The sequence below is a fragment of the Bubalus bubalis genome, chromosome X (assembly GCF_019923935.1).
Source record: "Bubalus bubalis isolate 160015118507 breed Murrah chromosome X, NDDB_SH_1, whole genome shotgun sequence".
Lineage (NCBI taxonomy): Eukaryota > Metazoa > Chordata > Mammalia > Artiodactyla > Bovidae > Bubalus > Bubalus bubalis.
Window position 1 is genome coordinate 87,088,117 of NC_059181.1, and position 72,089 is coordinate 87,160,205.

Here is a 72,089-nt window from a genome sequence, read left to right on the forward strand (position 1 = left end):
AGAGGTCCCCAGACTCCTGCAGCCTCCTAGGAGTCCCCAGCCCCCTCACCCAGGGAGGCAGAAGCTTGACTCTTGGAAGCCACAGCACCAAAAGCATCACTAGCTGGTGTTTATGGGGGCACTTGCTGGCTTTCGGCAGCTAGCCCAGCCAGTCTGCAGGGCACCTCAGATCTGGAAGATGCTAAGAGCCGAGAACCTGGGGCACTTACCCCCCTACTCTGGCCGGCCTCCTCTCTCTGGTGGTCACATCAGCTCACGCTTCTCAGCCAATTGTGGTAGTGGGTGTTGGTGGGAGAGAGGGGAGGATCTCGAAAAACACAGCAAGGAGTGTTTCTCTCCTGCTTGGATCATATCCCCTCCCTTCTCAGAATCCTGCATTGGCTCCCAACTACCTCTCACATGCATTTAAACCTTCTCTCTGTGGGCCTCCAAGTCCTCCATAATTACATCCCACCTTCCCACATCCCCATTCCCACACACGCGTCATGCATAACTCAGGGCCAGACAGACAGTCGACGCCATCCACAACAGCTCCAGCCTGGGTCCTGCCACAGGTGCCCAAAGCCCCACCAACAGAGCCACTCCTCCGCCTCCTTTGCAAATGCAAATGTTAACTGAATGGGAAAGGCAATACACCGCCATCAGCTATTAACACCTAGGCCAGACCAGGATTCTGTCATTAGATTTGACTGAGCTGGGAGCTAAGCCCCATCTAAGCATCTAAGGGAGTGGGGGAGGGGACCCAGAGGCGCCGAGCAGCCGACCGGAGGGGTGCAGGGAAGGGGTTCTGACGTCGAAGCATCTCAGTCACGATTTTACCAAAGGCTACAGTCTGACTTGGCGTCTCCACTTAAACCAGTCAAAACCACTAGTTCTCCCCCACAACACACACAGCAAATTGCTTCCCCTCCACACATATCATACATCATGTCTTATTTCACCTCAAGGGTACCCTCACACCAAGCTGCCAAGATTGAATTGCTTCTCTCACATGAAAAAATAAAATAAAATAAGCTACGAAACTGGATAGAAGCTAGCATGTCTGCCTGGGCATGGCCAAGTCTTGTTGAGGTTTCCCAGGGGAGAGCCGAGAGTCTTTGGCTCAGAGGAAATAGCAAAGGCTTCCTGGGAAGCCTCTCTCAGCTCCCAGGAAACTGGGTTCCCCAGTTTCTCCTGCAGTGAGCTTGACAGGCCCGGAAAGGGAGGGAGGGGCAAGGTCCCCCCAGCTGATGGCCCTGGTGGCTGAATCGCCACAACAGCCGGGGGCCCTCAAGGCCAAAGTGTGTGCTTTTTACCCCAAGACTTCCAGGGGAGAAAACTCACTTGGGGCTTCTTTCTGCGTCAGCATAGAGTCCCCCACCCTCCACGCCAAGAAGGGCGCCCCCAAGGCAGCCTTGCTCTTAGAGCAGTTTGTGATACAGGGCAGAGTCCAGGGACTGCCCCGCCCTCCGCAAGACCTGCAGGAGGTAGAGACCACCCGGTGGACTCTAGGGCTCTGCAGCTGGACTAAGATGCAGAGGGGAGAGGACAGGTCTGGCAGAATCGGGGGTATACTGTAATCAAGGGCTCTTTGGTGGCAAATGGTGGGCATACTAGCTGCTTCTAACGGGATGGTGTCAAGCATTTTTGCCCCTGCAGTGGTTTCAGTGTGTGTGTGTGTGTGTGTGTGCGTGTGCGTGAGAGAGGGTGTGTGTGTGTGCAAGAGAGGCCCACGAGCTTGGGTATGAATGGGCACGACTACAAGAGTTGGGAACGTTTTTTGGCCAGAATGGAGTTCTTAAGGGCCCTGGTGGAGGGGTCCACAGCAGCACCTTGGGATGGGGCGGTTGTGTGTGTCTTGAGGGGCAGGTACTGCATCTGCAGTGATGTGCACTTGTCATGTAGTTTCTCTGAGACAACACACTCATTCACAGACATACTCTCCAAGCTCCAAAACACCCAGCTGGGGAGTCGAGTGTGTGTGTGTGTGTGTCTGTGTGTGTGGGTGTACATGTGTTAGCAGTGCTGGGGAGGGGGTGCATGTAGGGGTCTGTGTTTGGGTGACTGCTTTATTAGCATCCTGCTGGGAGGGGGCAACTGTAGCTGTGTGTATGTGTGTGTGTGTTTCCTCTTTGGCTGGGGGTGACTCTGTAAGCTGAGCGCCGGGTATACGGTGAGGCTGTGTGTGCGTCCGTGTCCTCGTGTGAACATGGCCCCGGGAACCACGCACATGCTTCAGACAGCTGTTTCTGGCAGCCCCGAGGCTTGGGCTTCTCGGGGTACCCCGGCTAAGTGGCCACCTCCCAGCAGCCAGGCCCCGTGTCTTGCCGGCTCTCCCAACTGTGCCCACGGCCCCGGCGCGCACACAAAGGCTCCATAATGAACGCGCTGAGCTCCCCTGAGCTCGGCTCCTGAATCCGCACCCTCGGCGGCCAAGGCGAGCCCGCCAAGCCGGCGACTCACCGGGGCAGCGGGCACACTACCGGCTGCTCCCCCCGGCCATAGACCGCCCAAACTCCGGGCGGCCCGACGCTGGGCGCCCCCCGCCCCGGTTCCCGGCTCCCGGGGGCGCCAAAGCGCCCGGCATCCCCGAGCCGGCCCCGGGGCGGCACGCTCCCGCCGCGACTCACCCCCAGCCGGGCTGAGACTGCGGGCGCGCCCCCCTGGAAGCAGCGCGCTTCTTACCTTCCTCCTCCGCCTCCTCTTCCTCCTCCTGCTCTTCCGCGGCGCGGCGGCGGTAGCGGCGGCGACGGCGGCGGGACTAGGGCGCCCGTGTTCCCGAGCCCGGCACGGGCGTGGGGCTCAGTGGCGCCGGGCGGTGGGGCGGGTGAAGGTTGGCGGGGCGGCAGCAGCTGGCCCGGGACGCGGGGAGCTGGCGCGCAGGCGGCGGGCTGCGGGCAGGCTGGCAGCGGCGCGCGCGGGCTCCTCGGGCGGGCTCCATGGCTGCGCCGCGGGCGGCACCATCGCCGTGGCTCGCTCGTCTCGCTCGCTCCGGGAGTGCGGCAGGCGGCGGCGAGGTGACGGATGGCGGCGAGGCGGCCGGACGGCCGAGAGGGGAGGGAAGAGGGGGCGGGGGAGGGGAGGGGAGGGGGAGGAAAGAGGGGAGTAGGGAACGAGGGGCCTCTCCAGCGCCTCCCGACCCTCGAGTGCTGGCGTCGGTTTCCCCGAATGGGAACGCGGCTTAAAGGCACAGCTGCCGGCTCGGGTCACAACTAAAAATAAGCACAACATTGACAATTGGGGAAAGAATCTCGCAAGATACAACCCCACCAACCCAGCTCCCCAGCCCGGCGCTGCCTCACTTCTTGAACCTGACCGTTCCGGCTGGGCTCTACCGGGGAAACTGCTGGCGGCTAAGAAGACAAGCCCATTTCCAAAGTGAACCCGGGGAAAGTGGGGGAAATGGGGGCGGGGAAATGAACTGCGGAGAAGGGACCACGGGGCCGCTTGCCTCGGGACTTCATTCCCTGGCCCCTGACCTTGCCTCCAGCACCCCCTCGCCCCTGGGGTTTACTCGCCTTCTGCTGGGGTTGCCCGCCCTGCAGCCCCCCTTCCGGTTACCACCGCCGGCGTCCACACGCACCTTGAGTTTCGGCTCCGGCTCCAGCTCGCAGCGCCTCTCCCCAGCACTGGAGTGCGAGCTGTTTCGAGCCCAGGCCCAGCCTGGAGAGCCCACCACAGGAAGGGCGCGATCCGCCGGCTGGCAGAGGTCCACTTTGAGCATGCAGTCGGTTTGGTGAGAAGAGAAGGAGGTTAAGGTGTGTGTGCGTGTTTGTGTTCACCAGCAGATGGAGGGAGGGTCCTGCACAACACAGACACACACACACACACACACACACACCCTAAAGGAGAGTAGCCAGGCACACAGCACAGTGCCTGATGAATGATCTCAGGACATTTTTAAGAGACACGCTGTGAATACTAAACATGTAGCAACTGAGATTCAAGAGAGGCTCTTGGGGGACTTCCCTGGTGGCCCAGTGGTTAAGACTCTGCTTCCACTGCAGGGGACACGGGTTAGATCCCTGGTTGGGGGGAAACTAAGATCCCACATGCCCCGTGGCGCGCCAAAAAGAAACACAACAAAAAGAAAGGCTCTTGGTCTCCCTGGTGGCTCCAGACCCCTTTGGAAGAGTTTTGGCGATCTAGAAGAAAGGCAGATCTCCTCCCTTAAAAGGTGGCCTTAGTGGGGATCCAGAGGGCCTGGGAAACTGGTCAGTGGGTCTGGAAGGGCAAAGTTGAGTCCAGGGAAAAGAAAAACAGGAGGAAAGGGTGGAACAGAAAAGCCTCTGGTGATTCGGAATGCCTGCTAATTTTTCCCATGTCAGAGGCCCCTCCCAGACACAGCTAACATTGGCATATTTGAGCCTCAGCAGTTCTAGGGTGAAAAGTGAGCCCATCTCAATTTCCTCTGTGTGCTTGGATTCTGGAAGGGAGGCTGTTGGGAAAAGGGGACCCATTCCAGTTGGAATCTTTTCCCCACCCCCAGTTCTATGTAAGCATTTGGGTGAAGCCTCAGAAGATACTGGAGGGTCATCATGGGGCAAGAGGATGGTCGTGTGAGCTATGTGGACTTTCCACAATACAGAGAAAAGCTCCGGGTGCAGGGCTCTGTGTCTGTTCGCACCTGGGATCATCAGTGGAGTAGCTGACTAGCAGATCTGGCCATCCATCCACTGAGCACACTTTTTGCTTCCTTCCTGGCACTTCCTACTGTGAAAGAAAAGAAAGGATGGAAATTCCCTGCATCTGGATGGGGGTAGCCTAGGCTGGGGAAAACAAGCCGGTGGAATTATTAAATATGGATGGTAAGCAAAAGTAAAGACATAGAGGGAGTGAAACACATGGCCTTCCCGGGCAAATGCACAGGCAGACCCCCAGGCAGGAAGATGCTGTGGGGAGCACAACATACACACGGGCACACACACAGATCACACGTGGGGCCACAGACACGCTGGAAGGAAAAAGAAGTCTAGTCTAGCCAGGGGAGTGACTCAGACTTGATTTCTAATCCTTCCAAAAGGGAGAGGTGAAGAGAAGAGGGGAAGAGCTGGCCTCCTGTCTCCAGGGACTGGAGAGGAGGCCTAGGAACCAGCTGTCCAGTATGAATAATGCTATTTGCAGTCAGACAGTCTCTGGCTGGTTTCCTTGGGGGTGGTGTCTCAGGGGTGTGCGCATCCCCTCCAGAGTTCCCTGATCCTTACCCAGTTCTTTCCTTATTAATTTTAATATTAATAACACATGCCAACAAGTTGGGGCTTCCCCGGTGACACTAGTGGTAAAGAATCTGCCTGCCAATGCAGGAGACATAAGAGACTCAGGTTCGATCCCTGGGCCAGGAAGATCCCCTGGAGGAGAGCATGGCAACTCACTCCAGTATTCTTGCCTGGGAAACCCCATGGAAAGAGGAGCCTGGTGGGCTATAGTCCATGGGGTCTCAAAGAATTAGACATCACTGAAGAGACTTAGCATGCACGCATGCTAACAAGTTGGTTTGTACCAGTTCTTACAATAAAACTCAATGGGTTAATAACGAAAACAAATGCGTTTTGTGACTCTGATTAGCCATCTTCTGCTGCTTGCTGGGCTCACTGGGAGCAGATGCCAGGCTCCAGTCAATCTGCTGTGTGGTAAACACAAGTAAATAAGGGGTATTGAAGGGGAGAGAGTGTTGGGAGGGACTGTAACACTGGACACATGCATGTGTGAGGGCTCCTGGGTGAGCAGTGAGGCATGGTCCAGTCTAGAATAGTAATTAAGGAGACTTCCCTGCTGGTCCCATGGTTAAGACTCTCAACAGCCAATGCAGGGGGCGTGGGTTCGATCATCGGGGAACTAAGATCCCACATGCCGTGTGGTGCGGCCAAAATCTTAACAAACAAAACAAAAAGAATAGTGATTAAATACACAGCTTTTGGAATCTGCTTTTTATTAGAGGTGTGACCTTAGGTAGGTCACTTAACCTCTCTAAGCCTTAGCTGCAAGATGGAGATGCTGGCAGAACCTACCTCACAGGGTTATTGGAGTTATTTAAATAAGATAATGGAAGTAAAGATCATAGTACATGGTAGCTGTCATTCTTTCTCCAGAGGAATCTGCCTCCTAGTCGGCTACTAAAAGCCTCCCCAGTTTGTTCTCACTCTGCTTTTTTCCAGTCTGAAGTGATGTATTGTGTCTTACTCTTGGCCAAAATGAGTTCTCAGCCAGTGTGCACATTGACAGATTTCATTTTGGAAAGGAAAACTCCCTCTCCTACCCTCCATACCCCTCCAAGAATCACATAGTAGGATTTGTTTTTGTTGTTTAACAAACTGTGTGTACCCCCTTTGCTCACCAGGGAGGAGGGAGAGCCAGAGGCAGGGTAGAGAAGGTTCCTCAACCTTCTTAACGTGGCACCCAAATGCAGCAAAATAAACACTTGCATGTCAAATTGGGACCCTCAATCCAGTCACACTGAAATTTGGTGAGGAAGATCCCCTTGGGATGAACTTTTAGTCTCTTCAAATCTCATGACAACTGGATGACAAATGATGATCTTCCATCCAAAAGTTTATTTCCTATTGAAATCAATACATTGAGAGAAAGCTAATAAGTGGCACTATTTTGCTCCCTGGCACACTGAGAGTGGATGGAGGCAGCCCAGCCTCACTGGTACCTTAGACTGTAATCAACACTTAACGATCAAGTGACCCAACTCACCTTTAACTGAAAATCCAGGAATAAATGGACAGAAACTCTCTCGGCCTTCAGTAATAATGGTAATACTGACCACCATTCATCCACCCATCACTCACTGCGAGCTGGGCACTCTGGTAATGCTCCTAGGAAAAGGCAGACGGTTCTTCATCCCAGGGGATACAATTAGTTCCACTTCCCTGGTAGGACCTCCAGCCAGCCCTGAGAGCATTACATGCATTAACTCATTTCATGATCATCACAACCCTTTTACTTAGGGAGCATGATCATCCTTATTTTACGGAGGAGGAAGTAGCCAAGACTCACATAGCAATAAGTAATGGAACCTTAATTTCAACCACAGAATGACAATGAATAGTGATAATAATGACACTTGCCAACTTTTATTGAGCACTTATTATGGACCAGGCCCCATGCTAGCATTTTGTGTGCATTTGCAGATGTAATCCTCACAATAAACCTGAGAAAGTAGGTAGTATGATTGTGACTACTTTAAAGGGAAATGAAGGCTCAGAGAGGTTCAATAATCTCCACAAAGTCACACAGCTGCTACGGCCTAATCCAAGACTTGAACCCATGCCAATTTGACTGCAACGGTGATAATGTCTCCAACTGGGGTTGTACAGTGGAGACAGCCTTTTCCAGAGACAAACTCAGCTCCCTACCTCTGCTGGGACAACCCAGTCATCCACTAGCATCCAGGAAAAGATGAATAACTGAAGAGCAGAATATCGCCAATGGCCAATGGCAAGAGCAGGAAGTGCATCTGCCTAAGGCAGCAAGGGGGCCCAGCCCCTGGGAAACTAGGCAGGTGCAGGAGTGGTCGAAGGAGGGATGGCGTAATTAGAAAGATCAAGGAGAAAACCCACTTTGTAATATTTCAGCCCTTTGTCTCCCTCGTGCCTATCGGCAAGACGCCCACAGATCCTAAAGCATCTGGGGCCAAACTCCCAAGTTCCCGGGATCCAGGGGGAAACTAGGAGCTACCAGAAAAGCAGAAGGCCAGAAAGATAGATGCAGAAGGAAAAGTCCATTTCAAAGGGTTTGTCACTATGGAGGATAGAAAGCAGGACTTTTTATTTTTAAAAATATTTATTTATTTGGCTTCACCAGGTCTTAGTTGTGGCACTCAGGATCTTTGATCTTCCTAGTGGCCTGTGATATCTTTAGCTGCGGCATGTGAATTCTTAGATACCTGACCAGGGATCGAACACCGACCTCTTGCATTGGGAGTAGAGTCTTAGCCACTGGGCCACCAGGGAAGTCTACTAAGAGGGCTTTTTTTTTCTATTTGATTGGAGGATAATAGCTTTACAATATTGTGTTGGCTTCTGCCATACATCAACATGAGCTAAGAGGGTTTTTTATCTGTTTTTGTTGTTGTTGTTCGATTTTTGTTTGTTTGTTTTGGGCTGCATCTCATGCCTTCCCTGGTGGTTTCAGACAGTAAAGAATCTGCCTGCAATGCAGAAGACCAGGGTTTGATCCCTGAGTCGGAAAGATCCCCTGGAGAAGGAAATGGCAACCCACTCCAGTATTCTTGCCTGTGAAATTCCATGGACAGAGGAGCCTGGTGGGCTACAGTGCATGGGGTCACAAAGGTCAGATAAGATTTAGCAACTAAACAACAACAACAACAACAACCAGTATTCTTCCCTGGGAAATCTTATGGACAGAGGAGACTGGCGGACTACAGTCCATAGGGTCACAAAGAGTTGGACATGACTGAGCAACTAACACACTCACTTCCATGCCCTCAGTAGTAAAAGCGTGAGTCCTAACTGCTGGTTGTTGTTGTTATGTAGTCACTGGATCGTGTCTGACTCTTTTGTGACCCCATGGACTGTAGCCTGCCAGGCTCCTCTGTCCATGGGATTTTCCAGGCAAGGATACTGGAGTGGGTTGCCATGCCCTTCTCCAGGAGATCTTCCCAATCCAGGAATTGAACCCATGTCTCCTGCTTGACAGGTGGATTCCTTATTACCAAGCCACCTGGGAAGCCCCCTAACTGCTGGGCCACCAGGAAATTCCCTAAGAGGGTTTTTAGTGGCCCTTCGTGTGCTAGTTGAACTTACCCACCCAGTGTGGGCTGGGAGATATTAAGGGACCAACTCCCAGGCTAATGAGCTGCAAACTGCCCATTAGTCCTTTCCCAAGCCTTGCTGGCTGGTACCCTCTCCCCTCTAACGCAGCTGCCCAGCAGGCCCTGCCACCTGCTCATTCTGCAGGTCCCAGCTATCTCCCAGCTTCCCAGGCTCCATTCGTATCCCTTTCCCACACAACTTGCTAGGGAAGCAGGGAAGCACCCAGTCACAGCAGGGGAACCCCCAGGGTCAGAACTAGGGTTCTTCCTACAGTGATGCCCTGTGACCGAAATGGGGTCTTGGCTCTTCTCTGAGGCTTGAAGTCAGAGAGACACTATTTATATTCATGAAGCCCAGGCCTCTTTGGCGTTGCTGGCTCCTTAGCCATCCCTGCTTTTGCTCATCTCACTTACCCAATGAAGATTGGTTTAACAAGATTTCCTTTCAGTATGCCACCTCCCCAACTCCTCCCCTCAGTAAGCCCCTTTCTTTCTGGATCCTCTGTGCCCTTCCCTAGATAGTCCCTCAGGCTCTGGGTGTTTCCCACATGCAATCTCTGCCCTCCATCAAAATGTCTCCATCCTAGTCGTAGACAGTCCGATAAACCAATCTATATTAGGTAAACACAGACTGTAATTGGCAGTGCTTCTCAACCTTTACAGACACACACACACACACACACACGAGTGGAATCCCTAAGAACAGAATAAATGAGGATCCGAAGGTAAAGTCCAAAATGGCCCCAAGTGTTGTATTTCTTCTTCAAAGTCTTACCTTTTATTTCAGAAATGTGAATTTTCAGATTCTACCCCCATAGCACACTGGTGTTTGACTTACCATGTCAGTATTGCATAACTCCAATATCCTGGCATGCCCTGAAGCTCCATAAAGGTGCACTGTGTTAATCCTGTGGCTCTGTGTATCCCACAAGAGCTACAGAGACCCCTATTCGAGAAGCTCTGAGTGAACGCATCATCCCAGAACCTGCTTGCTTCTGACCCATTATCTCTATCGAAGACTGTGGTGAACAGAAAAGACTGACTAAAACGGTTTGGAGTGTTGGGGTGAAGTGAAGTCTAGGGGGAGCCTGTCTTCTCGTGAAGCTCAATTTCTCCTGCAGAACCAGCCACACCCCTAGAGAGCAGTGGCAGCCTCCCACCTGGTGTGACCCAAGCCTCCCCTTCCTCACACCCCCCAGTTGCATGTGCCAGAAATTCTCCTTTGGGTTAAGGCCCAGTCTCCAGAAGGTCCTGGTAAATTGCACATGTTATCTACAATGGACAGCGCATTAAGTCATTAGTGCCTATTAATGCACACACCTGAATAAATCTGTCAGATTGCCTGTCACCTCTTGGAGGGCAGAGCTGGAAGGGGAATGAGACAATGACCAGGGACCTTTTATTGGTGTGCCATGGGGTAGGGGGGCTTTTCCCCAGCTGTGGGCCTCAACCCCATTGCAGTGAAAAGGCTGGTTCCTGGGCCAGTCAGGACCCCCCAGACTCTGTATTTAACAAGTGCCCTGGGACAGACCTGAAGCCAAGCACAGCCAAAGCAGGGTGAGAAAGAATTTTTCTCCAGGGGAGTTGGGAGTCAGGGTCTAACGAGAGGCCACTGAGGGCGAGGAGTAAGAAAATCTCGCCACCAGCACCCTGTCATTGCCCTGGCCCTACTCTGGAGCTTCCTCCCCTCCCCCACCCCCATCTTTCTTTCTCTCTCCTTTAGAGCTTCTGCACTACTGGCCCTCCTTGTCCACCTCCCTCCTGCACAGGGAGCCCTGTGGAGAGAGGACCAGTGGCTCAGGAAGGCCTCAGAGTAGGAACTGAATTGACAGACTCTGGGGAATCATCCATTGCTTCCTTGTGTGCCTTCCTTCTCTCCCTCCTGCTGGCATCTTAGGCATGTTTGCCCTCCTGGAGTTAGGAAGCAAAACACCAATTTAAATTGATGCTGACGGAGCCTGTCAGATGCCAAGTGCTTGCTGCTGCTGCTGCCGTCAGTATAGCTCTTCCCCGCAAGGGAGTCCAGGCGTGTGCTTGGGACACTGCTGCCAGGACACGCCCTCCCAGCCCTTACTCCATCTCTGCGGCTTGGGGTGGGAGTGGGGTGAAAGTTGGAAAGGAGAAACTGGATGGATGACAGGACATGTTCCCAGGCTAGTGAGCAGAGGCCTGGGTGCTTCTGAACTGATAGGCTCTCCATCCTGGCTGGGCCACAGTGTGGTCAGGGATACTTGACTTAACTTCTCTGTGCCTATGGTTCCCCTGGAAAAAACCCAAAGGAGGATCGAACATATGTCCACTGCTTTTCATGGGGCCGCAGACTTACAGAAGGATGCATCTGTAGCTTTTTGGAAGGAAAACATCACCCAGAGATAAATGTCTCTTGAAAGACTTTAGGGAAGAAAGGGTGTTTAAATCTACCTCCCCTGAAAGCCCTGGGGGTCCGCACTAATCTGATAAATGAATTCTTGTTAATGTGATGCATGCATATGTGCTAAATCACTTCAGTCATGTCCAACTCTTTGCAACCTTATGGACTGTAGCCTGCCAGGCTCCTCTGTTCATGGAATTCTCCAGGTAAGAATACTAGAGTGGGTTGCCATGCCCCCCTCCAAGGGATCTTCCCCACCCAGGGATGGAACCTCCCGGTTTCTTATGTCTCCTGCATTGGCAGGCAGATTCTTTATCACTAGCACAACCTGGGAAAGTGGAAGTGAAAGTTGCTCAGTTGTGTCTGACTCTGCGATCCCATGGACTATATAGTCCATGGAATTCTCCAGGCCAGAATACTGGAGTGGGTAGCCTTTCCCGTCTCCAGGGGATCTTCCCAACCCAGGGATCAAACACAGGTCTTCTGCATTACAGGTGGATTCTTTACCAGCTGAGCCACAAGGGAAGCCCAAGAATACTGGAGTGGGTAGCCTATCCTTTCTCCAGCAGATCTTCCCAACCCAGGAATCCTACTGGGGTCTCTTGCATTGCAGGTGGATTCTTTACCAACTGAGCTATCAGAGAAGCCCCTGGGAAGCCCCTGTTAATGTGCTACTGCATGCTAGTGGGACTTCCCTGGTAGCTCAGATGGTAAACAATCTGCCTGCAATGCAGGAGACCCGGGTTTGATCCCTGGGTCAGGAAGATCCCCTGGAGAAGGGAATGGCAACCCACTCCAGTATTGCTAGTGGGCCAATGAGTTCCCCTCCCAACAGTTTGCCTTCTTCTTTTTTTGTGTGTTTTTTATTTCTTTTTTTTTTTTGGCCACATGATGCTGCAGTGTGGGAACTTAGTTCCATGACCAGGGATGGAAACTGTGCCCCCTGCAGTGAAAGGTCCTAACCATTGGACCCCTAGGGAATTCCCAACAGTTTGCATTCTTGTCAAGAGCTAAACTATCCATGTCCTTCTCCAAACGTGTGATTAATAGTGGGAATGCTTGCCATGGAGGCAGGTGGCTGAGGACTTTGAGGGTATGGAGCCCTTTCCTGGTTTGCCTTCAGACAATCCTTGTCTGCATGTGTGCTAAGTCGCTTCAGTCATGTCTGACTCTGCGACCCTATGGACTGTAGCCCACCAGGCTCCTCTGTCCATGGGCTTCTCCATGCAAGAATACTGGAATGGGTTGCCATGCCTTCCTCCAGGGGATCCTCCTGACCCAGGGATCAAACCTGCATCTCTTACATCTCCTGCATTGGCAGGCAGGCTCTTTACCACTAGCACCATAGTTGGCTTTTATTTGATTTTCACAATAACCCTGTGAGGCATGTAAGGCTGCTATAATCCCCATTTACAGATGAGGAAATTGAGGCTCAGATTGGCTAACTGTCCAGGACCACACCGGCAGGAAGCAATTGTTTCCTGCTGACACCATCCCCACCTCTTTTCCATGCTGACTCCACCAGAGCAAAGCACAGGGGTCAGGAACACCAGGCCTGGAGGGTTCAGCTGGCTTCTCCCATTCTCTTTTTCTGTCACTAAATGTCTCTCTTCCTCACCTCTGTCTTTTTTGGACCTTGTTTCCTGTTCCTTTGGCTGCCATTCACCAGATAGGAAAGGAAAAAAAAAATTAGTTTTGCAAGGAAAAGCCAGCGTTAGTTTGTGTGTCTCAGTGGGCTAAAGCAATAACCCCCAGCAAGGCCTGACTAGAACATTCTCACTGCTGGACTGTCAATAACTTGCTGTTTGACCTGGAGTCAATTGATTAACTTTTCTGTCGCGAGATCTCATTTTTTCAACCTGCAGAAGCCTCTCCTGGCTTCTGGTGGGGTGGGCCTGGGGAAAGGAGGGGGAGAGGAGAGCGGTTGGAGATGAGGATGCCTAATGAATAACAGGGCGAAAAGCACTTTGCCATCATCCCTAAGTGATGCATCGATACTGAATGGCATTCTCTGCCTCAAAAGTCATGGCTCTGAAATGAGAGGCATTTGTTAAGGCACTGCAGGCAGTTCCCTGGTAATCCAAGAGGCCTCCTATTTAAGGAAAAAGTCTAATTATAGCTTCTTTTCTTTATCTCCTCCTCTTGTTCATTAAGACCAAAGGACATTTGCTCGTGAAATCAGATCTTGGTTTCAGAAGATTTCATCTGCTCCCACAAATTGAATTTCCCACCTGGAGTCAAATTCTCTATTTATAACAGAGATATCATCTGCCCAGAAATCTGTCCTTGGTCCTGGCCTAAGCTTGCCAAGTTGTGCTTGGAATGGTAACCAGTTCCGTGGGCTTCGTGGGTCTGAGAGAACGGAGGCCGTGGTCTCAGGGTGTGGAGGCCACACTGCATCTGTTGGAGATATGCTTGAGCTCTAGCTGTTTTGTCAGGTGAAGCCTGGCCCCTCTCTGCACTAGAGCATATTTTCAGTGGCTGGAGCTCAGGAGGTTTCTTAAGGGGTGTAGTCTTAGGCTTGGTCTCCCTGTCTCCACCTCTGATCCACCATGATCTCTAGAGTCATCATGGTAAAGCATGGCTGGTGTCAAGACACCCCCCTGCTCAGCGGCCTGTAGCATAGAATCCAAACTCTTCTGCTAACGCCCATCTCAGGGTAGTCCACCCCAACAGCTGCCTGCTCCACCAGGCAAGGCTCCTTACTCTTCCTTGCTTCTACCCTGCCTCCTGCATTTTGATCTTGCATTTTCTACAACCTCTGTTTCTCTCCCTCTTTTCTGCCTGGCCACATCGTGTCCCTCCCCTAGGCTCCAGCCCCATCACTTTCAGAGGTCCCATCCTCCTTTGAGTGCTGAGTACTGAGACCTTCTCCCTGTACCATTTGGCACATATCAGAGTGAGTGCCTTGTTGCAGCCCTTGTATTTTGGGCTTGGACTGCAATTTGTCCTTTTGTGGTCATAGACTGGTCTCCCTACCTTTGTGGGTGAAGGCCAAGCCTTGAGCTCCTTCTGATCTCCCAGAGTGCCTGGCCTGATGCTGGGTTCCGGCTACCTGCAGCTTTGCAGTCCCAGTGACTGCCTAGTTTTCAGCCTTCAGGGCCTCCCCCTCCGCTTTTCTTGCCCTTCACTGGAAGCTTCTCATACCATTCAGTAGCTTCTTCCTTTTATAAATTATTTTGATGGCTCTTCCTTGGATCTTCTTCAGTTTCTCTGAAATTAATCAATCCAGAGGCAGCCAAGAAAAAAACTGGGAAGTCGGGGAAGTTTGTCTTTCATACAACACTCTCTCTGCTGGTGGCTCAGCGTCTGCAGATGAGCCAAATAACCATTGTTTTCACTTTCTGTTTCCTGAGATTAAACTTTACTTTTAAAGAAGCATGTAAATACATTTTTTTTTATGATTAAAAACAATTGTGATTGCCTAGCAGGACGCTCTGAGTTCCTGAACTCTGAGTAGCTGGAAGCTGGGACAAAGTGGTTGCTCTAAGAAAGTGAGAAATGAACTGTTGTTCAGTTGCTCAGCCGTGTCTGACTCCTTGTGATCCCATGGACTGCAGCATGCCAGGCTTCCCTGTCCTTCACTGTCTCCCAGAGTTTGCTCAAACTCATGTCCATTGAGTCGGTGATGCCATCCAGCCATCTCATCCTCTGTTGTCCCTTTCTCCTCCTGCCTTCAATCTTTCCCAGCATCAGGATCTTTTCTAATGAGGCAGCTCTTCGCATCAGATAGCCAAAGCTATGGAGCTTCATCTTCAGCATCAGTCTTTCCAATGAATATTCAGGATTGATTTCCTTTAGGATTGATGGGTTTGAATTCCTTGCTGTTCGAGGGAATGCACTGCCCCATCCCTCCTCTCCCCTTTTCCTCCCTTCTCCTTTCATCCATTCAAATATACCGAGGTCCACCTCAGTACCAAAATCCATGTGAGGTGACTAAAGGCTTTAGACCTAGAATCTCACTGCACCCTATTTAGCATTTTCTTTGGAAGAGGAAGTTTCAGAGTCAGTCTCAGGTTACAAGAGAGAATTCAGTCATAACTGACCAGAAGGAGGTAGGACAAGGCAGTCTAGGGGGGTGATTTATGGAAGGTAAGGAAATTGGCACCAAACTCAGCAGCTTGGGTCTCCTCCCTGCCTTCCTGGGAACATGGCTTCCAGACCATGACACCTGATTAGACTCCGCTGGACACTGCTTCACAGTAAGCTGTAAACAACTACCACTGTGCCTTTCTCAACACATAAAGACTCTCCAGGGGACAAACATACTCTGTGAATCATTTTTATGTGAACACCCAGAGTCCAGTTTGGTTTCACTCTGGGGTCCCCTGATTCAGGACTTATTACTTCAATCTATTCATGGTCACTCTCCAGCTCTCAGCAAAGCCTGTTCTTTTTCTAGGAGCCTCTTCTACCTGTGGTCCCTGCTGAGCCTTCCTTGAGTAATCAGTAGGTCTCCTTCACCTTCCAGGTCACACAGAGACTTACACTGCTTTCTTTTTGTCTTCCTTGAATTGTCATTTCCTTAGCTCCCACCACAAATAGTGACACCTGTTTTTCATCTGCTTTTAGAGTGAGGACCTGCTGGGTACATGCAAGACAAGAGGGACCTGTGCCCAAGACCAATTCTATCTTAGTTCCATGTATGAGTGTATACAAACCCCATCATTTAGCATAGATATGTTCACTGTACTAGGGCAGAAGGATGATACATAAAAAGATGGAGGGGGAACTTCATTGGTGGCCCAGTGGCTAAGACTTCACACTCCCAATGCAGGGGACCTGGGTTTGGTCCCTGGTCAGGAAACTAGATCCTGCATGCTGCCAACTAAGAGCTGGAGCAGCCAAATAAATTAAATAAAAAAAGATGGTGGGAGAATTCACAGAATTCTTCACGTGAACCTCAATTCAGTTATATATACTTATATGCATATTTGTATTTTCACACATATAAAATAATATATACATAAAACTAGATCTAGATCCATGTCTATACATAAAACAAAAGAATGGAAACCCCTGTTTCCTCAAGACACACAGTGCCTCACAACCTCCCAAGATTTTCAATTTTCCCAGCAGGATAAGTGACTTGAGGCTATTTTTTAACCCTCCCACTGTATGGACTATTACCACATGCATTTGCCCACATGTACACACTCACACACACACACGCGCGCACACACACACACACACACACGATCCTTAACAGGTATATGTTGAATCTTCTAGAATTAAATGTGGGTTAGGCTTTGGCATCTGATGTTAGCTGGGGTTCTAGTTCAGCATGATCTTTATTAAGTCACTTTATCTTTCTGGCTCTGACTTTTGACATCTGCAAAAAGAACAAATTAAACCAGATGATTTATAAAATTTCTTTCCAATTCTGGTTGCCAATGATTATCTGGTGCTAGGGTCTACAGGAGATGGAAAGGATCCAAAGGAAATTCTCTTCTTTAAGAAAATGAAGCATTGAAACACTTGCAATGTCTGGATGGGAATGGAGTTGGGGAAAGGAAGAGCAGGTATCTGAAGTTAGAGGAGCAGTGGAATGCAAGAGAAAATAAAGAACTTTTCATTCCATATAATAATAGCTTACATAGTGAACTCAATAGGTGCCAGGCCTGTTACCTATCGCATTGAATCCTCACAACTGTGTGAGTTAAAGACAGTTGTTGCTCTCATTTTAAAGATGAAAAACTGGCACCAAAAAAGGTAAGTAGGGCTTCCCTTGTGGCTCAGTGCTAAAGAATCTGCCTGCCAATGCAGGAGACAGGGTTTGCTCTCTACCTGGGAAGATTCCACATGCCTCGGAGCGACTAAGCTCAGGCGCTAACTGTCGAGCCTGCACTCTAGAGCCCGGGCGCCACGCCTACCGACCCCACGTGCGGCAGCTACTGAGCTGCTGCCCTAGAGCCCGCGCTCCACAATGAGAGAAGCCACCGCAGTGAGAAGCCCGCACTCACTGCAACCAGAGTAAGCCTGTGCAGCAATGAAGACCCAGTACAGATACAAATAAATTATTAATTAATTTTAAAGAATATATAAAAAGGTGAGTAAACTGTGTGAGGCCACACAGCTGGCCATTGGAAGAGATGGGCTGCAAACCCTGGTGATCTGACTCCAGAGTGTGTGTCCTTAATGACTCTCCTGCCCTCAGGGACAGGATAGGAAGATGATATTGAATGTAGAGTGCCATTAGGAGGAAAGCAGTTCACTCTCAATCCCTTACCTACACTGAGGCTGTCTCGACAGAGAGGCTCCTCAGCCCCTAGAGTGTAGTAGCTGCTGCTGCTCTCTGGGTGTGGATGTTGAGGGCTGAGGCATCCGAGGAGCTGCATTCTAAGGCCTGAGACTCCCTGGGCTACTGGGGGACAGTGCAAGCTGCCAGCCCGGCTGCAAAGCCGTGTGCCATCACCAGCTTTTTCAATCACTGAGAGCAGGAACACCGTGTCCTGCCTTTGCTCTAAGCCCCGAGAACTGTACCCAACAGGGGAGGGGCATTTTTCCTGATTTCCACGCCAAGCCCTCTCCACTGATGAGAAATGGCCTCTGATGAGAAATGGCCTCCGTGTTTCTCTCTCTCCTCACAACTCCCCATCCTCCCTCAACTGAATGAACCTGTCAGTTGTCTCCTGAGGAGCAGCTACAAACCAAGCTACATTCAGCAGTAGTTCAAAATGGGTCAAATAAACGCCTGTCTTTGACTTACTTACTCTAGAAAGAGAGTGACCACAGTGTTTATTGAATATACTCTGACTCACCCAGCCCTGGGGAATCTGACCGGAGGGAGGTTCCAGGCACCTGGTAGACAAAACTGAAACCAGGAAACCCTTTGTTGCCTCTCTGGAAAGGGAGAGAGGCAGTTCTGGGTGCAGGGTCTCTAGATCTGCTGACCAGGAACCTTCTCCCTGGGAGCCATCTCGCCTCTTGCACACCCCTCCAGGAGGGCCACCTGAGATTTTTCAGTGGCTTTTTTCTTCATGTCTCTTTTTTTCAACCCTGTTTTGGGTTCCCCTCATGATTTTTCTTTTTTTACTGTTTTTGGCTGCACCATGTGGCATGTGGGATTTTAGTTCCCTGACCAGGGATTGAACCCAGGCCCTCCAGCAGTGAGAATGCAGAGTCATAACCATTGGGCCTCAAGAGAATTCCCTGGGTTCCCCTCATTATAAGAAGATTTTCTGCGGGAAAATTCAGCCAGCCTACAGAGGGTGGTTCTGAGGGGTTGTCTGAACCTCAAAAATCTCTCTACCCATGACTTTGCAGTGGCCAGGAGCGGGGCTGAGGTCAGGAGGGAGAGGCCCCACAGGTCACCTTTCCTTGTCCAAACCATTGCCCAGGTGTCCCCCAGGTTCTTAGGGAATTGGCTCTATGAGATGATGACAGCCTGCTTCCCTTGCTCCCCACTCCAGGCTCTCTTGTTCTGACCCCTGATAATCTACAGCTCAGCCACCAAACAGTTCCCAGATTCCTCTTCAGAGCAGTCTGGGAAGACCGCCAAATCTACTGCATCCTATAGACCAGCCTCTGCTTACCCCGGCAGGTACAAGCCCAGGTCAACAGAAAGGAGGCCATCACCCAGCTGGTGTCAAAATGCTGGAGGCTCATCTCACCTAGGCTAAGAGGTGCCTCTGCTCTTCCCCCTTCTTTACTCTCCCTGTAGGCGGTCCGTTTAGAATTTCTTTTCCCCTTCAAGGCACTCTTTGATGTTCTTTTTAAGAGGATTTCAGCGCTGGAGGGATAATCACATACCTGATTTTCCTCAGCTCACACCCCCACTAGGAAAGGTTTCCAGCCCTTTCTGGGGTATCATTTGACTAGATCCTTTCTCATCTACTGCCCATCCTTGCTCTTCTCCTTGGGGAGACATTGCCTTTCCACGACAAGGCATTTTCTTTCTTTTCTTTTTTTCGGCTGCAAGTTGCGGCATCTTGGTTCCCTGACCAGGGATCGAACGTGTTCCCATTGCGGTGTAAGTTCGGACCCCTAACCACTGGACCACCAAGGAATTTCCCTAGGGCATTTTCTATCTCAACAGCCAGTTGCTCCTAGAGGGAAAGTTTGGATAGACCTTTGAATGAGAATTTCCCAGCATTGTATGTGTGGCACAACCCTGATTCCTGGGCAGTATTCTATGCCAGGCACTGTCGTGAAAAAAGATGTTTCTTGTCCTCATGGAGCTTACAGTCTAATGGGAAGAAAGATATTAACTGAGTCATCACACGCATATCTAGAATTGTTATAAGTTGGGGATCCATGCTCAAGTAGAGAATAACAGAGGCAAGAGAACTGACTTCATTTTTTGTTTGTTTAAAGTCTGTACAGAAGTTAGTGTTTGAAATGTAGTTAGATTTTTTGTTTTCATTTTTAAAATTATTTGTTTATTTTTGGCTGTGCTGGGACTTCATTGCTGTGCATGGGCTTTCTCTAGTTGCAGTTCGTGGGTTTCTCATTGCGGTGGCTTCTGTTTTTGTAGAGCAGGGGCTCTAGGTGCAAAGGCATATTGGCTGCTGTTACTCAGCAGCATGTGGAATCTTCCCAGACCAGGAATCCAACCTGTGTTCCCTGCATTGGCAGGCAGATTCTTAACCACTGGACCACTAGGCAAGTCCAAGTTGACTTCATTTTTATTAAAATAACACATGGACCTGGTTGAAAAAAAAAAAATCAAACACTACAGAACCACTTGGAATTTACCAAGCAGAATCCTTTGCTTTTCTCTCCCCTCAACCTTCAGTTCCATGAGGCTGATACTTTTAACCTTTCTCTTAATTCTTTGATTGACGGACCTCTATTTCTCCAAATAATATGCTTCTGTCCTCTTTGCTTGATTTATCAACTTGAGACATTCACCTATTGGATTTCTCCTATGATAGATGTATTTGCAGTGGTCAACAGTACACCCACTTTCATTTCTCCACGCCTCCCAGTATAGCTATATAATATTATAGTCCTATTACTAAATATTATAACATTAATGTATGTAAACCATTGTTCCATCAACTATAGAGAGCCTCTCTTGGCTCTTCACTTTTATCTGATTAAGTATGATATGGTTCAAGTAAGATACAGGTCTGTACCCTGCCCTCCCACCTTTTTCCCCATTCTACCTATAGTTTCTGTTCAAATGTGTCATTAAGTACTTTTACATTGCCAAGGTTGATAACATTTACATTCTCTTCTATAGCTATGATTATATGTACCATGCTTTATTTATAGGCTGATTCTGAAATTTGACAACCAATAAATACTGTTTATATTAGTGTGACTTTGAAAATATAATTCACTGCAGACAAAGAGGTCTTACGATTTTCATGGGCCACTTTTGCTTTGGTGGGCCTTTTCTTCGTAAAAGATACAGTTATGTAAAGTTTAAAAATAAAATAAAATTAAAAAAAAAAGGTATGTAAAGTTTAAAAATAAAATAAAATTTAAAAAAAAAGGTATGTAAAGTTTAAAAATAAAATAAAATTAAAAAAAAAATAAAAACAGAGCAAATAAAAAAAAAAAAGACAAATGTATTCATCTTATATATTAAAGGCTTTTCTTTGACCTAGAAGTTCATTTTTCCCTCTGGTTTTAAAATAAAATATTTTTGCGGTCTTCATATGATAGAATTATACATATGTATACTTCATTTGTGATCTTTGGTTAATTAAGTTCGTGTAATTTTTATAATCTTTAAAAACAGTTTTGGAACTTCCCTAGTGGTCTAGTGGCTAAGACTCCACGCTCCCAATGTGGGGGGCCTGGGTTGGATCCCTGGTCAGGGAACTAGATCCCACAGGCTGCAACTAAGACCCAGTGCAGTCAAATAAATAAAATAAATTTAAAAAACAGTTTTATTGAGGCATAAGTAGCCACAATAAATTGTACATGTTGAAAGTATAAAATTGGTAAGATTTTTTTTTTTAGGTCCCACTGTGGGGCATGTGGGATCTTAGTTCCCCAGCCAGGGATTGAACCTGTGCCCCTTGCATTGGGAGCACAGAATCTTAACCACTGGATATCCAGGGAAGTCCCACGATTTGTAAGTTTTGACATATGTATATATCCATAAAACCATCACCACAATTAAGGTATTAAACATATGCACCATTCCCCAATGTTTCCATGGGCCCCTTTGTAATTCATTCCCCCCATCCCAAGGCAACCACTGCCCTGCTCCCTGTCACTACAGATTAGAATTTTTTATAACTGGAATCATGCAGCATTTATAGTTTTGTGTCTGACTTCTTTCACATGTCATATTTGTGAGATTCATTCATGTTACTGTGTGAATCAAAAGTCAATTCTTTTTTATTGCTAAGTAGGATTCCATGGTATGACTATATCAAAATTTATCTGTTTGCTTTTACTGGGCATTTGAGTTCTTTCCAATCTTTGACAATTGTAAATATAGCCCAAAGAACATTTGGGTACAAGTTTTGGTGTGGATATGTGTTTTCTTTTCTCTCTAGGCATGGAATGACTAGATCATACGGTAGGTACGTGTTCAACTTTAAAAGATACTACCCAAATGTTTTCCAAAGTGGTTGTACCATTTTAAAATGTCACCAACAATCAATCAGATTTCCAGTTGTTTGACATCCGTTTCAAAACTTGGTATTAAACTTCCCTGGAGGCACAGTGGATAATCAGCCTGCCAATGCAGGGGACACGGGATTCAACCCTGGTCTGGGGAGATCCCATATGCTGAGGAGCAGCTAAGCCCGTGCCCCACAGCTACTGAAGCCCAAGTGCTCTAGGTGGGCCCATGAGCTGCAACTGAGTCTATGTGCTGCAACTACTGAAGGCCAAATGCCTAGAGTCTGTGCTCTGCAACAAGAGAAACCACTGCAATGAGAAGCCTGAGCAGCTCAATGAAGAGTAGCCCCTGCTCAACGAGACTAGAGAAAGGCCCTGCAAAGCAAGGAAGACCAGGGCAGCCAAAAAAATAAAATACATGATTTAAAATTTTTTTTTAACTTGGTGTGATATTTCTTTTAATTTTAATTTCTAGTGGTTGTGTAGCAGTATATCGTTGTGTGCAATTTTGTTGGGCTGCACCCCACAGGCCTACAAGCCCTGTACTTGCCCAGTTTCAAGTCTGAAGATAGAGCTCAGAGTCAGTGACAGAGAGATCAATGGTGTAATGGATGGGGGATCTTATATGCCTAACTGGTGGGCAGGACACGGCAGCAGTCTGTGTTGGGGGAAGGGTGGGAGGAAGGTAACCATTATAGAAGGAATATTTTGTTTGTTTTTTGTATTTTAGGGTTTTGGGGGTCTTTATTAAGTGATGCTTTAGTCTCAGTCTCTTCCAGGGACTGGAAGTGGGGGTGATCCCACTCCCCCCTGGTTGTCCCAGACTTGCCATCCTAGACAAAGGACACAGGAAGCCTGCTCTCTTCTTAGAACAGCCTGGGAAGCTGGGCTAGTGCTGGGGATGGTGAGGGGAGGAGAATAGCAGAGCTGAGACTCCCCCCACCGCCCCCCCGACCCTCAACCCCCAGCCCCAGCTAGATGTGCAGCTTGAGGGGGAGGGGCCAAGGCAATCCTGGCCGAAGCCTCCCACACACAATCCCGCTTTTGCTGCTCCACACACCGCCCTGAGCTATTCATGATCTCTGCTCCCACGTTCACCTCCACATTCCAAAAGCTAGCCTCATGCTCAGCTCCTCCAGGCCTTTAGTCCTGGGGAAGGACAAAAGTGGGGAAGGCCATCAGGGCAGAGGGCACCTGGCCAGGCAGCTTCAAGGGGCCTCTCCATTCTGCTGCCTATCTGAATATAGGCCCTAGAAGGAATATTTTTGATATTTATTTATTGGGTCTTAGTTGTGGCACTCAGGATCTTTTCTGCATCATTCAGGATCTTTTCCTTGTGGCTTTCACACTCTCTAGTTGTGGAACACAGGCTTGAGTAGTTGCAGTGCGAGGGCTTAGTTGCTCTAAAGCAAGAAGGATCTTAGTTTCCAGACCAGGGATTGAAACTTCATCCCCTGCATTGCAAAGCAGATTCTTAACCACTGGGACCACCAGGGAAGCCCATACTCAGGTTTGATTTCTTTCATAAGTGTTTTCCAGCATTCAGCATATATACCTTGCACATGACTGGAAACTGGGGCTTTGAAAAAAAATTATAGTTGACCTTTGACCAACTTGGGAGTTAGGGGCACCAACCCTCCTCACTGTTGAATATTTGCATATAATCATATCTGTGGTTCCTGTATTATTGTAGTAGAAATTTACTGGAAAAGAAAATTCCATGTAAAAGTGGAGCTGGGCAGCTCAAACCCGTGTTGTTCAAGGGTCAACTATAATTCTGCATGACATTCAGTTGGCTTTTTACTTATATTTGTTGTTGTTCAGTTGCTAAGTTATGTCTGACTCTTTGCAATCCCATGGACTGAAGCACACCAGGCTTTCCTGGTCTCTGCTGTCTCCCAGAACTTGCTCAGATTCATGTCCATTGAGTCAGTGATGCCATCCAACCATCTCATCCTCTGTTGTCCACCTTCTCCTCCTGCCCTCAATCTTTCCCAGCCTCAGGGTCTTTTCCAATGAGGCAGTCTTTGCATTAAGTGGCCAAAGTATTGGAGCTTCAGCTTCAGCATCAGTCTTTCCAATGAGTGAGTATTCAGGGTTGATTTCATTTAGGATTGACAGGTTTGATCTCCTTGCTCTCCAAGGGACTCTCAAGCGTCTCCTCAGCACGACAATTCAGAAACATCAATTCTTCGGCACCTCTGGTCCAACTCTCACATCCTATTTATATTTATTTTTCTTAAGAAAAATCTTTTGGGCATGCCATGAGGCTTGTGGGATCCCTGTTCCTTGGCCAGGGATTGAATCTGGGCCCTCATCAGTGAAAGAGTCCCAACCACTGGACTGCCAGGGAATTCCCTTAGTTGGCTTTTTAGTTAGAAAACTCATATCTTCCATTAAGGTTGTAAAATTTGATCATAGTACTCCTTTTAAAAATTTTTTTGACTGTGCTGGATCTTTGTTGTGGCACTCAGACTCTCTAGTTGCCCTGTGGCATGTGAGATCTTAGTTCCCTGACCAGGGATTGAACTCATGTTCCCTGCATTGGAAGGCAGATTCTTAACCACTGGATCTACAGGGAAGTCCCTGATCATAGTATTCCTTTGATAACTTTCTTTTTCATTTCTTTTGGAATTTCTAATATTTGGATGATACACATTGAACCTCTTGAATTTTTTTTGTTTGTTTATTGGTTTTCTTTCCTCTTTTATTTATCATAATTTTTTTCTTCATTGTGGGATATTTCCAATCCTCTGGGCTTCCCTGGTAGTTCAGCTGGTGAAGAATCTGCCTGCAATGCAGGAGACCCCAGTTTGATTCCTGGGTCGGGAAAATCCCCTGGAGAAGGGATAGGCTATCCACTCCAGTATTTTTGGGCTTCCCTGCTGGCTCAGATGGTAAAGAATCCACCTGCAATGCGGGAGATCTGGGTTCAATCCCTGGGTTGGGAGGGTCCCTTGGAGGAGGGCATGGCAACCCACTCCAGTATTCTTGCCTGGAGAATCCCCATGGACAGAGGAGCCTGGCAGTCTACAGTCCATGGGGTCTAAAAGAGTCAGACATGACTGAGTGACAAAGCACAGCACAGGCTGAATTCTAAGATGGAGGTCAAGAGTCCTGTCCACTGTGTACATTCCCTGTATAATCTCCTCCCTTTGACTGTGGGTGGGACCTAGGAATATGATGGGACATTACTCCAATGATTAGGTTACATGGCAAAGGTGAAGGGAATCTGTGGATGTAATTCAAGTCCCCAATAACATTTTTTTTTAGTTAATCAAAAGTGAGATCATCCTGGGTGGGCCTGACTTAATCAGTGTGGGCCTGACTTAATCAGGTGAGTTCTGTAAAGGAGTTCTAGAAGTCAGAGTCAGAAGAAGTTGGAGAGGTTCTTCTGCTGTCTTTGAAGAAGAAGACAACCATGTTGTGAACTAAAGAGAGTAGTGGCTTCTAGAAGTTGTGGGTTTGCTTACAACCTTAAGGAACTTAGTTTTACCCACAACCTGAATAAGCTTGGCATCTAGATAAGAATACATCTTGGGGACACCTTGATTGATTGCATCCTTGTGTGGCCCTGAGCTGGAAACCCTGCTGTGCTGTGCCTGGCCTTCTGCCATACGGAAACTGTGAGATTATCAATGTGTGTTGTTTTCAGCCACTAAGCCTGTGGTAGTTTGTTACACAGCAGTAGAAAACTAACGCACCTTTCATGACTTTTAGCTTTGCCAATCAAATTTTTCATTTTCCAAGAGCTCATCATTTAAACAAATTAAACTCATTTATTTCAAATAAGTAATACGTCCATGAGGTTCAAAATATAAAAACAATATACCAAGGTTTACATTAAAAAGTTTTGCAAAGAACTCAGTTGTATCCTTTGTTATTTTGTCTACCTTCCTATTCTTGTTTTACAGATGCAATATATTCTCAAATTTCTCTGTGAATGCTACTTGGAGTTTTATTTAAAGCTATTTCCCTGCTTTAACTCTGCTTGTTCCATTTATCTTGTGATTTCTCTCTAATGTTCCAGCCTTGCTTTCTGTGTTTAATGTTCCTATGTTTCCTGTTCATCTTTCAAAATGAGGCAATAGAGAGTCTCACTGGGAGCTGGGTGTACGAGCAGACCTTGTCAATGGACAGATTTTGCTTAAGGATGATGGTAAAGGAGCTGGTTATGAATCTTTAGTGAGGGGATGCGGGTGTGGGGGGGGAGAAGGGTCCAAATAGCAAACTGCAGAAGGCCTAACTCTGAGGTAATGACACCCAATTAGCTGTCTTCATTCTGTCTAGACACTTTGTTCAATTTCTGTAAAGAAGAAACCCTTTGTTTTCAGGTGGGCAAGTAAATATTTGGCTGCCAGATCATCTCCAGTAGGAGTCTAGGGGTCAGCTCTTCACTGTACAGAGACTCAGTTGTGAGGCCCTGTTGCTGGCCTCCCGTCTCACTCTGCTCTTTGTCATCCTTGCAGTCGTAGCAAGGCCAGATCTTGCTAAGGTTTCCAAGGTGGGCGGGCCGCCTCTAGCTGCAGCACTTCCACACATAGTTTAAACTGATTGTTTGCTCTACTATGCTTCATCAGTTAGCACTCCTCCAGATGCTTTCTGACTTCAGAAATTTATTTAAATTTCTCATCTGCTGACGGCTCCCCTCCTGTTCTTTTTATTGTGGTGGGTTTATGCATTTTAAAATTTCTGTACTATTATTTTAATGAGGTCTCTGGAGGGAGAGGACTTAAATGTTTGTGCTCAGCCTACCATCTTGAACTGAAAAAAAAAATGTACAATGGGGATAATAGTGGTGCCTATTACATAGGCTTTTTTGAGGATTAAATGATTATACGCATGTAAATTGCTTAGCACAGTGCCTGGCACATATTTGATTATTTGTAAATATTAGTTGTTATTATTATTATTGCCTTGACAAGCAATTGGATTGTGTTTCTGAACAGGAAATCTTTCGCTGATGCATGGGAAGCCACACCAGGCAGGTGACTGCTATAGCCACCATTGAATTAAGTCCAAGTTTCAGTGTCTTTGGTTCTAAAATTGATGCTTCTGGGAAAAGCTTTAGGTTTGGGAGAAGTCATGGGGGTAGAGGGGTGGGTAGAGGGAAGAGCTACGTGTCTCAGGGGGCAAGCCCTGAAATGGAGGCAATGAAGCAGAACCAGAGTGACAAAAATCTCAGCTTTCCCTTGTAGCAAACTAAGAGCCAGCTGTGCTGATGGATAGAGGGTGGTCTGCAATAGCAGCCCTAGCAAGCTCAAGTAGAAACCAGTACCAAGGCAAAGAAGATGACAACAAAGAGCTCAGATTTGCCACTGACTCAAGGAAGCCAGGGGGGATGGAAGCAGGATCTAGGAGGTGAATGAATAAGAAATGGATTTGTTTTTTTCTCAGAAGGATTGGAAATCTTCCCACTAGCCGCTCTTTCCCTTCCCTGTGCTTCAGGCTCCCTTGCTTCCTACTGAGTAATTGATGGCAATGTGCCTGGCTACATCTGCTAACCCCTGACAGAGGCCAGGAGAGTGAGTCGCTGTGGGCCTGGATCCCCAGTCCTCCCTTCCAGCAGAGCCAGTTCCCTGAAGACAGGGCTGATCTTATATGCAGTGGGAAAGGGGAGGTTGCCTTGGTTTTCTAAAACCTTTAGCAGGTCTACCAAAACACCATCTTGACCAGAGATAACGCCCTTGCTAGCCTGCTACATGGTTTGAAATCCTACAGTTAACTTGGGTTTGGTGTCTTCAGAGTTCCTAGTTACAGTGCTAACGTCATGAGAAGTTTGTATTCAGGCATGAGTCCCTCACCAGCCAGAAGACATTAGGTCTGTTACCAACCAGAGTTCCTGTCCTTCCCCAAACAATAAAAATTGACTAGAGGCCAGTCAAGAAACCCAGGCAAGGCTTCACTGGGGCCTCCTTACATGGGGTGAGGGTAGGGGTGTGTCCAGGGTTCCAGCAGAGGGGTGGCTTAGGTGTTTTGTCCACCCTTAGGTGGTGTTGTGTGCAAGGGGCATGAGCAGTACCTTGCTTTTTGCCCCAGATTCCTCATATCTGCTAGTTGACTTTAAACAAATGAATAAGACCTGAGACAGGCTGGGACCTGGGACCCTTTGCTGCAAAGGTGACAGTTGGGTATTTTGGTCTTGTTTGTATCTTTTGGGTGCTGAATTTGCCCCAGCTGAGCATGCACACAGTTATTTTTAGTCCCATATAGTTATTTTCTATTTTGGTGCTTGAGGAGAGGTGTGTCCAGGTGCAAGCATGGCAGCACTGCAGCAAAGGGTCCCAGGTCCCAGGCCTGTCTCAAGTCTAATTTATTCGTTCAGTCAAGCAGTCAACTAGCAGATTTTCCAAAAGAGGTGGGAAAGAAGGGGTACCTATATCTGGCAGAGAGAGATGGACAAGCCAGATCAGGAACACGGGTGCCCTCCAAACAATCTTCTCAATTTGGATGGGAGGTTGGGATGCTTTCCAAGGTTCTTTCTCCTCCATGATTTTAAATTTTTGAGAGACTAGAGGTAAAATAACTTGGCAATTTCTCTTGTTTACCTGGGAATTCCACGGCATCCAGTCACTTCAAAAATAGAGAGAAAGACAATGTGGCTTAGCCAGGGGGTGAAATGTCTGGAAAAGAATTTAGAGCAAAACCCGGGGAGGCTTCTGTCCTTCACAAAATCTTTAGGGAAATGAGTAGAGATTTTAAAAAGCCCTGAAACCTGATGCTATGGCTATGATTCTAGCCCAATTGCACTCTATTTTTCAAGATAATCACTTGTTTTCTCTGCCTCAGTCTCTTCATCCATACAATGGGCATGGTAATCCCTGCCCTACCTATTTCCACAAAATTGTTGTGAGGCTTTAAAGAGCTGATGGCCATGGAACTGGCCCAAATTGTCAAGAGCACTTTAGATATATTTTTATGTATCAGACTTCACAAGGACATAGTGGTTTGTATCAATTGGAAGGAACATTATTTGGAAGGAAAGTTATGACCAACATAGATAGCATATTAAAAGCAGAGATATTACTTTGCCAACAAAGGTCTGTCTAGTCAAGGCTATGGTTTTTCCAGTGGTCACATATGGATGTGAGAGTTGGACCATAAAGAAAGCTTAGCACCAAAGAATTGATGATTTTGAACTGTGGTGTTGGAGAAGACTCTTGAGAGTGCCTTGGACTGCAAGGAGGTCCAACCAGTACATCCTAAAGGAGATCAGTCCTGGGTATTCATTGGAAGGACTGATGCTAAAGCTGACACTCCAATACTTTGGCGTGTCATGCGAAGAGTTGACTCATTGGAAAAGACCCTGATGCTGGGAGGGATGGGGGGCAGGAGAAGAAGGGGACAACAGAGGATGAGATGGCTGGATGGCATCACTGACTCAATGCACATGAGTTTGTGTGAACTCCTGGAGTTGGTAATGGACAGGGAGGCCTGGCATGCTGCGATTCATGGGGTGGCAAAGAGTCAGACACGACTGAGCGACTGAACTGAACTGAAGCATTATATAATTATAGAAAATATAGAGAAGGCTCAAGAGAAACATAAACATCACCCTTAATCCAAGCCAGACATATGTACCTTTAAGGATTTGGATTTTTATGTATTTCCTTGTACTCACTTTTCCTCCATGACTATTTCTGTTTGCCCCACCACTATAACTCCTGAATCTGCCACAATACCCAGCATCTATTAGATCTTCAATAAATATTTGTTTAATGAGTATATATACTTATTTTATATGTACTCATTAAATTTATATTTTAAATATATGTACATATACATATATTTATCAGGAAGCTTCCACAAGCCCTTATCCATCAGAGGGCAGACAGAATGAAAACCACAATCACAGAAAGCTAACCAGTGATCACATGGCCCACACAGCCTTGTCTTACTCAATGAAACTATGAGCCATGCCATGTAGGGCCACCCAAGACAGATGGGTCATGGTGGAGAGTTCTGACAAAACGTGGTCCACTGGAGAAGGCAATGGCAAACCACTTCAGTGTTCTTGCCTTGAGAACCCCATAAACAGTATGATAAGGCAAAAAGATAGGACACCAAAAGATGAACTCTCCAGGTCGATAGGTACCCATTATGCTACTGAAGAAGAGTGTAGAAATAACTCCAGAAAAAATGAAGAGACAGAGCCAAAGCAAAAACAACACCTAGATGTCGGTATGACTGGTGATGGGAGTAAAGTCCGATGCTGTAATAGGCACCTGGAACGTTTGGTCCATGAATCAAGGTAAATTGGAAGTGGTCAAACAGGAGATGGCAAGAGTGAACATTGACATTTCAGGAATCAGTGAACTAAAATGCACTGGAAAGGGTGAATTTAATTCAGATGACCATTATATCTACTACTGTGGGCAAGAATCCCTTAGAAGAAATGGAGTAGCCATCATGGTCAACAAAAAAATCCGAAATGCAGTACTTGGGTGCAATCTCAAAAATGACAGAATGATCTCTGTTCATTTCCAAGGCAAACCATTCAGTATCACAGTAATCTAAGTCTATGCCCCAACCACTAATGCCAAAGAAGCTGAAGTTGAACAGCTCTTTGATGACCTACAAGACCTTCTACAACCAACACCCAAAAAAGATGTCCTTTTCATCACAGGGGACTGGAATGCAAAAGTAGGAAGTCAAGAGATACCTGGAGTAACAGCCAAGTTTGGCCTGGGAGTACAAAAATGAAGTAGGGCAAAGGGTAACAGAGTTTTGCCAAGAAAACACACTGGTCATAGCAAACACCCTCTTTCAACAACACAAGAGACAACTCTACACATGGACACCACCAGATGGTCAATACTTAAGTGAGACTGATTATATTCTTTGCAACCAAAGATAGAGAAGCTCTATATAGTTAGCAAAAAAAATAAAAAAAGACCAGGAGCTGACTGTGGTCAGATCATGAACTCCTTATTGCCAAGTTCAGACTGAAATTGAAGAAAGTAGGGAAAATCACTAGACCATTCAGGTATGATCTAAATCAAACCCCTTACAATTATACAGTGGAAGTGACAAATAGATTCCATGTATTAGATCTGATAGACATAGTGCCTGAAGAACTATGGACAGAGGTTCGTGACATTGTACAGGAGGCAGTGATCAAGACCATCTCAAGAAAAAGAAATGCAAAAAGACAAAATGGTTGTCTGAGGAGGCGTTACAAATAGCTGAGAAAAGACGAGAAACTAAAGGTAAAGAAGAAAAGGAAAGATATACCCATTTGAATGCAGAGTTCCAAAGAATAGCAAGGGGAGATAAGAAAACCTTCCTCAGTGATCAATGTGAAGAAATAGAGGAAAGCAATAGAATGGGAAAGACTAGAGATCTCTTCAAGAAAATTAGAGATACCAAGGGAACATTTCACGCAAAGATGGGCACAATAAAGGACAGAAATGGTATGGACCTAATAGAAGCAGAAGATATTAAGAAGAAGTGGCAAGAATACACAGAAGGACTATACAAAAAAGATCTTCATGACCCAGATAATCATGATGGTATGATCACTAACCTAGAGCCAGGCATCCTGGAGTGAGAAGTTGAGTGGGCCTTAGGAAGCATCACTACGAACAAAGCTAGTGGAGGTGATGGAATTCCAGTTGAGCTATTCCAAATCCTAAAAGATGATGCTGTGAAAGTGCTGCACTCAATATGCCAGCAAATTTGGAAAACTCAGCAGTGGCCACAGAACTGAAAAAGATCAGTTTTCATTCCAATCCCAAAGAAAGGCAATGCTAAAGAGTGTTCAAACTACTGCACAATTGCACTCATCTCACATGCTAGCAGAGTAATGTACAAAATTCTCCAAGTCAGTCTTCAACAGTACTTGAACCGTGAACTTCCAGATGTTCAAGCTAGATTTAAAAAAGGCAGAGGAACTAGAGATCAAATTGTCAACATCCGTTGTATCATCAAAAAAGTAAAAGAGTTCCAGAAAAACATCTATTTTTGCTTTATTGACTATGCCAAAGCCTTTGACTGTGTGGATCATAACAAACTGTGGAAAATTCTTCAAGAGATGGGAATACAAGACCACCTGACCTGCCTCCTGAGAAATCTATATGCAGGTCAAGAAGCAACAGTTAGAATTGGACATGGAACAACAGACTGGTTCCAAATCAGGAAAAGGAGTATGTCAAGGCTGTGTATTGTCACTGTGCTTATTTAACTTATATACAGAGTACATCATGAGAAATTCTGGCCTGGATGAAGCACAAGCTGAAATCAAGATTGCCAGGAGAAATATCAATAACCTCAGATATGCAGATGACACCACCGTAATGGCAGGAAGCAGAAAAGAACTAAAGAGCCTCTTGATGAAAGTGAAAGAGGAGAGTGGAAAAGTTGGCTTAAAACTCAACATTCAGAAAACGAAGATCATGGCATCTGGTCCCATCACTTCATAGCAAATAGATGGGGAAACAGTGGAAACAGTGAGAGACTTCATTTTCTTGGGCTCCAAAATCACTGCAGATGGTGACTGCAGCCATGAATTTAAAAGATTCTTGCTCTTTGGAAGAAAAGTTATGACCAACCAGACAATATATTAAAAAGCAGAGACATTACTTTGCCAACAAAGATCCATCTAGTGAAAGTTATAGTTTTTCCAGTAGTATGTATGGACATGAGAGTTGGACCATAAAGAAAGCTGAGCACCGAAGAATCGATGCTTTTGAACTGTGGTGTTGGAGAAGACTCTTGAGAGTCCCTTGGACTGCAAGGAGATCCAACCAGTCTATCCTAAAGGAAATCAGTCCTGAATGTTCATTGGAAGGACTGATGCTGAAGCTGAAACTCCAGTACTTTGGCCACCTGATGCGAAGAGCCAACTCGTTGGAAAATACCCTGGTTCAGGGAAAGATTGAAGGTGGGAGAAGGGGAAGACAGAGGATGAGATGGTTGGATGGCATCACCAACTTGATGGACATGAGTTTGAGCAAGCTCCAGGTGTTGGTGATGGACAGGGAAGCCTGGTGTGCTGCAGTCATGGTGTCGCAAAGAGATGGACATGACTGAGTAACTGAACTGAACTGAACACAGTGAAAGGCTTTAACGTAGTCAGTGAAGCAGAAGTAAGTGTTTTTTCTGGAATTCCCTTGCTTTTTCTATGATCCAATGGATGTTGGCAATTTGCTCTCTGGTTCCTCTGCTTTTTCTAAATCCAGCTCATACATCTGGAAGTGCTCAGTTCACTCACTGTTGAAGCCTAGCTTGAAGGATTTTGAGCATTACCTTGCTAGCATGTGAAATAAGTGCATCTGTGCAGTAGTTAGAATACTCTTTGGCATCACCCTTCTTTGGGTTTGGAATGAAAACAGGTTATGATTCTAGTCCAAATGCATTCTATTTTCCAGGATAATCACTTGCTTTCTCTACCTCAGTCTCTTTATCCATACAATGGGAATAGTAATACCTGCTCTATTTCCATAAAATTGTTGTGAGGCTTTAAAGAGCTAATGGCCATGGAAGTGGTCCAAATTGTCAAGAGCTCTTTAGATATATTTTTATATATTAGGCTTCACAAGGGCATACTGGCTGGCCTCAGTTGGAAGGAAGATTTTTTTTTAATTATTTTTTTCTGATTATGTAGGCATTATATAATTATAGAACATATAGGGAAAGCTTAAGAGAAACATTAAAATCACACTTAATCCTAGCCAGACGTAGATGCCTTTAAGGATTTGGATTTTGGTGTATTTCCTTCTAGTCTCTTCTCCTCTCTGAAGGCAAAGACTGTCTGTGTGGTCCACCACTGTAACCCCTGAATCTGCCACTATACCTAGCATATATTAGATTTTCAATAAATATTTGTTTAATGAATACATATACTTATTTTAATTAAAAATTCAATATGTACAGTTTTATATCCTTTCTTTACCTAAATAATCCGAGTACTTCCTACAACATTAAACATTCCTTAAGATATGACTTCATGTGCCTGCATGCTCAGTTGCATCTGACTCTTTATGACCCCATGGGTTGTAGTCCACTGTCCATCAGGTTATCCTGGCAAGAAATCTGGAGTGGGTTGACATTTCCTTCTGCTGGGGATCTTCCTGACCTAGGGATGGAACCCACGTCTCCTGCAGCTCCTGCATTGGCAGGCAGATTCTTTACCACTGAGTCACCTGGGAAGCCCATAATTTTTTATGTTTGTACTCTATTATATCATATCAATGTATCAGCTCTCTATTCTTGGATATTTGTGTTGCTTCCAACAGTTTACTATTATAATTAAAACAGATAAATATCCTCATAGCAAAATCTTTGTGCTCATACCTGTTTATTTCCTTTAGATAAATTCTTAGCAGTGGGATTCCTGGGTGACATAGTAAGCACATTTAAAAGACTTTAAATATATATACCAGATTGCCCGCCATGAAAGTTTTGCCAATTTACTTACCCACCAGCAGTCTGTGGGTTTTTTTTTTTTTTAGGGCACATAAGTTTTTTATTTTGACTTTGTCATATCTATCTATATTTTTCCTTTGTGACTTCTTCCATTGCATTTATACTTAGAAAGTCCTCGGGGAAGATCTTTTAAAACGATAAAAGGCCAATTTGTATGCTGTTCCTGGTTTTTGCAATGCAGTGTATTCATGGAAGCTTTATCATAAGACAGTCCACATACTGGGAAATGGACCAAGCTCATGCATACACATAGCTGTATTCATCTATTCCAATTTTATTGGGTTTCATCAGCAGAAACTAATGAATATGTGGGTGAAGGCAGCAAGGGGTGAAGTATAGGTGTTCAGAAAGCAGTGTTGCAGGGCAAGCAGTGAAGAACACACTTGCCTCTTAATGGTTCATCTTTGTTTCTTGAATAGTAGAGAGTTTTCATGCAAACTCTGTTCAGAAAACCTCCTTTCAAAGCTGGAAGAGCCCTATAGTGCAAGGCGTCTGTGGCCAGGAGGTGAAAGAGAGGCTCACGGAAGACCTAGGGTTATCACTAGATTAAGGAGATGCTAGAGAGTGTTAAGTACTTCACAGAAGTTTACCCTGATTCGACCTTCCTTGACTGGGAGTTTTGAGTGATTTGAGAGTTGGATGGCTGGGTTTTGTAATGAGTAAAGCTCAAGCTGGCCCTCACAGAGAAGTGGGGACTATGTCTCTGACCAGTGAAAGCTACTTGTGGTTCACTCTGGGGCAGAGGAGTTAGGAGACATTTCAGAAAGGAGAAGTTCAGTCATTGATCATCTCTATTCCCAAAGAATCTATCAGAGTGCCAAGCACATGATAGGCACTCAGTAAATATTTGTGGAATGCATGCATGAATAAACCAATAGTTGCTTTGTTAGTCTGTTCACCCTGAGAGTTTTTTTGTCCACTCCCCACTCCCTGGTAGCTTCTGTTTTTTTTTTTTTTTTTCCTCACCTCGAGGTATGTGAGATCTTAATTCCCAAACGAGGGATCAAACCCATGACCCTTGCAGTGGGAGTGCAGAGTCTTAACCACTGGACAGCCAGGGATGTCCCTCTTGTAGCTTTTATGCCTTGGCTTCCTCCTTCACCATCCAAACTTCCTCATCCTGTTTCCCATTCTCTCAAGGAGTGTTTCTCAAGATCCTGAAACTGAATATTCTAATTATAATATTGGGTAGTGGTTAAGAGGGCTTCCCTGATGGCTCAGATGGTAAAGAATTTGCCTGCAATGCAGAAGACCCAGGTTTGATCCCTGGGTTGGGAAGATCCCCTGGAGAACGGAATGGTTACTCACTAGTTCTTGCCTGGAGAATCTCACAGACAGAGGAGTCTGGCAGATCCAGGTTGTTCACTTTGTTTTACAGATAGAGAAACTGAGGTTTAGAAATGATAAATAACCTGCTCCATGCCACACACCACTCAATGGCAGATTGAGGGTGCTGCTCATGATATACATGGCCCTAGAGCCTGTGTTCTTACCCGCTGTGTGTGTGTTAGTCACTCAGTTTCTCTATCTGTAAAACAAAGTGAACAATAGTATCTATTTGTTAGGGCTATTGTGAGGATTAAATGAGATAATGCATGTAAAGACTTTACGATGGTTGGTAGCTATATCAATTTCCTGCAGTTGCTATAACAGCACATACAGGGTAGCTTACAAACAACAAAAATTTATTTCTTCTGGAGTCTAAATGTCCAAGATCAGAGTGCTAGCCATGGTTGGGTTCTGATAAAATCTTACTCTCTGGTTCATCAGTGGCTTCTTCTGGTTGTGTTCAAGTGTTAAGGGAGCTCTGTGGGGTCTTTTTTAATTAAGGCAAGGCACAAATTCCTTTCATGAGGGCTCCACCTTCATGACATAAGTACTTCCCATAGGCTCCACCTCCTGATACCATCACATTTGCATTAGGATTGCACATATGAATTTAAAGGGGACACGAACTTTCAGACTATAGCACTGCTTGAATAAATTACCACAAATTGGATGACTTAAAACCACAGAAATTTATTCTCTGAGAGTTCTGGAGGCCAGATTCTAAAATCAGTTTCTCTGGGCTGAAAACAACGTGTCATCAGGGTCTCACTAGGAGGGAGCCCTTCTGGGGCTCTAGAGGAGAACCTATTATATTTCCTGCCACTTCCAGGTTCTAGTGGAATCCCATGGTTGTAACTACATCACCCCAACCTCTGCCTCTTGGGTCTCTGCCTTCTCTTCTTCTGTGTACTTAATCTCCTTCTATATCCCTCTTAAAAGCTGGCTTAAAACTCAACACTCAAAAACTAAGATCATGGAATACCGTCCCATCACTTTATGGCAAATAGAAGGGAGAAAAGTAGAAGCATTGATAGATTTTATCTTCTTGGGCTCCAAAATCACTGTGGATGGTGACTGCAGCCACGAAATTAATAGATGCTTGTTCCTTGGAAGAAAAGCTATGATGAACCTAGACAGCATATTAAAAAGCAGAGATATCACTTTGCTGACCGAAGTCCATCTAGTCAAAACTATGGTCGTTCCAGTAGTCATACACAGATGTGAGACTGGGACCTTAAAGAAGGCTGAACATTGAAGAACTGATGCTTTCAAACTGTGGTGCTGGAGAAGACTCTTGAGAGTCCCTTGAACAGCAAGGAGATCAAACCAGTCAATCCTAAAGGAAATCAACCCCGAATATTCATTGGAAGGACTGATGCTGAAATTGAAGTTCCAATACTTTGGCCACCTGATGAGAAGAGCCGACTCATTGGAAAAGACCCTGATTCTGGGAAAGATTGAAGGCAAGAGGAGAAGAGGGCCACAGAGGATGAGATGGTTAGACAGCATCACTGACTCAATGGACATAAATCTGAGCAAACTCTGAGAGATAGTGAAGGACAAGGAAGCCTGGTGTGTTGCAGTCCATGGGGTCGCAAAGAGTCAGACATGACTTAGAGACTGAACAACAACAGTCCCTCTTGCAAGGATATATGGGATTGCATTTTGCATTTACCTGGATAAACCAGAATAATCTCTATAGTGTCAGGGTTACAGTTTCATGTGCTGCCTCAATCTCTTTGAGTTTCACAGAGCCTCAAAGTTCTAACTACTTTCTCTCAGCCAGTGAGAAAGGTCCCCCCATCAGCTAGATCAGCTGTTCCTCACCCAGCCCAGTCTTCAACCTACCTGGTTTCACCTCCCTGACAGCCTGTGAAATTATTCACCTTCTCCTTTGGGAACTGAGGTGTATCCCACCCTTCTGTAACTATGAAGCCTGCCTCCTTCCCACAGTGCCTTCAGCTTTACTCTATTCCTGAGTGCAACCTCCACGTGGCCCTGCATAGCACACGGTGTCCTCGTCCTCTGGACTATAACTATATGTGATTAATAAATTGCTGTCCATCTCATCGGTCCAGCATCAGGTGCCATGTATTTGACTATCCCAAGAACCTTAGAGTGGGACTCTCTCCCTCACCAATGGGGTGACGAGGAGAGGAGCAAAACATCTCCCCATTTCAGGATGCTTCATTTATTCACATCTGCCAAGAACCAACCCCCTCCCTGCCTTCCACTTTTTTGCCAGGTAAGGTGTTATTCACGGGTTCCAGGGATTACAAGGAAGATATCTTTGGGGGGGCCAATTTTTCTTATTTTTAAAATATTTATTTATTTGGTTGCACCACGTCTTAGTTGTGGCATGTGGGATCTAGTTCCCTAACCAGGAAGAGCCCAGGGCCCCCTACACTGGGTGCATGGAGTCTTAGCCACTGGACCACCAGGGAAGTCCCTTGGGGGTCATTTTTAGCTGTTCACAGTAGCTTTTATTATTATTTAAGAGAGCACAAGTTCACAAATCCCTTGGTAACTATAAAGGGATGATTATTTAATTTGGCATATTTGAGTTCCTGCTGACTTTTCTGTTAACAAATGTTGTTGCTGTTGTTCACTCAGTCATGTCTGACTCTTTGTGACCTCATGGACTTCAGCATGCCAGGCTTGCCTATCCTTCACTATTTCCTGGAGTTTGCTCAAACTCATGAGAGCCAGTGATGCTCTCCAATCATCTCATCCTCTATTGTCCCCTTCTATTCCTTCCTGTTAACAAATACCAGGGACTTAATTTTTTAAGGAAAGAAAATCAACATTGAAGTGTAAATAAAGATTAATTTTGAACATCACTTAATGGTGAGAATATTCCTCTGTACTTCATCTTTGTTTTTCAGTTCTCTCCTTATATCTGATTTCTATGGCTGTGGCAGAGCTTGCTGCTTGGCCTTTCATATCCATTTTCTTTTTCTTCCATAGTAATAAGTATTTAGGTGAGTACATGGCTTCCCAGAAATGAATATTCTATTTTCTGATTTTCCTTCTAGCTAGAAGTAGCCATGGGGTGTGAGCCAGTAGCATATAACATTCAGGCCAGTGGGATATAAGCTTAAGTGAAATATGTCAGCTTCTAGGAAACTTCTTTAAGAAAGCTGTTCATGTCCTTAATTTCCAAAAAAATATAAACAGCTCACATAACTCAATAACACAGGCAACGCAATTGAAAAATGGGCAGAAGATCTAAATATACATTTCTCCAAAGAAGACATACAGATGATTGATAGGCACATGAAAAGATGCTCATCATCACTAATTACTAGAGAAACGCAAATCAAAACTACAATGAGGTGTCACCTCACACCAGTCAGAATGACCATCATTAAAAAGTCTACAAATTATAAATGTTGGAGAAAAGGGAACCCTCTTACACTATTACTTGGAATGTAAATTGGTATAGTCACTATGGAGAACAGTATGGAGGTTCCTCAAAAAACTAAAAATAGAGTTGCCATGTGATCCAGCAATCCCACTCATGGGCATATACTCAGACAAAACCATAATTCAAAAAGATACATGCACCCCTATTGTCATGGAAGCGCTATTTACATTAGCCAAGACATGAAATCAACCTAAATGTCCATTGATAGATGAGTGGATAAAGAAGATGTGGTACATATATACAGTGAAATATTACTCAGCCATAAAAGAATGAAATAATGCCATTTGCAGCAACATGTATGGACCTAATGAAAGTAATGCCATATTATATCACTTAGATGTGGAATCTAAAATACAACAAATGAACATATCTATGAAACAAACTCATAGACATTGAGGACAGATATGTGGTTGCCAAAGGTGAGGGGGATGGAGGAGGGAAGGACTAAGAATGCAGATTTAGCAGATGCAAACTAGTATATATAGGATGCATAAACAACAAGGTCCTACTGTTTAGCACAGGGAACTGTATTCAGTATCATGTGATAAACCATGATGGAAAGAATATGAAAATGAATATATATATATATATATATAAAACTGAGTCAATTTGCTGTACAGCAGAAATTAACACACCATTATAAATCAACTATATTTTAATAAAATTAAAAATAAAGAAAGTTGCTCATGTCTTTTGCCTCTTCTTTTAACCTTCCTTCATCTACTTATCTAGAAGGCAGATGTGATGGTTGGAGGTCTAGTTTGGAGGTCCGCTTTGGACCATGAAAACAAGAGCCATGCTGTAGGAATGATGGCTAGAAGTAGCCTGGATCCGTGAGGACATCATGGGGCAGAACCACCATGAGTCTGACACTCACATGAGAGAGAAACTATACTGTTGAAACTGGCTGTTTTGAGTTTTCTGTCAATAGAAGTTGAACCTAATCCTAAACAAAAAGAATTTTCTCTTCTTTTTCCTCCTTTTCCTATTTTTGGTTGTTGTTACTCTCCATGTATGCTAAGAGACTTCAAGTATGATGAACTTTGTGCAACATCCATGTGGCTGACTCAATTATCTGGCCTTTCTGTTCTTTGGTATCTTATTCCAATAACCTTGTCCTCTATACCACGTCAGCCACCCATGACTGTTTGATCTCTAAAATCAGTAAGCCAAACATATCACTGTATGACCACAGCTTCCTCTTTGTCTTAACTACTTATTCAAATACTCCCACCATGACCCTTTTGACCTAACCAGGACTTTCAGTATACGGACCCCTTAATTTTATCAGTCCATCAGCTTTCTCTTTTCTTTTGTTTCTGCTTATATGATTCATCATTTCAACATTTTGTCACTGCCTCAGGCTCTCTTGCCCCTCTAATTTTTGATGCACCTGCCTGGTAAAACCCTAATTATGGATGAACCTTAAAATCTAGCTTCTTGATTCTTTTACCTAAGCACCTAAGCATTGCTAAAGAAGTTAACACAGTAAGGCAGACTACGATCACTATGAATTTATGATAGTAGATTATTCCAGCTAAACATAACATATGGAACATCTACCTATTCTCTGATTAAATTCTGTTAAAATGGGAGTAAAACAAAACATTTTAAAGTATAAACCTATGAAAACAAATTGCAAAAAATGATACCACAGAGGATAAGAGAGTGTAAACACATTTTTAAAGATGGAAAGCAGATGGAGAAGTTAGTGGAACTGAAAGGTTGAACACAAGTTCATGATGCTGATGAGAAGTGAGCCTATTCACCTACAGAATCCCAGAGAAGCTTAGGAATTGGAGGTGTTAGTTAATGAGTAAATGATGGGAAATGAATAAAGCTGAAAAAGAGTTTGCCTAAAAACATGTGTCATAAAAAATGACCCACCTTCCCACTCCCTGTCCACTGTGAATCTCTTTCCTCATCTTGGTAGGAGATAGAACATTTATTCCACAGAGAAACTGAACCAGAGAGACTTTGGTTTGGGGGCTATCAGGCACAGAGCATGGTACCATTTGAAAATAATGTGATTAAGCAAAAGTCTACATATTCAGTGGTGGAATCCCACCAATGCCTCTTGTGCCACATAGCTCCAAGCATGTTAGCAGCTAAATATTTGCTTGACCAAAAAATTTATTTGGGTTTTTTGAATGATGTCAAGGGAAAATCTGAACAAACTTTACAGCAAACTCAATGTATAGTAGTCATTGGCAAGGCATAGGAAGATTGCTCTTCAGAGAAACTGAGTGGTGCAGAGAAGAGATCTACTGATACAGGCAATCCTTGCTTTCACGGTAATGAAATGACTGTTGCAAGCTGGACCATACAAAGTGACTTTATTATTTTAATTCTATTTTACCCTTTTAATGAAATGGCTGATATTTTTAGTTAATTAATTAATTTGATTGTGCCAGGTCTTAGGTGTGGCATGTGGAATCTTTGAAGCTTGTTGATCTTTGTCGCAGCATGCAGGTTCTTTAGTTGAAGCATGTGGAATCTCTCTCTCTCTCTTTTTTAGTTGCAGCATGCAAACTCTTAGTTGAGGCATGTGGGATCTAGTTCCCTGACTAGGGATCAAACCCAGGCCCCCTATGTTGGGAGCACATAGTCTTAGCCAGTGGACCACCAGTGAAGTCTCCAAGGTGACTTTAATAATCAACGGAAAACAATTATGCTGTGACCTTCAACATTTTTTTTTGTCAAAACGTTAAAACCTCTCTTACTGTTAGGTTTAGATGTATAGGGAAATGATGAAAATGTAAAACTGATATTTATTTAGTATACTGTAATTTAAAACATTAGGAACATTGAACCTGAAACTATTACAACATTGCTAATCAGCTATACTCCAATATAAAATTAAAAAAAAAACTTTTTAAACATCAGGAACATTGAGAATGAAAGTGTTTTATTAATTTATTGTTTTGGAAGAAAATTACTAGGAAGTAGTCTAAACAGTTCTTGTCTTCTCATAGTATAATTTACAATATAGAGCAAGCATTCTACACCTTGGCTTGAAAACAGTCATACACTTCTCTAAATTTGGATCAATTTCCATAATTTTGTCCCTTGTACTTTCAATCTTGTGAAACATCTTTGAGAGGTCCTTTAATGTGAAGTTTTTTTTTCCAGTGTCACTTCCTTTGCAACATCTTCATTGTCTTTGTCACAACCACTCTCCTCCTTTATGTTGATAAGTTTGTCCTCAGTAAGATGAAGCTTTTCTGGCTGCAGAAGTTTCTCCCTTATGGCCACTTCAGGATCCTTCAGCTTTTGTCAAGTAAGTTATTAATGGAATTGCCTTTTAAAAAAGACCTCTCTCCTCAACATCATCAAATGGTTGATGATCATCATAACTCAGTTCATTTCAGTTCAGTCACTCAGTCATGTCTGACTCTTTGCGACCCCATGGACTGCAGCATGCCAGGTCTCCCTGTCTATTACCAACTCCCGGCGTTTACCCAAACTCATGTCCATTGAGTCAGTGATACCATCCAACCATCTCATCCTCTATCGTCCCCTTCTCCTCCTGCCTTCAATCTTTTCCAGCATCAGGGTCTTTTCCAATGAGTCAGCTCTTCGCATCAGGTGGACAAATATTGGAGTTTCAGCTTCAACATCAGTCCTTCCAATGAACACTCAGGACTGATCTCCTTTAGGATGGACTGGTTTGATCTCCTTGCAATCCAAGGGACTCTCAAGAGTCTTCTCTAATACCACAGTTCAAAAGCATCAATTCTTCAGTGCTCAGCTTTCTTTATAGCCCAACTCTCACACCATACATGACTAGTGGAAAAACCATAACTTTCATTAGATGGACCTTTTTTGGCAAAGTAATATCTCTGCTTTTTAATATGCTGTCTAGGTTGGTCATAACTTTCCTTCCAAGGAGCAAGCATCTTTTAATTTTATGGCTGCAGTCACCATCTGCAGTGATTTTGGAGCCCAAGAAAATAAAGTCTCTCACTGTTTCCACTGTTTTTCCATCTATTTGCCATGAAGTGATGGGACTGGATGCCATGATCTTAGTTTTCTGAATGTTGAGCTTTAAGCCAACTTTTTCCTCTCCTCTTTCACTTTCATCAAAAGGCTCTTTAGTTCTTCTTTGCTTTCTGCCATAAGGGTGGTATCATTTGCACATCTGAGGTTATTGATATTTCTCTTGGCAATCTTGATTCCAGCTTGTGCTTCTTCCAGCCCAGCGTTTCTCATGATGTACTCTGCATAGAAGTTAAAAAAGCAGGGTGTCAATATACAGCCTTGACATGCTCCTTTTCCTGATTTGGAACCAGTCTGTTGTTCCATGTCCAGTTCTAACTGTTGCTTCCTGACCTGCATACAGGTTTCTCAAGAGGCAGGTCAAGTGGCCTGGTATTCCCACCTCTTGAAGAATTTTCCAGTTTGTTGTGATCCACACAGTCAAAGGCTTTGGCATAGTCAATAAAGCAGAAATAGATGTTTTTCTGGAACTCTCTTGCTTTTTCCATGATCCAGCAGATGTTGGCAATTTGATCTCTGGTTCCTCTGCCTTTTCTAAAACCAGCTTGAACATCTGGAAGTTCACGGTTCACATATTGCTGAAGTCTGTCTTGAAGAATTTTGAGCATTACTTTACTGGTATGTGAGATGAGTACAATTGTGAGGTAGTTTGAGCATTCTTTGACACTGCCTTTCTTTGGGATTGAAATGAAAATTGACCTTTTCTAGTCCTGTGGCCACTGCTGAGTATTCTAAATTTGCTGGCATATTGAGTGCAGCACTTTCACAGCATCACCTTTTAGGATTTGAAATAGCTCAACTGGAATTCCATCACCTCCACTAGCTTTGTTCGTAGTGATGCTTCCTAAGGCCTACTTGACTTCACATTCCAGGATATCTGGCTCTAGGTGAATAATCACACCATTGTGATTATCTAGGTTGTGAAGATCTTTTTTGTATAGTTCTTCTGTGTATTCTTGCCACCTCTTCTTAATATCTTCTGCTTCTGTTAGGTCTATACCATTTCTATCCTTTATTGTGCCCATCTTTATGTGAAATGTTCCCTTGCTATCTCTAATTTTCTTGAAGAGATCTCTAGTCTTTCCCATTCTATTGTTTTCCTCTCTTTCTTTGCACTGATTGCTGAGGAAGGCTTTCTTAACTACTTGCTTTAACTAAGCCTTGGAATCTTGGAGCAAATTTTACAGCAGTATCCTCATCTGTGCTAGTAGCTTCACCAGATAAATGAATATTAGTCAGTTTATGACAACTTCTGAAATGATTGAAGCAGCCTTTACCGGCAATAACTTCAGTGCTTTGGCCTGAATGCTAGCCAGACTGATTAGGATTGTTTTTATTACAGTCTTTAATCCAAAGTAGAAGTAAACTGTCCATTTCAATCATAAACAGCTTTCTATCCCTAGTGCAACTTAAACTAAAAGTTGCTGATAGAACTTTATCTTTTTAAAAAATATGTTAATCAAACTTCTCCAATGTTGTTTGTACCATAGCTTAATGCAGGCCTAGGTCTTGTTCTGTCTTTGCTGCAGTCCTTTTCAAATCATACTCAATTTCATTTCCAGCATTTTCATTTTTTGGCTGTACTTTCACCTTTGTTAGCCAATTCCCTCTTTTGATTATCCATTTTTGTAAAATGCCATGTGGGTTTATCTGGGAGACAAGGCATCAACACAACTACAGTACATGCTTTGTCATCTGTGCCTGAACTGAATAACAGATTTACAGGGACCAATCGCCAGTGGGCTTTGAAAGAAGTGACGTGATCTTGATGCACATCTATTATTTACATAGTGATTTGTAGGCTGAAGAGCTAGCAGCAGTTTTTATTGCAATTACTTACAGTTAATATACTGTGGTAACTGAAATTTAAACTGTGCTAATAGGGGACTGGTAGAAGCTGAAATTTGTTCATATAGGAATCATACAAAATGAGGATTGCTGATATTGACTATTTTTGTACCTCCAGTGAAATGTCTGGGCCTGTTCAATCATCTACAGTGAAACCTACCTGTTAGTAAGCCTTAGAAGAGTTTGCATTTAAAATATAAAGGGACAACAGAGGATCACCAGGCATTTGAGGAAAGTCTTGGGCTTCCCTGGTGCCTCAGCTGGTAAAGAATCTACCAGCAATGCGGGAGACCTGGCTTCGATCCCTGGGTTGGGAAGATCCCCTGGAGAAGGGAACAGCTACCCATTCCAGTATTCTGGCCTGGAGAATTCCATGGACTGTATAGTCCAGGGGTCACAAAGAGTTGGAAACCACCAAGCAACTTTCACTTTCAGGGTAGGATAAATAAATTTTCAGACATGTAAGGTCCTAGAGCATTCCTATACACCCTTTCTCAGGAATTGATTAGAAGTGCTCCAGGAAACAGGAACATTTGGGACTCAGGAAATAGGAGATTCATCATAGAAGGGGAATGAAAGGAAGCACTAAGATGAGAACAGTGTAGCAGGCCTAGAAGGCAGTGAGTTTAAATTGGAGCAAGAAGATGGAGGTACAGGTGTCTCTGTTTAACAAATGGAACAGACAGAATCCCAGATATGTTTGATCATAGTAAAAAACAATGTTCTAGGGAGAGTATAATTAAAAGACTATTGATAATAACATAAATAGTAAGCCCACGATTTTTTAAAGGAAAAATTCACTCTAGGGATAAAAAGGAAATATAATCATAGTATACTACTTTGCCCAGCAATGAAAGATATTAACAGTCATAATAATGTAAATGATGAGTATCAGGAAATTCTCTGGTGGTCCAGTGGTTAGGACTCTGTGCTTTCATTGCCAAGGGCTTGGGTTTGATCCCTGGCTGGTATGGCAAAAAAAGAAAAAAAATGATGAGTATCAATTTAAACAATAATTGTAGTGTAACTCTGTTGGAACAATGGAAGGTAGAGAAATCTGTGTGTGGTTTGGGTATGCTGTTTTAAACAGCAAAACTCTATCTCCTTAAATTATGGATGATTTGATGATTTTTTTCTCTAAATTAAAGTGTTTCCTCTCTATTGGGTCCTTAAGCTTTTTAACATGTTTTAAACCTCCAATTAATAAAAGAAAACAAAACAGAAAAGAAAACCATCTAGCCAAACAAATAAACAAAAAAATGCCCCACACTCACACAGTCCTTCAGCTAACTGTCCTCTATCTCTCTCCTGCTGCTGCTGCTGCTAAGTCACTTTAGTCGTGTCCGACTCTGTGTGACCCCATACACGGCAGCCCACCAGGCTCCCCCGTCCCTGGGATTCTCCACGCAAGAACACTGGAGAGGGTTGCCATTTCCTTCTCCAATGCATGAAAGTGAAAAGTGAAAGCAAAGTCGCTCAGTCGTGTCCGACTCTTAGCGACCCCATGGACTGCAGCCCACCAGGCTCCTCCATCCATGGGATTTTCCAGGCAAGAGTACTGGAGTGGGGTGCCATTGCCTTCTCCGATCTCTCTCCTACTCCTTATCAAAGCTAAATGTCTTCACAGAGTGGTTTATAGTCACTCATTCCATTTCCTTTGCAAAAAAAAAGCTACTTCCTCTGCACAATAAGTGAGCTTGGGAAGGTTGCAGGGCATAAGATCAATATATAAAAATCAATTGCATTCTTATAAGACATCCATTCGCTGCCAATTGATCTATAGGTTCAATGCAATCCCAATCAATAGTCTGGTAGATTTTTTGGTAGAAACTGACAAGACTATTCTAAGATTTTTTGTGAAAATTCCAAGGACCTAGAATATCAAAAATTGTTTTGGAAAAAAAAAAAAAACAAACAAACTTGAAGTATTTATACTACCTGATCTTAAGTGTTACTGTGAAACTGTACTAATCTAGACAGTGTGGTATTGATATTAAGGGTAGATCAGTGGAACAGAATAGCATGTATATATATACATTCAACATATAAAATTATATATATATATATATATATTTATACACATATATATTTACTAATGTACCAAAGTAATTCAACAGGGAAAATATACTCTTTAATAAATAGTACTGGAAAAAGTGGATATAGTAATTCAAATTAAGCTGAAATGGATCATATGTGCTCAGTCGCTCAGTAGTGTCTGACTCTTTGCGACCCCATGGACTGTAGCCTGCCAGGCCCCTTTGTCCATGGGATTTTCCAGGCAAGAACACTGGAGTGGGTTACCATATCCTACTCCAAATGGATCATATATCTAAATATAAAATATAAAATATAAAACTTTAGAAGAAGAAAAATAACAGGAGAAAATCTTTATGATTTTGGGGGTAAACAAAATCTTAGAACACCAAGACACAAACCACACAAAGAAATTTAATAAATTGGACTTAACCAAAATTTCAGGGACATCCCTGGCTGTCCAGTGGTTAAGAGCCTGTACTCCCAATGCGGGGTGCCTGGGTTTGATCCCTGGTCAGGGAACTAGATCTCACATGCTGCAACAAAAGACTGAAGATCTTGGGTGCCGCAACTAAGACTTGGTGCAGCCAAAATAAATAATTAATTAATTAATTAATTAAAACCTTGAATTTTGCTCTTCAAAAGACAGCATGAAAAAAATGAAAAAGCAAGTCACAGATTGGGAGAAAATATTCACAATACATACATCAGAAAAAGGAATTGCACCCAAAATTTATTTAAAAAAAACACTTACAAATCAACACTAAGAAGACAACCTAATTTTTAAAAGTGAACAGAGGAATTGCACAGACACTTCACAGAAAAGATATGTGAATGGAAAATAAACACATTAAAAGATATTTAGTATCTTTAGTCATCAAGGAATTGCAAATTGAAGCCACTACTCATCGAGCAGAATGGCTAAAACTTAAAATATTGACCATAGCAAGTGTTCATGAGGATGGGGAGAAGCTGCAACTCTAACACAGTGCTAGTAGAAACGTAAAATAGTGCAACCAATTTGGAAAACAGATTGGAAATTTCTTTAAAAGGTAAATTTACACCTACTACATGACCAAGGTCTTCTACTTCTAGGTATTTTTACCCAAGAGAAATGTAAGCCTATGTCCATACTACATCCAAAGACTTGTATACAAATATTACTTGAAGATTTATTTATAATAACTCCAAACTATGGGAAATAGTTCCAAATAACTGGAAACTACTCCAATGTTCCTCATTTGATGAATATAAAAACAAATTTTGGTAAATATATATAATATAATATTATTCATCAATTAAAAAGAACACAGTTCAGTCTCTCAGTCGTGTCTGACTCTTTGCAACCCCATGCAAAAAACAACAACAAAAAAGAACAAATTATTGGTATATTCATCAACATGGATGAACCTCAAAATCATTATGCTGAGTGAAAGAAGTTAGGTCAAAAAAAGTACATATTGCATTAGTCCATTAAGATAAAATTATAGAAAATGCAAACTAATATGCAGTGACAGAAATCAGACCACTAGAAGTTTGGGTATGAAGGTGGAGGGTGGAATAGATTACAAAGGGATACACAGAAACTTTAGGGGGATGATGGAAATGTTTGTTATCTTAACTGTGGTGAAGTTTTCATAGGTGTGTATATACGTCAAAACTGAGTGAATTGTATACTTTAAATGTGCCCCGTTTAATGTACTTCAGTTACACCTCAAGAAAGTTTTTAAGATGTTTTTAAAAAAGAAACCAATTACTGATACACTACAACATGCATGAATATAAAAATTATTATACCAAATGAAAAAAAGCCAGGCGCAAAATACACAGTATGTATTGTATGATTCCATGTATAAGGAACTCCAGAAAACACAAATCTAATCTGTAGTGGTTGCAAAGAACAAGAATGGGCTGTGGAGATTAATTAAGAAGGATCACAAGGTGTACACAGTTGACAAAACTCATTAATTAGTCACTCAAAATGGGTATATTTTATTATATGTAAATTATAGTTCAGTAAAATTGATTAAAATTTAAAATCATTACTATTTTCAGATGACATACCAGGTTACCCAGAAAATTCAAAATGATCTACAGTCAAACTATGAGAATTAATAAGTAAATTTCATAAGGTCATTGTTAATGAGGTCAATAAACAAAAATCAATTGTATTTCTATATAACCAGCACAAACAACTTGAAAATAAAAAAAAATTCAAGCTATACCATTACTCTGGATTGGATCTTGGAAGAGAAAAAGGAGGACATGAATGGAAAAGCTGGTAAAATCCAGATAAAGTCTGGTGTTAACAGTAAAGTACCAATGACAGTTTCTTGATATTGACAAAAACATCATGGAAATGTAAGATGCAAACAATAGAAAAAAATTGTATGAGTGGTACACAAGAACTCTCTGTACTATCTGTGCAACCTTTTAGGGAATCTAAATTTAGTCAAAAATAAAAAGTTTATTTTTAAAAAAGCAATCTTTAAAAATAAAAAATAACATAAAACAAATTGATATACATTTCTATCTAGTGATCAGATCAGATCAGATCAGTCATTCAGTCGTGTCTGACTCTTTGTAACCCCATGAATCGCAGCACACCAGGCCTCCCTGTCCACCACCAACTTCCGGAGTTCACTGAGACTCATGTCCATCGAGTCAGTGATGCCATCCAGCCATCTCATCCTCTGTCATCCCCTTTTCTTCCTGACCCTAATCCCTCCCAGCACCACAGTCTTTTCCAATGAGTCAACTCTTTGTATGAGGTGGCCAAAGTACTGGAGTTTCAGCTTTAGCATCATTCCTTCCAAAGAAATCCCAGGGCTGATCTCCTTCAGAATGGACTGGTTGGATCTCCTTGCAGTCCAAGGGACTCTCAAGAGTCTTCTACACCACCACAGTTCAAAAGCATCAATTCTTCGGCGCTCAGCCTTCTTCACAGTCCAACTCTCACATCCATACATGACCACAGGAAAAACCATAGCCTTGACTAGATGAACCTTTGTTGGCAAAGTAATGTCTCTGCTTTTGAATATGCTATCTAGGTTGGTCATAACTTTCCTTCCAAGGAGTAAGCGTCTTTCAATTTCATGGCTGCAGTCACCATCTGTAGTGATTTTGGAGCCCCGAAAAATAAAGTCTGACACTGTTTCCACTGTTTCCCCATCTATTTCCCATGAAGTGATGGGACCGGATGCCATGATCTTCATTTTCTGAATGTTGAGCTTTAAGCCAACTTTTTCACTCTCCACTTTCACTTTCATCAAGAGTCTTTTGAGTTCCTCTTCACTTTCTGCCATAAGGATGGTGTCATCTGCATATTTGAGGTTATTGATATCTCTCCTGGCAATCTTGATTCCAGCTTGTGTTTCTTCCAGCCCAGAGTTTCCCATGATGTACTCTGCATAGAAGTTAAATAAGCAGGGTGACAATATACAGCCTTGACGAACTCCTTTTCCTATTTGGAACCAGTCTGTAGTTCCATGTCCAGTTCTAACTGTTGCTTCCTGACCTGCATACAGATTTCTCAAGAGGCAGGTCAGGTGGTCTGGTATTCCCATCTCTTTCAGAATTTTCCACAGTTTATTGTGATCCACACAGTCAAAGGCTTTGGCATAGTCAATAAAGCAGAAATATATGTTTTTCTGGAACTCTCTTGCTTTTTCCATGATTCAGAAGATGTTGGCAATTTGATCTCTGGTTCCTCTGTCTTTTCTAAAACCAGCTTGAACATCTGGAAGTTCACGGTTCACATATTGCTGAAGCCTGGCTTGGAGAATTTTGAGCATTACTTTACTAGTATGTGAGATGAGTGCAATTGTGCAGTAGTTTGAGCATTCTTTGGCATTGCCTTTCTTTGGGATTGGATTGAAAACTGACCATTTCCAGTCCTGTGGCCACTGCTGAGTTTTCCAAATTTGCTGGCATACTGAGTGCAGCACTTTCACAGCATCATCTTTCAGGATTTGGAATAGAGTTTTGCCAAGAAAATGCACTTGTCATAACAAACACCCTCTTCCAACAACACAAGAGAAGACTCTATACATGGATATCACCAGATGGTCAACACTGAAATCAGATTGATTATATTCTTTGCAGCCAAAGATGGAGAAGCTCTATACAGTCAGCAAAAACAAGACCAGGAGCTGACTGTGGCTCAGACCATGAACCCCTTATTGCCAAATTCAGACTCAAATTGAAGAAAGTAGGGAAAACCACTAGACCATTCAGGTATGCCCTAAATCAAATCCCTTATGATTATACAGTGGAAGTGAGAAATAGATTTAAGGGCCTAGATCTGATAGATAGAGTGCCTGATGAACTATGGAATGAGGTTCGTGACATTGTACAGGAGACAGGGATCAAGACCATTCCCATAGAAAAGAAATGCAAAAAAGCAAAATGCCTGTATGGGGAGGCCTTACAAATAGCTGTGAAAAGAAGAGAAGTGAAAAGCCAAGGAGAAAAGGAAAGATATAAACATCTGAATGCAGAGTTCCAAATAATAGCAAGAAGAGATAAGAAAGCCTTCTTCAGCAATCAATGGAAAGAAATAGAGGAAAACAACAGAATGGGAAAGACTAGGGATCTCTTCAAGAAAATCAGAGATACCAAAGGAACATTTCATGCAAAGATGGACTCCATAAAGGACAGAAATGGTATGGACCTAACAGAAGCAGAAGATATTAAGAAGAGGTGGCAAGAATACACAGAAGAACTGTACAAAAAAGATCTTCATGACCCAGATAATCATGATGGTGTGATCACTGACCTAGAGCCAGACATCCTGGAATGTGAAGTCAAGTGGGCCTTAGAAAGCATCACTACAAACAAAGCTAGTGGAGGTGATGGAATTCCAGTTGAGCTATTCCAAATCTAGTGATAGAATTATTCAAAAAATTTAAAAACGGTAATTTGACTGTATATCTCCAGTGAGATATACCTTACAGGGAAAAATAATTGTAAAGAAACAAAAAACTTTATAAAAACATTTAAGAAGGATTTTAACAAATACTTTTGTATCATGGAAATTTTTGGCACATAAACAATATAGAATGTCATCACGTGGCCTCTTAGCAAAAAGGGATGGTTCAGGTCCATGTCACAAAACATTGCATAATAAAATATTTCCTGTCAAATGACTGTCATTCCTTTTTTTTTTTGTATGTCTTTTGTTTTGTTTTTGGACTTTTTACCACTCTTTTTTGTCTTTAGATGGAGAAGGCAATGGCACCCCACTCCAGTACTCTTGCCTGGAAAATCCCATGGATGGAGGGGCCTGGTGGGCTGCAGTCCCTGGGGTCGCTAAGAGTCAGATACGACTGAGCGACTTCCCTTTCACTTTTCACTTTCATGCATTGGAGAAGGAAATGGCAACCCACTCCAGTGTTCTTGCCTGGAGAATCCCAGGGACGGGGGAGCCTGGTGGGCTGCCGTCTATGGGGTCGCACAGAGTTGGACACAGTTGAAGCGACTTAGCAGCAGCAGCAGCAGTTTGTCTTTAGAAATATAGACTTATCAATTCTTGAGTTTGAGAAAATTCATCTAGGATATATATCTTCATCTGAAGACTCATAATCTGATATTTCACTTATCCAATCAAGTTCACTGTCATCATCTGAGTCTGGAGTTCTGTTTTCTTTCTCATTATATTCATTCACATTCTAATTCATCTAATAATTGTGAAATTCTCTCCTTTGTCAATTTTCTTCTATTTGCCATTATTGAAAGACATTTGTTTTAAAAATTTGGATTTCAAATGGGTTTATTAAAAGTTAAAAGTAAGCTACAAAGAAAAACCAAAATCTTACACCATTTACAATAGTGTTGGAAAATATTTACTACCTAAGAGTGAAACTTGGAGAAGGCAATGGCACCCCACTCCAGTACTCTTGCCTGGAAAATCCCATGGATGGAGGAGCCTGGTAGGCTGCAGTCCATGGGGTCGGGAAGAGTCGAACATGACTGAGTGACTTCCCTTTCACTTTTCGCTTTCATGCATTGGAGAAGGAAATGGCAACCCACTCCAGTGTTCTTGCCTGGAGAATCCCAGGGATGCGGGAGCCTGGTGGGCTGCCATCTATGGGGTCGCACAGAGTCGGACATGACTGAAGTGACTTAGCAGCAGCAGCAGCAGCAAGAGTGAAACTAGGAAAATTGTGCACAACCTCCAGGCAGAAAGCTCTGAAACATATTTAAGAGGAAGTAAAAAAGACCCAAATAAATAAGTAGATTGTAAATGAACTGTAAATCTCAATACTGTAAAGTTGTCAATTTTTGCTGATTTGATCTGTTGATACAAGATGTGTGCATGCTAAGTCACTCAGTTGTGTCTGACTCTTTGCAGCCTCATGGATTGTAGCCTGCCGACTTAGCAGCAGCAGCAGCAGCAGCAAGATCCTTTGTCTGTGGGATTCTCCAGGCAAGAATACTAGAGTTGGTTGCCATGGCCTCCTCCAGGGGATCTTCCTGACCCAAGGACAGAACCTGCATCTCTTATGTCTCTTGCACTGGCAGGTGGGTTCTTTACCAGTAGTGCCACCTGGGAAGCCCAATCAAATCCCAGTTTTATCCAGTGATAGAAAATGACAAACCAATTATAAAATTTATTTGGAAATACAAAGGGCCAAGAATAAACAAGGCAATCTTGAAGAAGAATGAAACAGAACATAATACCAGAAACTAAGCTATATCTAGCTATAATTAAGACAATGTGGTATAGATACAAAGACAAATAGACCAATGGAACAGAATAGAGAACATAAAAACAAATCCATATCTTTAGTTACCATATTTATGTCAAAGATGACACTGCAGTTCAGTGGGGGCAAAGAACAGTCTCTTCAATAGATTGTACTGGATCACTTGATTATCCATACAGGAGAAATTGTATATCAACTTCTTCTCATGTTATACACAGAGATGAATTCTGCATGAATTGCAGATATAAATGTGAAAGGTAAAACAATAAAGCTTTCAGAAGAAAATTTAGGAGAATGTCTTTATAGAGCAGGCAACTCTCAGAAGCTAAGTCTGGGGAAATGTGAACAACAAAGTAAATAACGCTAGCAATGAATTATCACTCAAAGAATAGAACAAGTATACTTAGATCCACACACATGTAAGTAAATAGGTGAATGAACAAAGTAGGGAAGGGATAGATTTTTCTTACAGAAGAATTCCAATTAATAAATGTAGAAAGAATAATGGAAATAGATAATCATCAAGAGGCAAACACCACAGTAATATTTATTTCAAGCAGGAAACATTGATGGACAAAAGCTTGAGGAGAAACACGGTAATATCAGTCTCAAAGTTCAGTTCTTCAGTTCAGTCACTCAGTCGTGTCCGACTCTTTGCAATCCCCATGGACTGCAGCACACCAGGCCTCCCTGTCCATCACCAACTCCCAGAGTTTACTCAAACTCATGTCCATTGAGTTGGTGATGCCATCCAACCATCTCACCCTCTGTCGTCCCCTTCTCCTCCTGCCCTCAATCCTTCCCAGCATCAGGGTCTTTTCAAATGAGTCAGCTCTTCACATTAGGTAGACAAAGTATTGGAGTTTCAGCTTCAGCATCAGTCCTTCTAATGAATATTCAGGACTTATTTCCTTTAGGATGGACTGGTTGGATCTCCTCTCAGTCCAAAGGATTCTCAAGAGTCTTCTCCAACACCACAGTTCAAAAGCATCAATTCTTCGGTGCTCAGCTTTCTTTATAATCCAACTCTCTCATCCATACATGACTACTGAAAAAAAACCATAGCCTTGATTATATGGACCTTTGTTGGGAAAGTAATGCCTCTGCTTTTTAATATGCCATCTAGGTTGGTCATAACTTTCCTTCCAAGGAGTAAGCGTCTTTTAATTTCATGGCTGCAGTCACCATCTGCAGGGATTTTGGACCCCCCCCCAATATAGTCTCACTGTTTCCACTGTTTCCCCATCTATTTGCCATGAAGTGATGGGACCAGATGCCATGATCTTAGTTTTCTGAATGTTGAGCTTTAAGCCAAATTCTTCACTCTCCTCTTTCACTTTCATCAAGAGGCTCTTTAGTTCTTCACTTTCTGCCATAAGGGTGGTGTCATCTGCATATCTGAGGTTATTGATGTTTCTCCTGGCAATCTTGATTCCAGCTTGTGCTTCATCCAGCCCAGTGTTTCTCATGATGTACTCTGCATAGAAGTTAAATAAGCAGGGTAACAATATACAGCCTTGATGTACTCCTTTCCCTATTTGGAACCAGTCTGTTGTTCCATGTCCAATTCTAACTGTTGCTTCCTGACCTGCATGCAGATTTCTCAAAAGGCAGGTCAGGTGGTCTGGTATTCCCATGTCTTTCAGAATTTTCGACAGTTTATTGTGATCCACACAGTCAAAGGCTTTGGCATAGTCAATAAAGCAGAAATAGATGTTTTTCTGGAACTCTCTTGCTTTTTTGATGATACAACGGATGTTGACAATTTGATCTCTGGTTCCTCTGCCTTTTCTAAAACCAGCTTGAACATCTGGAAGTTCACAGTTCACGTACTGTTGAAGCGTGGCTTGGAGAATTTTGAGCATTACTTTACTAGCATATGAGATGAGTGCAATTGTGCAGTAGTTTGAGCATTCATCTCGAAGTAGCTCCTTTCAAATCTTTTTCAATTGCAAAAGGAAAAATAACTTTATAGTAGAGAAATCTAACAGACACCAAGTTAACCAAGTAATCAAGTTTACCAAGACCAATAATAGAGCATGTTGATATCATGTATCCCCTGACATGATGTGACATGATGCACTGAGAAGGACACAACATCACCTCTGTGATATTAGTGCAAAAAATGAGCATAGCCACAATCTAATCACGAGAACACATCACACAAGCTCAAATTGGGAACATTCTAGAAAACTAGTAGTCTTCAAAAGTGTGAAGTTAATTGTAATATTTTCCTGTTGCTGCTACAACAAATTATCTTAGCGGATGAAGGCAAATTTATTCTCTTACAATTCTGGAGGTCAGAAGTCTAAAGTCAAGGTGTCAGTAGCTGTGTTCCTCCTGGAGGCTCTGAGGAAAGAATTTGTTTCCCTGTCTTTTCAGTCTCTAGAGACTGCCTTCATTCCTTGGTTTGTAACTCCCTTTTTCCATTGCTCCATCATTTTGCTTCCATTGTCACATCTTCTACTGCTGACTCTGATCTCTTGCCTGCCTCCTCCCTTATAAGGACTCTTATGATTACATTGGTCACACCTGGATAATGCAAGGTGATCATCCCAAAACCTTAACTTAGTCACACCTGCAAAATACCTTTTGACATGTAGGCTAACACCTACAGGTTGCAGAGGTTAGAACATGGACATCTTCGGGGTCCATGATTCAACCTAGGGATTCCCTGGTTGATTCAACCTACCACAATCATGAAAGGTGAAGACTGAGGAATTGTCTTGGATTGGACATGAGACTAAGGAGACATGATAATTAGATACAATTAGATCCCAGAGCAGAAAAGTAATCAGGTTTGCTAGTGGGACAACGAGCAAAATTCAAATAAGCTATACATTAGTTAATAATAATGTATCAATGTTAATTTCCTGGTTTCTCTAGTTGCACTATGGGTATATCATATATTAACATCTGGGGAAGCTAGGTGAAAGGTATACAGAATTTTCTGTAATACTTTTGTAACTTTTTAGTCTCAAATTATTTCAAACTAATTAAAAGAAAGACACAAACAATAATAATAACAGCCCATGATAAAATAGCACTATACATCCACCAGAATGGCTTAAAAAAAAAGGGACAATACCAACTGTTAGTAAGGATGAGGAGAAACTTGAATTGTCATTCATCACTGGTGGGAGTACAAATTGGTACAAATATTTAGTAACCTCTTTGGCAGTATCTTCTAAAGCTAAAACATATCCTACTCTATGACCCAGGGGTTCCATTTCTAAGCATATACCCAACGTAAGTGCAAATATGAATACATTTACCAAAAGATATGTAGATGACTGTCATTGCTGCCATAGTCCCTGAGAGCCTAAGAAGGGGGAAATGAGAGGGAACTGGCAACTGTCTTCAGACGGTGGCAACAGTGGCGGCGGCCACTGCCACTGGGGAGGCACAGCGGCCAGTGTGGAGGCACTGTGGCTGCAAAGCAGGATGAGCAAGAGGAGGCAGTGCTTTGCATCAGCCACTGGCAGTAAACGCCAGAAGGATAAAGAACCACCGAAGCCAGGAAAAATTCCCAAAAATAAAATACAAAAGAACCAGGGTACTGCTGTCAAAGAGCTGGAATAACAGAGCTTGAAATTACCACTGAAAAATATCGAAACGTTGGGCCCTTCGGCACCACTTCACAAGGATATTGGCTGCAGCATGTCATATCAAGCCTGATACATGGCAGGTCATTGTGCAAATTATTATGCAGAAATCCAAATTGATTCACTCATAGTTCATCTGAACTTTGAATTGCCTCTCACTTATTGATAGTTTTTCTCCCTAGTTTTCGCCATCCTATTTCCACCCACTTCTGGCTCCACCCAGTTATCAAGTATGATTAACTCATGCTTGTGAATTAGACCATTACTGTTCACATTTTTACCCTCCTGTCTCTCAACATTCTTCTTAATTTGAACATTTCAACCCGAACATTTCAAATAGGTTTGTTATTTCCACATCACTTTTCAAGCTTTAAAATATCACATTCACCATCACAATCAACTGTTGCTTTATCCTGTGAATTCCCCTCTGTTAGGACAGTGCTGTGCTAAGTCATGTCTGACTCTTTGTGACCCTACGGACTATAGCCCGCCAGGTTCCTTTGTCTATGGGATTCTCCAGGCGAGAATACAGGAGTGGGTTCATTGCCAGGACAGTAGATACTTCAGATTTCATAGCCTTGAGAGATATAGAGAACTGGGACCAGTCCAGAGCACAGTAGCCCAAAAGGCTGGGAAAACAATACTAGCAAAGAAAAAAATTTTTTTAAATGTTAAAGAACGTGGTCACATGGTTCATTGTTCTTTAAATATGTGAAAGGTAACACTGGTTGTTTTCCAGTCTTACCAAAGAGAACATGCGGGAGAAGTTGGCTTAAATTGCAGAATACATATGTATTTTTAGTTAGAAGCAAGGGAAAATTTGGCAGTATGGGTTTTTAGGTAAGGAAACAAGCCTTGGAGATTGGTAGTAAAGGATAGAGTGCTTTAGGTGAATGATTATAAAATAGAAGTGATGATTCCTGTTCACCATAAATGTCACCACATGGAAATTACTACCATATGATCCAGCAGTTCTACTCCCGGAAATCATTTAACTTCTGTGGCGATGTTTCTTCTTCTGTAAGATGATTTGATGAGCTTAAGATTTAGTTGTTTTAAATTATATTTGTTTTTAATTATATTAGAGAGATTAAGCAGGATCCTTCTTGAGGGAAATTTCCCTACAAGATGTATGAACAATTATATTTTTCAATGTAATGAAGTACTGTTTAAGGCTATAACTGCTGCAGTGTGATTTTTACCTTTTCCCTATTTTGTTTCTTGAGTAAAGTATATTAGTACATATTTTTCTTTTTAAAATAGAACATTTGTTATAGACCAATACCACTTATGAACATAGATGCAAAAAATCCTCAAAAACTACTAACAAACTGATTCGAATAGTATATCAAAAGGATTATACACCATGACCAAGTGGGATTTATCCTAGGAATTCAAGGGTGGTTCAACATATGAAAATCAATCAATGTAAAACACTACATTAATAGAATGAAAGAAAAAAATATGCTCATCTTCATTGGATCAAAGGACATTACTAAGAAAGTGAAAAGACAATCTGCAGAATGGGAGAAAATATTTGTAGATCATATATCTAATAAGGGTCTAATGTCCAGAATATATAAAGAACTCTTAACACAAAAAGGCAGACAAGTCAATTTTAAAAATGGGCAAAGGATTTGAATAGACATTTATCCAGAGAAGATATACAAATGGCCAAGAAGCATATGAAAAGATGCTCAACATCATTAGTCATCAGGGAAATGCAAATCAAAACCACAATGAGATACCACTTATTACTCACTTGGATGGCTATTACAAAGAAAAAAAGAAAGAAAATAATGAATATTGGAGAGGGTGTGAAGAATTTAGGATACATTGCTACTGGGAATGAAAAATGATTCAGCCACTGAACAAAATAGTTTGGAGGGTTCTCAAAAAATTAAACAGAATTTGGGAAGATCCCCTGGAGGAAGAAATGACAACCCACTCCAGTATTCTTGCCTGGGAAATCCTATGAACATCAGAGTCTGGTGGCTACATACAGTCCACGGGGCTGCAAAAAGTTGAACATGACCTAGCGACTAAACAACAGCAACAAAGACATAATGACGTATATCTATCATTATAGTATCATACAGACTAATTTCACTGCTTTTAAAAAAATCCTCTTAGCTTCACCTATTCATCCCTTCCTCCTCACTGATCTTTGGCAACCACTGGTCTTTTGGTGGCACTAGTGGTAAAGAACCTGCCTGCCAATGCAGGAGACAAAAGAAACATGGGTTTAATCCCTGGGTCAGGAAGAGCTCCTGGAGGAGGAAATGGCAACCCACTTCAGTATTCTTTCATGGAGAATTCCATGGACATGGAGGAGCCTGGTGGGCTACAGTCCACGGGGTTGCAAAGAGTCAGACACGACTGAAGCGACTTAGCACAGTTTTGCCTTTCCAGAACGCTGAATAGTTGGAATCATACACTATGTAGTCTTTAGGTATACTTTTTTTTTAATCTGGATGCTGGTTACATGGGTGTGTTCAGTTTGTGGAGATTCATCAAGCACATCTGATTTGTGCTTTTCTGTGTGTATGTTATACTTCCATTAAATATTCAAAAACGGGCAAGCAAGCAAACACAATTTCTCAGACTCACATATACTTTCTTTCAGCTCACTGCCCTGTATCTCTTCCCTCCTCCTTATCACAGCCAATTTCTTGAGTTTTATATATTCACTGCCTCTATTTCCTCACATTCCACTCATTCCTCAACCCACTCCAATCTGGCCTTCTGTCCCCATAACTCTCCTAAAACAGCTCTCACAAAGATCACCACTGGCTTCGCATGTTGTTAAATGGAATGGAAATTTTTCTATCCTCAATTTGCCTCCCTTCTCAGCAATATTTAACACAACTGACCACTTCCTTGTTTATTTTCTGTCTCTCTAATCATCCTTCATGGAGGAGTTAGGTTTCAAACTTTATTTCTTTTAATTCTTTTTAAAAATCGAATTATAATTGATTTACAATGTTCTATTGGTTTCAGGTGTACAGCAAGGTGATTCAGTTATGTATGTGTGTGTGTGTATGTGTGTATGTGTGAGTAGCTTAGTCGTGTCCGACTCTTTGTGACCCCATGGACTGTAGCTGGCCCAGGCTCCTCTGTCCATGGGATTTTCTAGGCAAGAATACTGGAGTGGGTTGCTATTTCCTTCTCCAGGGGATCTTCCTGACCCAGGGATCAAACCCGGGTCTCCTGGATTGCAGACAGTTTCTTTACCATCTGAACCATCAGGGAAGCCCTTATATCTATTCTTATATATCTTTTTTGCTTTTGAAGCATTCTTTTCCCAAGTAGTTTGTGACCTAATGCTCTCACAGTATTCTTCCTACCTCTCAGGTTACCCCATCTCTGTCTCCTCATTCTTCTAGGCATTAAACATTGAAGATTTCCTGAAGGCTCAGCTCTAGATTTTCTCTTCTCTTTCCACACTCTCTCCTGAAGTGATCTCCTTCATGCTTGTGGCTTTTAACACAATATACATCCTAACTCCCAAGTTAGAACAATATCCCAGACTTCTCTAAGTTCATACTCATAAATTCAATTACCTAATTTACCTCTCCTTTTCAATATTCCACAAACATCTTGAACTTTACTTGTCTAAAATTAAAATTTTGATTTCTCCCTGCCCCAAGCCGTTTCCTCATCCATCTCAATAAACTGCACCAGCATCCATCCATTTGCTCAAGCTGGGGAATTTTTTTTGTATTCTCCAGTTGCTCACACCCAAAATCCAGGCATCCTGCATCTCTCTTCTCAAATGTCGCTTCTAGCCATGAAAGAATGTGCTAGAAGATAGGTTAAAGTGGAAGGATTTATAGCAACCAGTTCTGAGGCTTTCTCTGAGGTCAATAACTAGTAGATATTGTGGTACAGGAGCTTCCCTAGTGGCTCAGACGGTAAAGAATCTGCCTGCAATGCAGGAAACACCAGTTTGATCTCTGTGTTGGGAAGATCCCATGAAGTAGGAAATGGCAATCCACTCCAGTATTCTTGCCTGGAAAATCCCATGGACAGAGGAGCCTGGCAGGCTACAGTCCATGGGGTCACAAAGAGTTGGATATGTTCTCTCCCCACCCCTCAACCTCTGCAGCTGTTGGAAGCATTGGTTGTTGATGGCTCACAGCTGTAACCTGTTGTTGTTGTTGTTTAGTGGCTAAGTTGTGTCCGACCCTTTGTGACCCCCAGGACTGCAGCCCGCCAGGCCCCTCCGTCCATGGAATTTTCTAAGCAAGAATACTGGAGCAGGCTGCCATGCCCTTCTCCAGAGGATCTTCCCAACCCAGGGATCAAACCCAGGTCTCCTGCATTGTAGATGGATTCTTTACTGCTGAGCCACCAGGGAAGCTCATTCTCTTGGCCTTGCTATTAGCCAAAGGTGGTCTTGCCCCAGGTTATGCTTTTTTAGGCAGGGGCCTGGTAAGCAGCACACATCTAATGAGAGTATAAAGGCTAACCAAAGGCTCACATTCCTTGCCTCAATTTTTGGACAGCCCTGAAAGGCCATCCCAGCTCCAGATTTCCCCATAGGAACAACCAGTGGCTTTCCAGTTCTCCCTCTCCCTCCCCCCAGGTCCTGCTTTCCACAGTACCTGTCAGGTAGAGGTCCCAGTGTACTCGCTAACAACCTTCTGTATGCAAACTTCGCATCAGAGTCTGTTTCCAGGAAACCTAACCTAAGATAACAAACCCAAAATGTGCCTACCTGGAAAAGCAAAGGAAGAAGAGACAACATTTCAATACAAAGAGCTAAGTATTAATATCAGGTTGGGGTGGAGAGGGGTGGAGCAACTCTACCCACAAGGAAGCCAAGATGGCTGCAGTCCAGCCAATAAACTGTGAAGGCTGTGCTTCTAAAGGCACAGCTGAGAAAGATTTCGCCTGTGCTCAGCAGCGAATTTCAGCTGGGCCCCCTCTTATGCAGCTAGTCTAGGTTACCCTTCTCTTCTATTTCCTCAGGAAAATAAATTCCTGTCCACCAAGCCCAGAAAATGGTGATATGCTCATGGCCACAGTATTCAAAGACTGATGGTGGAGGCTCTTCACTCTTTGTACATATCTGTCCCCAACATACACATACACAGGGAAACAGACACACACACACAAGCAAACACAGACACACAGACACACAGACAGACACATGCACACATACAGTATTGCTTACTATAGACCAGAGCTTAAAAACTTATTTAAATAACTCCCTGAGGATATCTATTTTTTAATTAATTTATTTTAATTGGAGGCTAATTACAATATTGTAGTGGGTTTTGCCATACATTGACATGAATCAGCCATGGGTGTACATGTGTTCCCCATCCTGAACCCCGCTCCCACCTCCCTCCCCATCCCATCCCTTAAAAATCACCAAATGTGAAGACAATACTCCAACTCAAAGAAAGAATTTGCACCTGTGTTTTCTACAGAATTTTATAGTTTTCTCTCTTATATTTAGGTCTCAGATTCATTTTGATTTTTGTATATGGTATGAGGTAAGGGTCCAAATTCGTGGCATGTGAATAGCTACTAGTTCCACTACCTTTTATTGAAAAGAGTATTTCTGAGCCATTGACATGTATTTCCCTCCTGGTTGAAAATCAATTGACCATAAATGGCAGGGTTGGGTACGGGGAGGGAGGAGGGAGGGGGGTTCAGGATGGGGAACACGTGTATACCTGTGGTGGATTCATGTTGATGTATGGCAAAACCAATACAATGTTGTAAAGTAATTAACCTCCAATTAAAATTAATATATTTTTTAAAAAAACATTTGTTATATATTTTTAAGACAAAAGTAATATATGCTCATTGCAGAAAAATACATGTGAGCAAAAATGAAGATCACATATCATTCTACCTTTCAATCTCAAGGTTACACATTCTACTATGGTTACCACTTTAAAAATATCCTTCCAGACTGTTTTTTGAAGTGTAGTATATATTACCAGAGAAGGCAATGGCACCCCGCTCCAGTACTCTTGCCTGGGAAATCCCATGGACGGAAGAGCCTTTTGGGCTGCGGTCCATGGGGTCGCTAAGAGTCGGATACGACTGAGCGACTTCAATTTCAATTTTCACTTTCCACTTTCATGCATTGGAGAAGGAAATGGCAACCCACTCCAGTGTTCTTGCCTGGAGAATCCCGGGGACGGCAGAGCCTGGTGGGCTGCCGTCTCTGGGGTTGCACAGAGTCGGACACGACTGAAGCGACTTAGCAGCAGCAGCAGCAGTATATATTACAAACATGATATTATACTATAATGCTGATTTGTGCCTTGCCTTTTAAAAAGCTTCACAATATCATTGGTATATTTCTACATCAATATATATAGATCAATATCATCATTGGTTTTATTGACCTCATGACAGTACATGGTATGGATATGCTTTCACTTTTTTTTTCATTTTTTTTTTTTGCCTCTCCCTCTATTGTTAGGTAGTTTCCTATGTTTTTCAATTGTAATGTAGATGTCACAAACACCATTATGCATACATATTTACACATCTGTCCAGTTATTTCATAGACGACAAACTGACAACCCACTGGCCGATTTCTGATCATAGATTTGTTTTTACTTGGCCAGCACATGCTCTTTAGTAAAAAAGTTGTTTTGAATTCGGATGACTTGTTAGCATATATTCCTAGAAATAGAATCACTGGGTCTCATGCATTCAGTTCTGATTTAGCCAGTTTCTGCTATTTGCTTGCCCCCAGATGGTCATTGGTCTTTTTCCCTGAGCTAGTGCCATATTGGGTGGGTGGAAGACAGAGAAAATGGTGGGAGGTAAGCCTTAGACTTGTTCTCTGAGTTTACTGAGGACTCAACCATAAAATGTCTCTTTGGGGATGTAAGATACCAAACTAGGAGAACTGCTGGACTAAGAATTAGAAGACCTGGAGCTAGTTCAAACTCTACTATTACATAGCTCTGAGACTTTGGGGGTAGCTATTATAGCTCTCTAAGTCTCATTTCCTTATGAGGTTGTTAGGAGAATCAAATGAGGTTTTGTGTGAAAAGTGTTTTGAAAAGCACAGAGTCCTACACAATTACAAGGCAGTGCTGTTCTTGTAAATTGCCAGAAGTGTGTTTACATGGGGGTCAAACAGATCTAAGCTTCGAGTGTAAAGCATTGTCTGCTCTCAGAACCCTGCTTTTAGAGGAGCTCCTTTCCAAGGATAGACGTGATTCTAGGTTGCCAGGATCTGATCTGGTACACTTCAGTTCCACAATCATTTATGGATGGTTTCACATGCCAGACACTGTGGGTACAAAAATGATTATGATTAGTCCCTGTCTTTGCAGAGCTTTACAGTCCACTAGAAAGAGACAAATATGTATTCAAATCATCAGAAAACAGAGGGATAAAGAATGTAATGGAGGAGAAAGTCAAGACTGCAATGCATAGGAAGAACACTCAAGGCTTGAAAGGGGGCCTTTTGAAGCAGGGTTCCACAAATAGCACTGAGGAGAAAGGACCAGGGGTGTGTGTGTGTGTGTGTGTGTGTGTGTGTGTGTGTTAGTCTATGCCAGTTGAGCCAATCTAGGGCTAGACTTTATCTTAGATTCTGTGCTCATTTCTATGCATTTACATTTTCTTTTTTTAGTGTTGTGTTTCCCTTCATTTCCTAGTCAAGCTCTTTTTGAAAAATGCTAATCTGGTCTTCGCTGTACTAACAGGAAAAGAGATTTGTCTACACTCGTGCCAAGAGACTTGGAGAACCCAGAGTGTTCTGGAAGCCAATCTTGCTGGTGAAATAAAGAGCCCATTTGGAAACAAGGCAAGAGCTTGGAGGTGTTCTGTCCTGCCTGGGTGCCTGCTTCATCTTGCATCTTCCCAGATCATTTCCAGACCCATCACCCTCCAACCATTGTCTGCTGCCACTGCAGCAGCAACAAGCCCAGATTTTAGAAAAAGCCAGCTAAACATCTTCTTGCCCTTCTCTTTAGCCCACCTCCTTCCCCCAGTTTGGGTCATCTGAACTTTTCCACTACAAATTAAAAAAACCAAATGCAATGATTATTGAAGCCAGAGGAAATAAAGGATGTTGTTCTACTCTTAATGCTTATTAAATTTGGACTTCATCTTCTTCATTGCTATTAAGCTTCTAAACTAGCCAACCAATATACTTACACGAGGTGAAATGAAAAGACTTACTGTAAGAGATGACAGGAGGCTCTTCGGGAAATTAAAATTTCCAGAGATTTCCAAGTGTGAGTTACTGAGCCAGGAAGGCAAAAGAAAGAAAGGGTTTTTAAAGTTTGATAAACAGGATGCCAATTAGTCCTCGGGGTTAAAAAGCTAGGTGATGTCAGTGTTATCGATGGGAGGAGGGGTTAGCTGGAGCCAGGGAATTAATAAGCACTGTGTCATTTCTAGATTCTTCTTTGATTCACTTTTTTGGGAACCTGCTGGGGGTGCATTTCCTATCTCAGTTTATCCCTCTGTGACACAGGAAGAAACACACAGTGATGAGGAAATTCCTAACTGCTTGTGTAAAGGTTCAAAAAAGGTCTTTCCTCATTTGCCAAGTCCCTGATACTGTTCTGACACCTTTAAGGCTGTAATTCGGGTGAGCTCCCTGCCTAGTGACTACAGGAGGGAAGATGTCAAAGTTATCCAATAATCCAATATAGGCTTGGACTGGGAAAACGACCTCTGTTGGGTTCCACAGTGCCTGGTTTTCTATCACCTTTTTGGAGAAAGAGTCCTTTCCCAGAAGCCCTCCTTTACCCCCTCCCCCAGCTCCCTCCTCTGCACATCAGAAGCAGCCCTAAGGCATGGGAAGGACACCTCCCATCTTGGGAGGATTTCCAGGGCCCCAGTTTCCACCAGCCAGAAGTTTGATTTACTGGCACCATCTGCGGGAAGACAAATGGCCCCTTCTGGCTGTGCTGGTCAGATGCAGAGAAGGAAGAAAAGGAGAAAAAAATGGAGGAAGGCAGATTAGTAAATCAATAAATACCCAAGTGACATATAACGAATGAACAAATAAAAATTCCTTATAGGAAGGTGGTAGGTGTCCTGAGATGGTGATGTTGAAGTGGAAGGGGTGACACTTCCTTATTTTTTTTTTTAGCCCAAGGATAATCTCTTAAATTCTGGGTACAAACAATACGCTATAACTCTTATGGTTGCTATGACAACAAGAATCCCTCTCCTCTGATGTCAGGCTGCCCTCCTCCCCTCCTTCAGAATCCAGAAAGCCAGGTTTTTCTGCTGTAATGCTGCGTTTGGTTTCAAGGGCTCAATCCTGGGCTTATATATAATTCCCTGTCTCCCAGGACTGTTTGTTCCGGACCCCTAAGGACACATTCCTTTGGGGGTAGAGGGAGTCTGACATGCGAGACTAGACCAAGGCAGACAGATGGTTCCAGTGAGGCATGTGACCTATTTCTGCTGATGTCTGGGTCAGCCTCTGACCAACCGAAGGTCCACACCTCTCCTTGCCTCCGCCTTGGACTGGCCTATGCTGTAGGAGAAAGGCAGATCTGACTTTAGGGTAACAGAAGACCAGGATCTGCTTTGGGGAGCAGACTGTGGGGACTATGGTATAATGTGAAGCCCTCCTGCCAAAAATCTCTTCCACAGTTGGCCTGCCTGAAACTCTCATTATTAGAATAATTTTTATAGATGAAAGCCTTAAAAGTAGCTGCCAAATGAAAATACTCCCCATGAATGGTAAGAATAAAGAACTTGCAACACCCTAGCATAAATTAGAAAGGGAGGACAGAGTTCTTGAGGGACTGAAACATGGTATAGATCAATTTTGAAGCAGAGATGAGAGGGACTAAGTTCATAACACTGGGCATGCTCAAGATCTGCTATCTTCACATTCTATCCAAGCCTACTCCCCTTTCTAAGTCCTAGCTTAGTAAACCTGGAAGGCATACTTTTTCTTGACAAAGTAACTCTATACCTTTTTCATGATGTAGCTTTTATTTTATTTTAAAATTGAGGTATAGTTCATTTATGGCCTTCCCTGGTGGCTCAGCAGTAGAGAATTTATCTGCAGTGCAGGAGACACAGGAGACATGGGTTTGATCCCTGGGACAGAAAGATTCTCTGGAGGAGGGCGTGGCAACTTGTATTCTTGCCTGGAGAATCCCATGGACAGAGAAACCTGATGGGCTACAGTCCATGGGGTCACGAAGAGCTGGACATGACTGAAGTGACTGAGCATGCATGCATAGTTGATTTATAATATGTTAGTTTCAGGTGTACAGCAAAGTGATTCCGATATATATATAATTATATCATATCTCCTTTTTCAGATTGTTTTCATCTATAGATTATTACAACAACAACAAAAGCCCTGGAGCTTTCCTGGAAGTCCAGTGGTTAAGACTCCGAGCTTCCATATTTAAGATGGATAAGCAACCAGGACCTACTGTATAGCACAGGAAACTCTGCTCAATGTCATGTGGTAGCCTGGATGGGAGGGGAGTTTAGGGGAGAATGGATACACGTATATATATGGCTGTCCACCTCAAACTGTCACAACATTGCTCATCAGCTGTACTCCAATATAAAATAAAGAGTTAAAAAAAATAAAAAAGACTCCAAGCTTCCAATCCAGGGTGTTCGGGCTCCGTCCCTGGTCAGGAAACTAAGATCCCTCATGCCACGGGGCACAACCAAAAAGCAAAACAAAAAACAAACAAAAACTCTGGAAGGCATTCTTGATGCCACCTTTTCACTACTTGAATCCAACTAATCATGAATTCATGTCTCATCTGGGTTACTTTCCTGCATAAGCCTCCTAACGCATGGCCCTGCTCTCATTGTTGCCCTTTTCCCACCCATTCTCCACCCTGCAGCCAGAGTGAGAATGTGATCATATCACTCCTCCTATTAGATCATTTCAATGGAGTTCTTTTGCCCACAGGGTAGAGTCCAGCCAACTGAGCACAGCCTTCAAGACTCTCTACATGGGACCCAGCTCCTGCATCTCCAGCTATATGCCACATCTCCCACCCCAACCCAACATTTCCCGTACATCCTAAGCTCCAGCTATTAAATACAACTAACTGCTCCTTGTGATTTGTCATGTTCATCCCATTTCTGATCTTTTGCACAAGAGGCTTACACTCCCTGGAACTCCCTTTCACTTCTTTCCCTTTTCCTAGTATACTCATATTAGTCTTTCCAGAATCAGCTTGTGTGTCACCTGCTCCAGGTCTTTCCTGACCCCTACTCCCTGCCCTCCCAAGTCCAGATTAGTTACTTGTTTTTGCCAGGGACCCACAGGACTTCTGAGACTTTCCAGGTGGAGCTAGTGGTAAAGAACCATGCCTGCTAATGCAGAAGACATAAGAGACACCAGCTCGATCTGTGGGTCGGGAAGATCCCCTGGAGGAGGGCATGACAACCCACTCCAGTATTCTTTCCTGGAGAATCCCAAAGGCAGAGGAGCCTGGTGGGCTACAGTCCATGGGGTCGCTAAGAGTCGGACATGACTGAAGTGACTTAACATGCAAAGGACTTCTGCACCACTCAGGAAATGTACCAGCCACATTGTCTTGTAATTATTTGTTGATTATCTACATCTCCCAGTAGACTGTGAGTTTCATGAGGGCAGAGACTGTGTCATTATTCATTATTATATCTCTAGTCCTTAACACAGTATCTGTCAATCAGCAATACTCCATAAATACACGTCAAATGAACAAGCAATACCAGATGGTGTGGATAAGCTGTCATTCTTGGTAGAAGAGAAGCAGCAAAAGGAGAAACTGAAACTCAAGGGGAAAAGAATAAATAAAATAGGAAAATTCTGAAAGAAGAGCGTCTGAGGAGAAACAAGATATTTAATATCAGATATTAAAACATGGTGCTACCTTAAAACAGTTGAGTTCTTAAAGAAAAAAAACAACAGTTGCGTTCTTGAGGGGGAAAAAAATGCCTATTAACAATCCTCAATACATGTGGGAAATTAGTACATTTTAAAGATGGCATGTCAAATCATTGGGGAAAAGATGAATTATTCAAAACTTATATTTGCATAATGGGCTAGCTGAATTCTCTAACTTACTCTTTACATCAAAATTAATTATAGATGAATCAAAGATTTTAATGTGAAAAATGAAACCTTAAAAGTACTAAAGGAAAATATGGGAGTATTTAAATACATATAATCCTGGTAAGGGGAAGGCCTTTGTAAGCAGGCCACCAATCTAGAAATCAGTAGACAAATGCATAAATGTGACCCCATAAAAATTTGAAGTTTCTGCACATCAAAAATATACATAAACAAAGTCAAAAGACAAATGACAAGCAACAAGATATTTGCAGCACTTGTGACAAAGGGCTAATTTCCTTAATTTCCAAAAAGCTCAAACAAATCAACAAGAAAAAACCCAGCAAATCCAAAGACAACCAAGCAAATGATAAGAACCAGCAGTTCACATAAAAAGAAATAGGAATGGCAAATACACATATAAAAGTATGTTCAACCTTGCTCTTAAACAAAAGAGTGAAATTAAAGCAGCAAAATGCCCTTTCTTCACCTACCACACTGGCAACTGTTTAAAAAGATTGATAATATCCAGTGTTGATGAGGGCATAGGGGAACAGACAATTCAGCTACTATAATTTTTTAATGTACATATGAATACATATGGAATCCTACTGCCTGCATTCAAGTTCTATTTTGACAACTGGACTTTATGACTTTGGGAAGGTTCCTCAACCTCTTTAAGCCTCGGTGTCTTTATCTGCAAAATGGGAATAATAATAATACTGGAACTTTCCTGGTGGTGCAGTGGTTAAGAATCCTCCTGCCAGTGCAGGGGACATGGGTTCCATCCCTGGTCTGGGAAGATTCCACATGCCAAGGGGCAACTAAGCACCTGCCCCACAACTACTGAGCCCATGAGTCATGACTATTGAGCCCACTGCCGTAACTACTGAAGCCTGTTCACCCTAGAGCCCATGCTCCACAATAAGAGATGTTACCACAATGAGAAGCTCTCGCACAGCAACTAGAGAAAGCCTGCGCACAGCAACAAAGACCCAGAATAGCCAAAAATAAATAAATGAAATAATAATTAAAAAATAATAATACTGTCAGTCTGCTTGGGCTGCTATTAAAAAATACCACAGACTGGGTAGTTATAAACAATAGAAATGTATTTCTCATAATTTTGCAGGCTGGGAAGTCCAAGATCAAGGTGTCAGCATGGGGGAGTTTCTCAGTAGTCCAGTGATTAAGACTCCTTGAATATTTGATCCCTGGTTGAGGAACTAAAATCCTGCATGGCATGGCATGGCCAAAAAAAAACAAAAAAACAAAAAAAAACCGTGCCAGCATGGTTAGGCTCTAGTGAAGGCCTTATTCCAGGTTGCAGACAGCCACCTTCTTGCTATATCCTCACATGGTGGAAGGAGGTCTCTAGGGCTTTTTTGAAGGGCACTAATTCTGTCCATGGAAACTCTGCCCTAATGACTTAATCACCTCCTAAAGGCCCCATCTCTGTTTTTCACCCCATCTCTTAATACTACCACATTAGGCATTAGGGCATATGGGCATTAAATTTTCAATATAAATTTTGGGGAGGACACAAACATTCAATTTATAGCAGGTACTTACCTCATAGAGTTGTTATAAGTATGAAATGAGATAAGACATATAAAGGGCTTGGCATAGTACCTAGTACACAATAAACACACAATAATTGTGAGAGTTCATTATTATTACTGTGCCCAAAAGAGGCATTTATTAGTCTATTCTGCTGCTGCTGCTGCTAAGTCGCTTCAGTCGTGTCCAACTCTGTGCGACCCCATGGACTGCAGCCAGCAGGCTTCTCTGTCCCTGGGATTCTCCAGGCAAGAACACTGGAGTGGGTTGCCATTTCCTTCTCCAATGCATGAAAGTGGAAAGTGAAAGTGAAGTCACTCAGTCGTGTCCGACTCTTAGCGACCCCATGGACTGCAGCCTACCAGGCTCCTCCATCCATGGGATTTTCCGGGCAACAGTACTGGAGTGGGGTGCCATTGCCTTCTCCCATTAGTATATTCATTGCAGTATTATTCATAATATCAAACAGAAACAAACAAACAAGAAATATCCTAGAAACAACCTAAATATCCATCAATAAGGATTTGATTTACTAAATTATGCCATATGTTGCAGTGCTATGCAGCTATTAAAAAGAATAAGAGATACATCTAGAGGGATCAATATGGATGAATTTCTAAGTTATGAACTGTATAAAATGTATAATTCCATTTGTGTAAATAAAAAAGGAAATATGCCTCTCTCCACACACAAACACACACATACGTATGTGTGTTTTTTTTTTTGAAAGGTTATTCAGTACCCTGAAAATAGTGTTTATCTTTGGAGAAAGACTCAGATAGGGATAGAGGGAAAGATGGAAAAGAGAGTTCTGATTTTCATTGCATACTTTTATGTACTGTTTGATTTTTTATCACGTTAGTTCAGTTCAGTCACTCAGTCATGTCTGACTCTTTGTGACCCCAAGGACTGCAACATACCAGGCTTCCCTGTCCATCGCCAACTCCTGGAGCTTGCTCAAACTCATGTCCATCAAGTCGGTGATGCCATCCAACCATCTCATCCTCTGTTGTTCCTTTCTCCTTCTGCTCTCAATCATTTCCAGCATCAGGGTCTTTTCCAATGAGTCAGTTATTCACATCAGGTGGCCAGAGTATTGGAGTTTCAGCTTCAGCATCAGTCCTTCCAATGGATATTCAAGGCTGATTTCCTTTAGGATTGACTGTTTTGATCTCCTTACAGTCCAAGGGACTCTCAAGAGTCTTCTCCACCGCCACTATATATATATATATATATATATATATATATATATATATATATATATATATATATATTTAAAGAAATGATCTGATAAACTGATCCTGTCACTGTTTGCAATTCTTCAACAGCTTCCCACCCACTCTGGGGAAAAGCCTAAGTTCCAGCTTTCTATCCTGCCATTTACTTCCTCACTCCCACTGCTTATATGGCTTCCTCTCTGCTCCATAGACAAACCAGCCAGAGTCCCACCTCAGGACTTGCTCTGGC